Consider the following 72,089-nt stretch of genomic DNA (forward strand, 5'->3'; position numbering starts at 1 on the left):
TTAAAGCATTTTACAGAGAATACATGAAAGTTTCATAATTAGTATGGCTTACACCCCGACCACTCTAATCTAGGATTACGGGGTGGAAAAAAACAGAATTTTTGCAACTTTTCTAACAAAAATTTTGAGTTCCGTCCCCTCGCCGCTCTAGAAATTGACGATGCGTATAAAATGCACATCAAAATGTTCTTCGATATATTCTCAATAACATATAACAGCAGTGTTAACATACGATACATACAGTATAATTAGGAAATTCCTCAAGATTATAATGTAACTACGCCACTGATTAGGACAAAAATGACAAACTGCAGGGTTATTTTCAAAAGATCATAGCTCAGGTTCTAATAGCAGTAGACTCACAAAAGTTGAAGTATTTTACGGAGAATACATGAAAGTTTCATAATTAATATGGTTTTTGCCCAACCACTGTAACCAAGGATTAGGGGGTGGGCGAAAACAAAATTTTTACAATTTTTCTTATAAATATTTTAGGTTTCGGCCCTCTCTGCCGCCCTAGAAGTTGACGATGAGCATAAAATTTACATCAAAATATTCTGTAATATATTCTCAATAACATATAACAGCATTATTAACATAAGATACATACAGCATAATTAGGAAATTCCTCAAGATTATAATGTAACTACGCCACTGATTAGGACAAAAATTAGGGATATTTTCAAATGATCGTAGCTCAGGCTCTAATAGCAGTAGACTCACAAAAGTTGAAGCATTTTACCGAGAATACATGAAAGTTTTATAATTAATATAGTTTTCGCCCAACCACTGTAACCAAGGATTAGGGGGTGGGGGAAAACAATTTTTTTTACAATTTTTAAAGTTTACAAGTTAAAAAACAATTAGGTTTAGTGGGCAAACTGCAAGGTATCTATAAATAGTTACTTCGTATCCCAAGCCTTATTTTTAGGTAACTAAATATAGTTACTTCGTGTCCTAAAGGTTAAAAGTGGAACCTATCAGTATACAAATGAAATGGCCCAACTTGGATTGAGTTTAATCTGTTTTATTGTTATATTCCCTTTATAGTGTTTCCAGTAATATTATTTAGCCAGTACAAAATTTAGTATTTCGTTCTAGAAACAACAAGCGCAACGTCAGAATTCACATAATTTATGACAGTCGTCACCTCCCACAATTGTATTTATATTGTTAAATAAAAATTTGTATTTTTGTTTTCCTATTTTTGTTTCAATTTGGATGTATTTTTTTTTTTTTTTGTCCACGTTTTCTTTCACGAAACTGGGCAGTGGTCATCGCGTTCAGCATCCAACAGGACACCCTCGCTTGTCACTAGGGTAATTTATCGTTCTCGGGTTTCGAAGAAACCCCAGCCATCTTAACGAACTACACACGCACACACACACAAATTTTAAAATTAACAGGAGAGAGAGAGAGAAAGACAAAATTTTCAAAACTAAAGCAGTTGTACGGAAACCTTGGAAAAGACACCACAGTGGATAGTGCCTTCTTTGTTTGTAGTGCATTATATATATATATATATATATTCTAAACATCATCATCATGCATAAATAGTTACAGACGGTAGTGTCGTCCTAGTTAATGTGCCGAACATCTTGTATTATCTAGACTTACTCTCTCCTGATGATGTGTGTATGGGACAGTGTATTTGTGTGTAATGTCAGTACCAGAACTTACTTCTTTCTTGTCGCAGAGGGAAGGAGAGGACTCAGCCCTCAGCCTCCAATCTCGAGTGTATACGAGTAACAATGAAGTAAGAGAACGAGAGTTTTCACACATGAAAACTGAGGTAGGCTGTTTAAATCTTTATTTACTAATCAGACTGTTGGATGTGCGATGGATCACGGTTTCATGGCCACTGTGGTTATCATCCATTACATTACCTTTTGCTGCACCGATCCATAGCTTCTGTGTTGGGGGAATCTCAACGAACTTTAAATTCAACGTTCGTTATTTTGGAGACTTATCAATAATGTATATTTAATTCCCGAAAGAAGAAGTGACTCTTATTTTTGCTATGTGGGCGAAATTAAAACTTTATTTTCTCCATCGATAAAAACTGTGCAGATGACCAAATTTTAATTATAATAACAATAATATTTTTTTGATCAAATTAAGTTATCACTTACATCGGTCTTCTAATGACCTAGGGTTGCTAGTGGTCATAATTTAAGTTCCAGATATGATTTTGTAAAATCGAGACCATTTGTAGATTAATATTCACAAATATTGTAAAATCGCTTCCTTATCATTCATGTCATTGATGACATAAAATTAACAATATGGTCAGTTCATCTAAGATTGTTATAATCAGAGTAGCATTTGATATCTTATGGTTTATCTATTTATCAGACATCAAGTCAGATGTATTCTTGACAATTTTTTTTACTGGTAGGAAAATACAACGTTAAGCCTATTACCAGGACTAAGTTCACGAAAGGTTGTGCACGAGTCAATTTTTATTAAATAAATGTCGATATTATAAATATGACCAATTAATAAGTAAACGTCAATATTTTTTTTTTAATGTACAAGTATGAATATTTCTATGTGTATTATTAGACGTAGTTTTGTGTATCAAGTGCTTTATATACATATACTTATATGATTGTGAAGATCAAAATGATTTGGTATTAAGGTTATATATATATATATATAAGTATAATTAATGATTATTTCGTATGTTTAATTTGTGTAGATGTATTTCATACGCTCGTATACAAACTTAACGTTATCTATTCTAAACTTCGTAAGTGCACTTTTATTCTGTTTATCCCTCATATATTTTCGAGCTTTCACTCATCTAGCAAGTCATGACTGCACAGAAATTCAGAAGTATCCACAACCTCTAAATTACTCAAGTATTTTTCTCCTTTCATCATTTTTCTCTTTTTAATATATTTCTTCTTTTAAATAAATGGTATTCGTTTGTAATAAATCATTTTACGTGTAACTCGATACCTGTGTATCAATGTACTATCTCGTAAAAGGTAGATCAAAATCAATGCAATTCATTTAGGTGTCAAAAAGGATTTTTAAGGCCTGATATTGTGAATGTAGTTTAAATAATATTCTTGTACTCAAACAAGATAACAGATTCAATTCTCTTTGTAAAATTAAGAAGATTGCAAGAAGGTAATTGTTATTAACCATTTTCAAAGTCACGGTAATTATTACTATAACAAAATTCCTGTTACGTAACCATTTTTTTTATTTCTTTGTTTTATTGTTGTTTCAAGGAAAAGAAAATCAAAATTATTGTTGGCTCATTTAATATTCACATTCGAATTTTTCTTTAGTCATTAAAAGTTTATTTCCGTTATCAAATTCCTAACTGTTTTCATTTATGTAAAACATCTTTAACTTATTTACTTTGGCTAACTCAGTAATCCTTTTATTATTATTATTATTTTTGAGTCTATACTATTAGTGTTTTTGGTGATAGTTGAGTTGACTATCACTAACGCCATTCACTCAAATCACTCAGTTAAATACTAGGTTTTATTATCATTAAAAAAAAAATACTTTTGGTGAAGTCTAAAAATTGCATCAGGCAGCAACTGAATTCTTAAACATTAAGAATTCACTTGCTTCTTGAGAGATGGTCAGCCAGGCTATCCCAATCGAATTGCATTAGCGTGATTGTATTTCAGCCATGCAGCATGTGAAAGAAGACTGGCCAAAACATTTTAATTAGCGTTTATGACATTTTCTTTAAATTCCACTTTTAAGACTTACCTTTCTCCAAAACCCTGGAATCCGTTCGAAGAGGGGTTGGTCTAGGAGTGAAGTAGGAGGGGAAGTCATATTCAGACGGCACAGCGGACGAATCCCCCGCATCTGTAGCGTTTTCAGCTGAACCGAGGTTCGACTCCAGTCGGACTCAAACCCCGGTAAAGCTAATCGTGAAAAATGGCCCCGCGAACAGGCACACGAACAATGTACACCGTGAAAAATGACGCACCGAACAAGGACCCGAGTATTCTGTAAAAAAAAAAAAAAAAAAAAAAAAAAAGGCTTCGCGAATATTAGGTTGATTCGTATTAAATAAAAATATTTTTCCCTCCTAAGTACAAACTCGACGAGTGTCATAACACTCATTACATTGCTCTTTTATTTTCGGTAATCTAAAATTTTTCTATTTATTTTGGATAAAACAGTTTCAGCGGAACAGCCCAGAAAGACTTACGTGTTAAAAAAAAAAAAAAGGATCACATTCTGTCGACCGTTCAATTTTTTGTTACTCTTCTGAGTATTTGAACCACAGAAGGGAGGAAAGCTCAGGTCAAGAAGACTTCGTTAGCGACAGGGGGTGAACCTTCTGACCGTTATCAAAAAAAAAAAAAAAAAGATATAGAGTACTGTATTGGCTAAGCTTAAAATGATCCATTGTGTTTCTGTCCTTTGCCTGGACTTGACTGGATTTTTTTTTAAAAAAAGAAGAAGAAAAGAAAGGAAAGTAGAAGACAAAAATGAACGGGACACCGAAAAAAAACAGGTAAATAAAAAAAAGTAAGTACAATTAACTCTAAGTTGATTTATTCTTTATATCTTTTGCTATATGTATCTACTTCGAACCCAGTTAATCATTCATTAGTATTATTCTATTCGAGAGGTGTTTGTATACTCGTAATTTTAGTAACGTTTTAGGTTTAAGTATTTATTTTTATGCTCCACATTATATTAATAAAACACCAATATCTTTATTTTCTCTTTTTAAGTATTGTATATTTACTGGTCTTATATTTTTCTATTTATGTCTGTTAGTATGTTAAATGTACAGTATTTACTGCTAGGATATCTTGATTTATTTCTATATGATGTAAGAAATATCTAATATTAGTGAGTAGTTACACGAAAGAGAGAGAGAGAGATTAGATAATGTATGATGTTCAAACGGCACTGGAACGAAGGCGGCACTACTTATTTTATGAAATCGTTTTTATTAATTGGTCAGTGCAACTATACATTTGCATATATATACATACATATATTACTTTAATTTTTATTGTGATGATACTGTGTGTGAAGGGATAAGGGTCCTGATTTTTTTTAAAGAGTTACAGATGCCGAAACTGCGATCCTCAACAAGAGAAGAAAGAAGAAAAATAATATTCGGAGAAAAACAACGTTGCTCGGAATGTCAACGTGACTTGTGGGAGCAGGAGTCGGAGTCCACAGAGCTAAGCTTTGACTGCGTCATTTGTGGTGAGATAAGGAAAAGACAAAGTCGCAGAAAAATGTCAGCAAAGGAAAATTCGGCACAGCTAGACAACGAACAAGTAGGGAACACTATGGATGTAGGAGATACATCCGAGGAAGGCGTCACGCCGAACAACAGTACACAGAGCGACATAGAAATGCCAGTATGGTTTCGCATGTACGTGGAACAGCAAAAGAAGGAACGAGAAGAGCAAGAAGAAAAACGCAAAAGAGAACAGGAAGAACAAAAGAATGAACGGCAAGAACGAATTAAGATATTAGAAGACAAGCTACAACAGTTTGAAGAGGGTCTTACGCAAAAGATCAGTGCACTTTTCAATCAGCAGGCCCAAAACTTACAGAGATCAAATGAAAAACAAATGCAAGAGTCTGAGAAGGTAAGGGAGGAACGAGAAGAAACTTCTGGAAATGCATTAAATAATGTCCAAGATGTTGAGTGCGAGCAGGAAATGCCAAATGAAATTATTGTAGCCAGCGAAAGTCTCCAAAAACAGGAAGACAGAGAATGCACTGAAGAAATTTGTGAAAAGGAGCAACAGATTGAAAATCAGAAGCATATTGCTACAGTGCTACATAATATAGATGAAAAGCAACTGATAGCAACACCTCAGCCGTTGAATTCACTTTCAGCAATTCCGGTGAGTGTAGATATGCATATTAAGCAGCTTGCATGTAAGGTGAGCAAGAGGCAGCATTTGAAGAAGAGGAAAAGAACTCATGAGAAGCTAAATGGCAATCATAGAAAAAGAGTGCGAAAGAAACGCACACGATTAAAGTTTCCGGAAAAAGACAACAACATGGTTGTGAGACCAACTTCCACCGATGGATCAGTGTACGTGCGAAGAGGGAGACAAATACATGTTCTAGAGATTTCAAGACAGGAAGCACCACCTGACAGAGGCGAAGACGGCCGGATCTCCGATGACGACCAAAGCCATGTAAATTATTAGATGCCTGTGACTCCAGGGTTCGAGTTTACGATCAGAGTGCCCAAAGCAATAAGCCGCTACTTGTCATGTGAGAAACGCGCCAGGAAGAGAAAATTCGTAGTAATGTAGATCGATTTTTTTTAAAATAGAAGAAACCATATAAAAAAAAACTATCTGGTCGAGGTGAGCAGCGCTCTTGTGATAACAGAAACAGCGCGCCCTCCCAAAGTTAAAATACATATCGCTGTAACATTGCTCTCACAAGGAAGAGAAAGAAAAAAAAAATAAGAAAACACGTAATTCAGGCTTAGAAATTGAGATTAAGGGATAATTGTCGAAAGCAAGGTAGTGACGGAGAGAAGCGACATTGAAGACGGAGGAGCAAAACTTGAGGGGAAATTTGAACATGTGAATAATTACACTTTGTGGCTGACACTGAAGATGACACTTGTTGACTCGAGAAAAATGGAAGTTAGAGCACTCGGTTGTACTACGGTCCCGGTTGAGCTCCGAAGTAGAGCTTGCGTTAGAGGCACTTGGTAAGATGCTCAACGCAACCTTCCTTCGTATTTGAGGTGTAGACTTTCTGTAGGACTTAACGCGCCGAGCTTGAGTACATACTCGCTTAAAGCAGCGAACTTCCTCAGAGTCCACCAGAATTATAAGTTTGTTCCTACCCAGTATGGTAGAAGATAGAAGACGTCCTCTTATTTTATTAATTGATTGTATAGATGAAGTCCAAGTGGATCATGTAAGATTAGAAGAGCATAACAAGAGTTCCAAGCTTAAGTACAAGTAAAGATGATAACCTCGCAAAGAGAGTAAAAGCTCCAATAGCACCCTCCGTACATACCAGGACGCATCTCCGAAGAACCAAAGCAATATATGATACATCAATGGGTAAATACTAAAGAGCCAATGACCTTGCATTCAAAATATGTTAAAATTGCCTTGAAAAATTAATAATAATTTGTTGTGATATATTTATATGTCATAAATGGCGCCAAAAATACGCAAAACGATTCGAACATAAATAGCACTCTGGCGGCTCGTCAAACTGTGATCGGACTCGAAACCCTACAATATGTTACGCTTTGACAGAAAGAAGTTCTCTGCTAACCCGTAAACGAAGAATGGTTGAAGCAACATCAGGGTCAGGATTTTCATGTAAAACATCTCTGCATAATTGTTGTCGGTGACTCATTGTCACTTACAAAGACTTCGTTGAGATGAAGCAGATCTTCCGTTTCACTTCATCTCGTGCTTCATCTTAGGAGGGGGGTAATTATGACAGTCGTCACCTCCCACAATTGTATTTATATTGTTAAATAAAAATTTGTATTTTTGTTTTCCTATTTTTGTTTCAATTTGGATGTATTTTTTTTTTGTCCACGTTTTCTTTCACGAAACTGGGCAGTGGTCATCGCGTTCAGCATCCAACAGGACACCCTCGCTTGTCACTAGGGTAATTTATCGTTCTCGGGTTTCGAAGAAACCCCAGCCATCTTAACGAACTACACACGCACACACACACAAATTTTAAAATTAACAGGAGAGAGAGAGAGAAAGACAAAATTTTCAAAACTAAAGCAGTTGTACGGAAACCTTGGAAAAGACACCACAGTGGATAGTGCCTTCTTTGTTTGTAGTGCATTATATATATATATATATATATATATATATATATATTCTAAACATCATCATCATGCATAAATAGTTACAGACGGTAGTGTCGTCCTAGTTAATGTGCCGAACATCTTGTATTATCTAGACTTACTCTCTCCTGATGATGTGTGTATGGGACAGTGTATTTGTGTGTAATGTCAGTACCAGAACTTACTTCTTTCTTGTCGCAGAGGGAAGGAGAGGACTCAGCCCTCAGCCTCCAATCTCGAGTGTATACGAGTAACAATGAAGTAAGAGAACGAGAGTTTTCACACATGAAAACTGAGGTAGGCTGTTTAAATCTTTATTTACTAATCAGACTGTTGGATGTGCGATGGATCACGGTTTCATGGCCACTGTGGTTATCATCCATTACATTACCTTTTGCTGCACCGATCCATAGCTTCTGTGTTGGGGGAATCTCAACGAACTTTAAATTCAACGTTCGTTATTTTGGAGACTTATCAATAATGTATATTTAATTCCCGAAAGAAGAAGTGACTCTTATTTTTGCTATGTGGGCGAAATTAAAACTTTATTTTCTCCATCGATAAAAACTGTGCAGATGACCAAATTTTAATTATAATAACAATAATATTTTTTTGATCAAATTAAGTTATCACTTACATCGGTCTTCTAATGACCTAGGGTTGCTAGTGGTCATAATTTAAGTTCCAGATATGATTTTGTAAAATCGAGACCATTTGTAGATTAATATTCACAAATATTGTAAAATCGCTTCCTTATCATTCATGTCATTGATGACATAAAATTAACAATATGGTCAGTTCATCTAAGATTGTTATAATCAGAGTAGCATTTGATATCTTATGGTTTATCTATTTATCAGACATCAAGTCAGATGTATTCTTGACAATTTTTTTTACTGGTAGGAAAATACAACGTTAAGCCTATTACCAGGACTAAGTTCACGAAAGGTTGTGCACGAGTCAATTTTTATTAAATAAATGTCGATATTATAAATATGACCAATTAATAAGTAAACGTCAATATTTTTTTTTAATGTACAAGTATGAATATTTCTATGTGTATTATTAGACGTAGTTTTGTGTATCAAGTGCTTTATATACATATACTTATATGATTGTGAAGATCAAAATGATTTGGTATTAAGGTTATATATATATATATATATATATATATATATATATATATATATATATATATAAGTATAATTAATGATTATTTCGTATGTTTAATTTGTGTAGATGTATTTCATACGCTCGTATACAAACTTAACGTTATCTATTCTAAACTTCGTAAGTGCACTTTTATTCTGTTTATCCCTCATATATTTTCGAGCTTTCACTCATCTAGCAAGTCATGACTGCACAGAAATTCAGAAGTATCCACAACCTCTAAATTACTCAAGTATTTTTCTCCTTTCATCATTTTTCTCTTTTTAATATATTTCTTCTTTTAAATAAATGGTATTCGTTTGTAATAAATCATTTTACGTGTAACTCGATACCTGTGTATCAATGTACTATCTCGTAAAAGGTAGATCAAAATCAATGCAATTCATTTAGGTGTCAAAAAGGATTTTTAAGGCCTGATATTGTGAATGTAGTTTAAATAATATTCTTGTACTCAAATAAGATAACAGATTCAATTCTCTTTGTAAAATTAAGAAGATTGCAAGAAGGTAATTGTTATTAACCATTTTCAAAGTCACGGTAATTATTACTATAACAAAATTCCTGTTACGTAACCATTTTTTTTTATTTCTTTGTTTTATTGTTGTTTCAAGGAAAAGAAAATCAAAATTATTGTTGGCTCATTTAATATTCACATTCGAATTTTTCTTTAGTCATTAAAAGTTTATTTCCGTTATCAAATTCCTTACTGTTTTCATTTATGTAAAACATCTTTAACTTATTTACTTTGGCTAACTCAGTAATCCTTTTATTATTATTATTATTTTTGAGTCTATACTATTAGTGTTTTTGGTGATAGTTGAGTTGACTATCACTAACGCCATTCACTCAAATCACTCAGTTAAATACTAGGTTTTATTATCATTAAAAAAAAAATACTTTTGGTGAAGTCTAAAAATTGCATCAGGCAGCAACTGAATTCTTAAACATTAAGAATTCACTTACTTCTTGAGAGATGGTCAGCCAGGCTATCCCAATCGAATTGCATTAGCGTGATTGTATTTCAGCCATGCAGCATGTGAAAGAAGACTGGCCAAAACATTTTAATTAGCGTTTATGACATTTTCTTTAAATTCCACTTTTAAGACTTACCTTTCTCCAAAACCCTGGAATCCGTTCGAAGAGGGGTTGGTCTAGGAGTGAAGTAGGAGGGGAAGTCATATTCAGACGGCACAGCGGACGAATCCCCCGCATCTGTAGCGTTTTCAGCTGAACCGAGGTTCGACTCCAGTCGGACTCAAACCCCGGTAAAGCTAATCGTGAAAAATGGCCCCGCGAACAGGCACACGAACAATGTACACCGTGAAAAATTGTCCCTGAGGCAGTAACTCGTCAGTATAACTTCAGAAACAATGTGAGCGAATTTTACATGCCACACATCACCTACCTGACGGCATGAGACCTACAGTACGTATATATACTAACTTTACTAACATACTTGAAAATATATGCAATTATCTGACTAAACATTTGATTAATGTATATAAAAAAAGAAACAAGATTGATAGGCATTTTACACTTCGACGGAATTTCGATCCAAAAGATCGAAGGCAGAATGACTTTTACTTATTCATGCATTTTCTTACACATTTACACAACATATAACATAATTTTAAAACACTAGTTATGAGAATTACAACGTTATTCTCTATTTTCCACTTTATACATGTAAATATGGTATGCAATTACAGGTATTTTAAAATCTGTTTGTCTTAACAACAGAAAAGTTTACGACGATCTAACTTTATATCACGGATTACCCTGATGAATCACCCCCTATATTCCTAATGGAAATTCAAATAGTTCCCAAAATGCAACGAAAATGTCTCTGCGACACTGTCAGCTAGAGTCGTAACTAACTCTATCGTCTGCTACTGGCAATACCTAAGTGTATCATTGGCTAATACACTGAAATAGTGTGACGTCACATCCTTCTCGTTGCCATGGTGATCGCCATTTTATTTTCTAAACAAGTAGCCTAAATACCTAAAGAACCTATGTGCAAAACAAAAACAGTGAGGAATTATTTCGGAACTAACAAAAGACATTACCTATATCCACTGATGGTCTGGATTGAATATTTCTAAAGGCTAGCCTTTTCTTTCTCTTGTAATGTATACTTAGAAATAATACTGTGCACTCCCATTATAAGGACTATGTAGACATTAGAAATGTAATTGCCCCAATAGAATTAACATTATTCTAAAAGACTTTTTTCTTTTAAAAAATCATATATTTTTACAGCTTTCTCTGTGCCGACAATTTGTCAATCTACACATTAGGGAGTTTATATTGCAGATAATTGCTTCTTATGGTGGATTACATGATAATTGTGCTCACATTAACTATTCGATTTCTACCTTGCTACTTAGGGATGTGGAGCTTTTAGAAATAAGCTTCTTAGCTTCATTAGCTTCACGCGTTTGTATAGAAAAAAACATGGCGATCACCATGGTAACGGGAAGGAAATGACGACATCACTATTCCAGTCTGCGCTCTGAATGATTTGATTCGTTCTTGCTTTTAGTAGTTCGTAGTACCCAACTTCCTTGAGTAGCGGCGCCACAGTCTCCACAGTTCCAGCGGGAAAAGCAGCTGAAACCACTTATACTATCTTTTTAAAAAATAATAACGAAGAATTCTGCTTCCAGAATTCTTCTCTGAGCGGGCACTTGCGTACAGATAAATCTTATGGAGGCAACTTGAGTATTAACAGTTTCAACAACGAATTGATTCAATAATTCATTTCGAACATAAATACGGTAAATTAAAACAACGGAAATTAAAAAAAAATACCCTTAGGGAATACAAATAATAATCCTGTAACACCATTACGTTACTGTTGTCAAAGATGTTAGTTATAGGAGATCTGACCCTTAGAGAGCTATAATAAAGAGAATATAGTTACGAGTGAAGGGTACTTCATTTACGTTAGTATATAGAGCTTAAGTTACCCAATAAGAACTGAGATCACGAAATCATATAGAAGAGTGTTGTGTTTCCAATTACTTAAAGGTCGCCACACACATTTCGGAAAACCGGATACGAATAACTGTACAGTTATACCTTTGATGATTTCTGAATTCGATCTAAAAAAAAAAATATCCATATACAGTATGTTCAGGAAATTCGGAGAGGAATAACTGTACACTTAACCAACGCGACTGGACAAGTGGTCCTGGATTATTCCTCACTAGACTGCGCAGCCAAACACCGCTCAAAACAGTGAACACATATCAAAAAATTATTGTTGGTCCGTGTTTAAATCTGTTATAAGAAATATAATCGAAGTGTTTAACGACGGCATACCGAATGCCACAGCTGCATGTAAGCACGCCCCACTTCTCTGAGCAATTGCGGCTCATTGCAACGTACACAATGAAGATGTACGCACCGGTGTGCTTTGTGATCAAGAACGAAACATCGATATCTGAAGGAACACAATATTTCTGGAATATGATCCACTTGTCCCGACAGATCTGATTGATAGGGGTCATTTAACAAAACGCTTTTTTCACCTATCCTGAAAATCTGCTGGTTTCAATAATCGACCAAAGCTTAGACATAATCCGCCTTATGAAGAGTCGTTTCGACGTCTGATTAGCATTATACTAAAGGACTGACAACTGCAAGAAACATATGTTAATCAAACTCGTTAGTATGACACTAATAATGCGTCATTTCGACTCGACCCAATGGGTGTTATGCAGAGTCGTTCTGACGTGTGATTAGTGCCAAACTAAAGAGTTCGACTAACATATGTTTTCTGCAGTAGTCAGGCCTTTAGTATATCATGTCAAAATGACTGCATAAGGCCCAATAAATCTTAGTTGACGAGGAAGTAAGAAAGTAAGAGGATTGAAAAAAGGCAAAAGACTTTACACTGTTGTTTACCAGCCATCAATTGTAATGCACAAAAGTACAGTACTATGACATGAATTATTGGGCTTCATTCTCCCTCCACGAACTTCCGTTGACCAATAAAATTAAAAATTAAGAAATAAGGGACTATACTAAAAACGAAACAAAAAAGTGGAAATTCAAGATTTTCCGTGCCACACCCAAGGAGTGGAACAACTTGTGAAAATCATCACAGAGGCTGCTTCTTTCGTTATCGGCGTCAGCGCACGTGATGGATACATCAAAGTGCAATTGAACTCTACAGAACATATGCCAACATTTCGAATAAAAAGTTACTATGAAGTCCAAGTTACCTAGAAGAAAATCTTGGTCTGCCGCTTAGTAAAACCATGTTTGCCAACATAATTTGGGGTGGATGGATCTCGCAATACAGCCACTTCCTCATGGCGAGCTCTGGGTTAGTTTCAAAGCAAAATAAGCGAAGCGCTGGAGGTTAGTAATTAAGGAGCTGTTAATAATTACAAAGTCAAATCCTTTATTTAGTCTTTTATATAGGAAAACTTGGGAACAAAACTCAAATTCAAAACTAACTGGAAAACATCAATAGCAAAAAAAAGGTATTTTTAGCCTAAAATTGTAAATTTTTGATCGAAAGCATAAATAAACAACATAGGAACGAATTTAACATAGTTGTCATAAATAAAACAACAAACAACCATAATGCAGAAAAATACTTAAAATAGCCAAATAATGACATTTTTGTGAAATTGTTATGCGTGTTGCATACCCAAATCACTATCAAAACTTCAAGATCGATGCGCGTCACCTAAACGACCTCTTAAAAGCCTTTTAAAAAATCAGGCGTCTTTTTTGGACACAAATGACCAGTATGTGAATTGAAAAATTTTCCCAGGGGGGGATGAATTTCACCCATATGCGCACCCAGTCCTCCCCCGTATATATATATATATATATATATATATATATATATATATATATATATATATATACTAACAAGTACAAAACAGTTGAGATGTGAGATTTTTCATAAATTTTCACTCAAGTAATATTTAGGTTATCTACACAAAGTAAGAATTGTTCCCTTTTTCTATCTTATCTTTATGTCCATTTAAAAATACTCCATAGTGGGAAAAAGTTATCCCTGCCAGGGATAAAAATTTTTCTTCTCCAGGGTGGGAAAGATTTTTGTCAGGGGGGGAAATCCCTGGCATCCCCCCCGCCAATTCGCACCCTGCAAATGACCACTTTTCCGCACTACCCACCTTAAGTTTTTTTCGATATACCCTAACATCCAACTAATATAAGAAATATAAGTCGAAATACAAATCAATTTGTGCTTATAAAAATGAAAATTTATCCGTTTTATCACTCTCAATAACTAACTAAATATTATTTATGTACCAGCTAATATCTGAATGAAGTCCATAAACTCTTTTTTTTATCTATTGTCATAAACACGTCCCTTCAACGTGGTATGAACAATTTTAACGAAATAAAACTTAGCGTTCTATTCGACAAGATGTGAATGCGCGAACACGATTTCACCTACACGCGGTTACTGTTTTCTAATTCAGACATTAAATGGAGGAGTTTCGGAAAACACAATAGCCAATCAGAGAACGGTTAATAAAAATTAGGGTGCAATTTAAAATCTAACTCCTTGAAGTAGTTGCCTCCTATTCAGTTTGTGTAGTTATGACTATGGATTTACTCTTTATAATTTATTCAACGCCCATCCACTTTTGGTTGCCTGATTTTGAGTTTAACATTTCTTTCAGTTCGAGTAGTGGTCATCATAAAATTTTGCTGTAATGTAGAGCCGATAATTCGGCTTCTTTCGGATCAGACCGGGACTGAAAGAACTGTTCGTTGATTTCCGTAAGAAAATTTCCCTCGACTGACAAAAATTTTCCCGAGTTTGTTTAGTATCAAATTTTCGATGACAAGAGTTATGTGGAAAGATTAATTCAGCTATATTCAAGGAAGTGCCAACCACATTTCGCAACTTTCTTTTACGAAAAGAAAATATACATAGAAAATATACATAGAAATACACCTAGCCAACAGTGAGCGCATATTATGCTACTTAAAAAAAAAAAAAAAAACATAAAATCACTCACTCACAATTGCTATTGTGTTGGTTTATTTCAGAATAATGAAGAAACGTTTAGGCATTTATATCTTGGTCAATCAGGTTGAGCGAGAATTTAACCAACGTTTTATGGGAAAAAAATCCTTTTTTTTTTCCTTTTTCGATTATTTACGTACGAGATATCCCTAGATTAGAGAAATTTCCCTCAAACTACGAACTCTGACTGAGAGGCGAGATCCAAACCCGGTAATCCAGTGACCTTTGTCATCACAGTTTTTGAACAGGTTTCCTGTAAGCACTTACGATTTTAAAACTTGAAAAATATCTATCTTAACCAGTGGCGTATTTAGGATTTTTTTTCGGGAGGCTATGCACATTCTTCTGAGTGGGTATATATACTGGGTCTATGTAGGTATACAGTTATTATACAGAGCGTTCAAAAAATCTCTATACACCTGAATCGTGGCAAGTCAAAGTCGCCTTCAAAGTCACATGAAATAAAATTTTATGCGAAGATTTGCAACACTGCTATATTATCGCCTTGCGTGAAGTTTCTTTCTTAGATTCCAGTCGGCAAAGTGACGTTGAAGTGATTGTTGCATCTAGTTATGAAACAATGGTGTTAACTTTGGAACAACGAATATTGGATGTTTTGGATATCGTTTTTCTTTTTACTGATGAGGCCTGGTTCCATTTATCAGGTTACGTGAATGCCCAGAACTCACGTTTGTGGTGTGCAGAAAACCCTCATGTCATACATGAAGTTCCTCTGCATGACCAGAAGGTAGGGGTGTGGATTGCAATATCCAGAGGAAGAATAGTCAGCCCCATATTTTTCAGACAAACAATTGATTCAACTCGTTATTGTGAGATTATTCACCAGTTCATGGGAGAACTAACGGAAGACAATATTCGTAATACTTGGATACAACAAGATGGCGCTACAGCACATACAGCTCGCCAATCCATGAGATTACTGCAAGAGGTTTTTGGAGATCGAATAATTTCAAAGGGATTGTGGGCAGCTCGGTCTCCTGACTTATCTCCTCCGGATTTTTACTTCTGGGGTTATGCAAAGAATTCTGTTTATAAAGGGAACCCCCACACGCTACAAGATCTCGAAACAGCTATTCGAGATTTTGCTCATAGCATTCCACATGAACAACTTGTGAGAGTATCTGAGAACAAGAAGAAACGTGTGCAAGCATGTTTGGAGGCTCATGGGGGACATTTCCAACATTTGCTGTGAAAATGGGTGCTAAAATGTGTGTGTATATGCTACGCCCTGTAAATAGTGCTTTTATGCCATAAAATATAATAAATTTTGAGTAAAATAATTTTCTCGTTGCTTTGAATATGTGACAATTCAGGTGTGTAGAGACTTTTTGAACGCTCTGTATATATTATAAATTCATTTATTTCGGGGTGGCTTGAGCTCGATAGCCACCCCCTAAATACGCCACTGACCTTAACGAATGCAATTTCCTTGAAACATTGTGTCAGTATCACTCAGAAAGAAGGTGACTCATCCAAACTGTGTGCTCTAGTATAGAAGAACAATATTACATGTTCTGTATATTAGTATTAATTTAATACTTACAGTAAAATTTACAGATAGAGCACGTATTTTACACAACAATATTAAATTAACAAACAATGAAGGGAATATTACTGTTTAATCTCTGTAAACTGATTGCTAACATAGAAAAGTAACCTTCCCATTTAACAAGACAGTCAGCAAAAACAATAAAACCAGATCTTTTCGCCTTTTTGTGTGAATCTGATATTTAAAAAAAAAAAAAAAAATACTGAACGGTCGGAAGAGTAGTGCTTCTTTGAAACTATCACAAGCATTAAAGTTGTTTTATAGTGTTCATAAAGCTTGGAGTTGTTATAGAGAGACCGTTTGGCAGTAAAACTCGGCAGTTACATTAGAAAGATAACCAATATTAATTAATTGCAGACTACATCGTGGGCTTTTAAATTATCGTATAATGTAAACATATGATTGCTAGTGAAACAGATAAATCATTTTAAGTGGCATACGTGACAACATAAAATAAATATGTGCGGGTTTGGAGCTAGAAGAAGCAGCACATAATTTAAAATATTGCATATATTTCATTGCGACGTTCCGATTCGTCAAATGTTTAAACAAAACTTGCATAACTCTGCTGTTTTTATGTTTATGATCTCGGCCAAAGAATGGATGACAACGAAGCTGGTTTTACCAAAGAAGGAGCTAGCAGTTTAGAATAATTCTCCGAAGAACTGATCGTTATCTGTTGTGCTGCCGTTCTCTCTGTACTTGTTTGAATTTTTATATATATGTAAAAGTGGAACATACAGTTGGAGTGAGTCTTCCAGATGTAGGCTACTTCCATTCCAAAATAATGAGAAGAGAACGTTAAATGAAGCATTTTTAAAATATGAGCTAAAGAAGAATTCAAACAGGAAGATGAATTCAACGGAAGGTTAGGGATAACTTTTAGACATGTTTTTGCTGTAATAATGGTTTAACTGATAGTTTTGAGTGACAGATTTACAATCTATCTTCTACATATATATAAAGATGTATGCGTGTATGTATATTCCAGCATAACTCTAGAACACCTGGAGCAATTTCAACCAATTTGGGTATACATATTATTTATAATCTGAAAAAAAAAACTATGGGGTTACGACCCCTACCACATTTTGGAAGAGTTGGAGGGGATGGGTTATAAAAATAATTGAAAATAACCGATATGTCGAACTCATGGTTTTTGGGGTTGCTGAAATAATTCGTGACAGTCTCCGTGCTTTTTAAGTCCAAGAAAGCCCCCAGTAGCACTCCTGGCGAAAGAAGGATGACATGTAGCATAATCGTAAACAACCGAATGTCGAATCAACAGTTTTCTAGGTCGTTAACTAAATTTGTAACAATCCGTATGCTGTTTAAGTCGAAGTTCAGCCCCTAAGTAAGACCCTCTAGTACCCCTACGGGGTGTGAGAAGAGGAGAATGTGTAAAAATAATTGGAACAGTCTATATTAGTATCGAATACATAGTTTACGGAATCGCTAAGATGAGAACTAATACATCCAATGTTCACACTCAGGCTCTCATCGACATGACAGGTGAGAAGGGGTGAAATATTCAAAATTAGTGAAAATAGTGTCGAATTTGTAGTTTTCGAGGTCGGAGAAACATCTGTCACGATTTAACGGGTTTTTTTATCATTACTTGAATGGGGGTAGGGTGTCTCAACATTTATGCCAAAAGGTCAACATTTGTTTTTTATGAATTTTCGTCATTTCGGTTTCATTGAAATTTGCACCTGTAACACTCCCATTTTTCCACTTGTCTCTCGACCTTTTGTCAGAAATAAATTAACTCTTAAGTTATCAGTGGCAAGTGTGCTAGTAATTACATTTCTCACCACTATTCCTTTGAATTATTATCAAAACCCGCCAACTGGGGAAAATATGGTTGCGGTCGCTATAGAGAAAAGAATATGAAACGCTTGAATGTAATAGAATATGTCGTTTGTTCCTGTCATTGGTATTTTGAATTTATTTTTTAAAAGAAAAAGTCAAGCAGTGCTCACTTCAAATTAATTTTTTACCGTATTATTTATTCATTAGAGATATAAATCAACATATTCTGATTTTGTTAGGTATCCAAGAAGCTATATTGAATTTTAACTGTACAATGAGACAGGTGATAAAAGAAACAAGTAGTTACAAAATCAGAAATAGTCCCCATCAGCAAGGGCGCCGATCCTGGGGGACCGAGGGGGCCCGGGCCCCCCAAAGCTCATGTGGGCTCCCTATTGTATTTATAAGTATACAATATTTGGCATAATTTGTTTTAAAATCTTCATATATATACCTTCTGCATCTAAATGCCCCCTCCCCCAAATTTACAGAGAAATCGGCGCCTTTGTCCGTCAGAGCTATTCCAATGTCCGAGCTGACTGTAAATTGCATGACCAAACAACTCAGTTGGACGTGAACCAAAAAAGTAGTCTAGTGGGTGTTTCAGGTTGTCAAGGCTTCGGAGCCATCATCCTGGCAGATTCTTGTCAAAGGACTCTCGTAGCTAAGAGGTTACCGTACGAGCCTTTGGCGTGGGAGACCTGGGTTCGATTCCCGGTAGAAGCTCATGTGGTTCGGATTCCACGTTAATCAGTAGGTCCACGTCTCATATAGCCTCGCTGCTGAAAGGGACGCTAAACTAAAATCAACTCAACTCAACTCTTGTCAAAGGAACAGAACAGCTTATAATACAATGGTGTAACATAAAGGGGAATGTGTAGAATGGATTAATTTTTTTCCTATCTATTCGGACTTCTTTCAATCGCAAATAACTTTAGCGACATATGGTTTCGCATTGTCCTGAAACTGAATTACATATCTATAAGCCGCAGACATTGTATAAATGGCCTTCATTTTCTTTATGTACATGTTTCAATTCGTTGCAAGTACGCAGTTACACTGATTGCCTGCTCGGGTGGGAATAGTTCTGTTCATACAAAAATAGTTTATCAGTGGTGACTCTGGATCATGTTCATGTCATAACTGCTCTGATAAATATGGTAAAACGCACTCTTCTGTAGAAAGATGACAAAACATGGCATATTATGTTTTCAAATCCTCATATAGACTTATTATATCGCACGTCAGCACTCTGATCAGAAGTGGAACCTTTCTCTGATTAGACAACACGAAGCACTCTAGTATCACACTGTGAGCAGACGTCCATTTATGCTGGAATCATTGTGCACCTTGAACTGTTCCCAAAGATTGTGAAAGTGTTGCCAAATGATTGCCAAATGGCTTTGTAATTGAAATGAAATGAAATTTTAAGTTTTACGTCCTACGATTATGCTGGCTAGGCTAAAGGAGATGGTGAGGATGAGAAATGAATGAAATGGTGGAATGAAGAGAGTGGGAGGAAACGGGAGAACCCCGAGAAAACCCACACGCACGGTGTTTGTCTACCACAAAGTTCACTTGGCGGAACCCATCACCAGGGAACCCATGGACCAGAGGTGAACGCTCTACTACTGAGCCAACGCTGCCCACACAGATTACAATTGAATGTTTATCCCAGTGCCTTGAATTTTAACTGAATAATAGTCTCAGTCCCTGGCTTGAGTGCCTCATTGCCTATGGTTTGTGAATATTTGTACGAGATACGTCCTAGCGGGTTATTTTTTAATTTCTTTTTAAATAACCATTGTACTGTACTTCCTTCCACCAGATCCTAATCGAATGATTGGCATGTATACTTCATGTTTCCGAAGTTCGTTCTGAGTTTAAAAATTCTTAAACCATGCAGGAAAGGTAACGTTTTTCGAAATTGCCATTTTCGCCCTGCTCTTACTGACATGATATCTTGGCTGTAATCTGATGATCCCTTAGCGATAGCGTCCACAAGCAGCAGGCAGCTACGGTATTATTATTTAGTTTTAATAACTGTATGTTAAAACTATTTTGGTTATTACAAACTAAATACAAACTGCTATGTAAAAAGTAGTTCACAGGAAGCCAAAACAGTATGATACGTAAGCAAATGCAGTTGAGTTTGTTCATCTACTCGTTACCTTAACTTAGATTTTAGGGAAATTGTCTTTCTGGCAACACTGTAATTTCTATGGATGGCAACACTGAACAATCTTCATGTTCATATTTTCTGTTGTAGAATAACATTATCTATGATTGTGGTGACTTGCATTTCATTATCTCCTTTCAGTAATGAATAAACAAGCAAAAGAAAAGGGTAAATTTTGTATTATTTTTAGTAAGGCAGGCTCTTAAAGTCTTAATATTACAAACTGAGAGAGAGCAATAGCCAGAAAAAGTATAGAAACAACGTCTTAAGGTTTCCGTCTTGCCGCATATATGATACGAGGCGTAAATTTATCAAGTGATGGTGTAACAGAACGAGGAGCATTTATGACTCACGTTCCAAGGGTCTGGGGTTCGATTTCCGTTCTTGACAGCTTTTTTCCTTTTACCAATAAACTAGCCATTTGTAACTACAAGTAAAATATTAATTAACCGTATGTTTATAATGTATAAAACGATAGAAATATTCAAATCAGTTGTAAAATCTTTCAATGTTCCATGTTAACTAGCAACAAAATGCAAAATATTCCGTAAATATATTGTTATCACGTGTTATGATTACCACAGTCGTTATGTAAAAAATGTTATTGATGCTTAGTGTATATATCTCTGTAAAGTATGCGAATTACAAGGGGTATGAGGGGGAAATCTCATTTGACTATAGCATACATTTAGCATTCCCAACGGGGATTTTCCCCTCATCCCCCTTTTTTTTTTTTGCTATTTCTGGCTATTGCGCTCTCGCAGTTTGTAATATTAAGTCTTTGAATGTGCACTACTGCCTCGTGAAAGGTGACCCCGCAGTTCATTTACCAAAGTCTGCTTTCTCCTTGTAAGTTTTTGATCACTCTAAAATGGTCTCGGTGTAGGCTATGAACATTCTCTTAAGCATATGATGTTGTCTTCGGGTAGAAAGGATGTAGATCTTTGCCCACAGCGGCCTCTGATGGGATAGGTTATACTCTGTAGCTCATAGCAATCCCGGGAGTAGATACTAAAAGATACTTTCGAAACCCATGGCGGCCTCGAGAGAAGGTTTTATAGGTGAATGATCAGTATTGACACTGACAACTTCTTGGCCCCGTCGTCCACTTTTATAGCTGTCCTTTTCGAGGGAGAACTTGTGCAGGGGTCGTCGGAGTTCTTCGTGGCTTTTCGTTTCCTCTTCGTTTCTATATTAAAAGTAGTTTACTTCTGTCGTCTGCAACTGTTTGTTTATAATAACAGCTAATGGTGCTCACTATCGCGAAATGATAAACAACTTTTTTTGTGCCTAAATTACAAGATGTGGATGTGAACGACATGTGGTTTCAACAAGACAGTACTACATGCCTTGTACAGAAACAGTTCAAGTGCTGCACAAGTCATTTCCTGGTCTATAAATTCCCGTTTTCGTGATCAGAGTTGGCCGCCTAGTTCATACGATTTAACTCCGTTGGATTACTTTGTTTGGGATTTTTAGAAGTTTAAGGTTTATGCCAACAAGTCCATGACCACTCTCGTCTTGAAAGAAAATTGAGCGTTGTAAAAACAAAATTCACCCACACTTATTACACAAGCATGGGAAATTTCAACAAGAATGCGTGTGTGCCAGGAAAGACGTAAATGCCATTTATCGTAAACTGTATACTTTATGAATCAATAAAAAAATACAATTTTTAATTATAAACACGTGTTTTCTATCAAATTACTTCTTGCGTATTTTTTGAGTAGAACTCACTCTTTTACAAGATAGGTGGACAAAACTATCCTATTAGCTTTCTAGCGGGGCCGCGGTGGCTCAGTGGTAGAGGGTTCACCTCTGATCCCTGGTTTGAACCCATCTCGCGCCAAGTGAACTTTGTTGTCTCCAACCACCATGTTTGTGGATTTTCTTGGGGGTTCTCCCGTTTCCTCTCACTTTCTTTATTCCACTATTTCATTCATTTCTCATTATCACCGTTTCCTTTAGTCTAACCGGCATAATCGTGAGAGGTAAAACTCAAAGATTTCATTTTAGCTTTCTAGCATGTTGAAAATACCCGTGGCATTCAAGTTTCTACGGTCATTGCTTTCGATGAACAGAAAGAAAACACATTAATAGCAATACTACACGTATCTCACAACTGTTATTGTAGTTCAAAACAGATCTGAAAAGAAACTTCCTTGAAAGAAAGAAAAAATATATAAAAGAGCATTCACTCTTAAACACATAAAATGCGAATGTACGAACATATAAGTTCTACGTAGGGAAACCTTAATAAAACTCACAAAAGAAGCAAGAAAAATTCCACAATTCACCTTAAAAGATTTATGGTCGTGTCATTGTCGTTTCTTAAGTGTCGTAAGATACAGAACATGAATCAATCGGTCATTCACGTCGTAATATATATACGAGGGTTCAACAACATATTGTGAATTCTTGTTAGTAACACATGTACTTCCTTAGATGGCTTCATGTGTTAACAGAGATTTTGATTAGAGGAGATCATATTGGAGCTAAGAGCGTAGATTTTGCGTTAAAATACTCAATAATACAGCGGAGAAAACCGGAGCAAAGTGTGCATTTTTTTTTTAAGAATTATAGAAAGCAAGAATTTGTGTATCCCTATAAGGTGCAAATGGTTCCTGGTTCGATTCCCAGTGGAAACACTCGGTCGAAAAGGTGTAACAGTTTTGTTAGGCCTGTAATCTTGAGTGAGGTTTCTCCTGGATTTTCCACATTCATTACCAAGCAAACGTCAGGATGGTACACTCATGTCCAAAATTATTGTCGCATGTCTAGAAATATGTTTTTGTAGGAGTATAATTTGATAACGAATTCGACCGGTATTTCTTACAATGTTAGTACGTGTATAATTGGCAAAGACATGTATGTGGTAAATTTCATGTCAAAGGAGCAGTAAATAAGAACAATAAAACAAAAATAAACTCTCTTGTCGATTTAGCAACATTTTGTTTTACTCATTCTAATTTTCGTATTTATAATTCTTCCACTATGAAATTTACCACAAATATACATTTCCCGATTATACACATAGTATCAAAATTAAAAGTATCCTGCAAAATCATTATCAAATTATATTCTTACAAGAAGACAGTTATAGATATGCGACAATAATTTTGGACATGAGTGTACCTAACATAATACCCCAGGCTACTTCCTTCTTTTCCCATTCCGTTCTTCCTCTCCAATTTTCCGGGCAGTGTGATCGCTGAGAGACGTCATCCCTCATATGTGCGACGGGCTCACATGGCCATAGATGCCGAAAGTTTACAAATGTAATCCCTAATTCCCTCTAAGAATTAAGTGACTGGTAGACTAGCAAGAATGCATACAATCTGCTACTTAATTGTTTACAATATCGCATCACGGGAATACGACTGAACCGTTTGAAATGAATATTTGGATGTATAGTTATTACCTACCCTTCCTTCAACATAGCTTTCATCGTGTTACTTTTGATTGAAATACGTATCCTAAGGGGGAAGCGTGGAGTCAAAATGGGGAATAAAACATGATATCTATACAGGGTGCAAGAAATCGTTGTGCATCCGAAAGTGGGAAAAAATAAACGTCCACTTGGAATTGTGGCAAAACGATGGGTCATAGAACTCCGGCGACAGGCGGCACACAAAGAAACAGTATGCAGAGAATCCAAAGGTGGAGTAATCGGTTGTGTACACTGAGGGAGCAAGCGATTCCCCAAAGGGAGGAATTCCCAGTAATTGTCTGAAGAATACAGGCAACCTTGCCTGGTGGTATGCAACTCCGTACAACTTGTTTTGTCCGCCATCTTGAATCGGCTTATGCTATCAACATCTATCAAAGCTTGTCGTATGCACTGCAGCAAGGTGTTACATATCGCCTATGTTGGTCCATGTATTCGTCAGAAAATTGCTGGTAATTCCTCTCTTCCTTTGGAGAATTCTTTGCGCCCTCAGTGTACACAACCGATTACCGCACCTTTGGATTCTCTGCGTACTGTTTCTGTGTGTACCGCCTGTCGCTGCAGTTCTACGACTTGTCGTTTTGCCACAATTCCAAGTGGACGTTCATTTCTTCACACTTTTTGACGCCAGTAATTGCGGATAGATGTGGTATTCGACTTTGTGTTACATACACATCTTTGTTTTTATGTCTAGAATCACGTCTCAAGTGTTGTAAACAAGGAGCTGTTACAACCCTGTATAAATTCCTCATTAAAAATAAGCTGACCCGTGTCCCACCATTTTTGATAATTCCCGTTTTAAGGAGGAGAGAAAAAACAGAATTTTCTGTAATTTCTTTTTCCACATTGAAAGTGATGATGCCGACTGTTTGTGATCACAGAAAAACAATTTCAAATATATCTTGGGACATAGTACGTACTTCAAGCTGGAAATTTATATTAATCTGATTAAAGGGCGTATCCTAAAAGAGGTTCAAAATGTATGTGTAAAGTACAGTATCTTACAACTCCTTTAGGTAAGAAGATGAAATTCGGTACATGAGAAGTGTTCAGAAAGTAAGGTTACAAAACCTGCAGTGAAACGTGTATGTATTATTTCATACAACCAATACAGCCAACAGTCACCATCTCGGTTGACGTACTTGTCGCATCCTGAGATGAGTTTGAAGATTCCCTCCTAAAATCCTGTCCTTACATGTTCAGTCACGTTGTCACGAAGTGTTTCATCTTCTTGTTCGAAGCAAAGTGACGGCTTCCTAGGTACTCCTTCAAGTGCAGGAACAGATGAAAGTCGCTTGGAGTGAGGCCCGAGCTATAGGGAGGGTGGTCAATGATGTCGCAGCTGCTGTATTCAAATCTGTTGATGTGTTGGGTCAGCCACTACGCTTCTACTTGATGATTTTTTCTCTATCATTCACCAACTATTTTTCGACACCTTTCTGCCACATGCTGACGAGAAATTAATCTCCCCTTAAACCTCTACTAGCTGTCGGTGAATTTCAGCCGCGGTTACATGTTTCGCCCATAGAAATCGAATAACAGAGCGCTGTAGGTGGCGGGTGGCTGAAGCCCTGCACAGTTGCCAACTTCATGTATTAAAATTAACTTACACTTCTCATTCTTCCATAACAGACGTAACTACAGAAATATCGGTCTTGTAACCTCAGTTTCTGATTCTCCCTCGTACAAACTTGACATTTAAGATAAGGGAACAAGTGTCAACAGTCTATGAAATTTTGCGTTTCAAAGGAGGCTATCGTCTAAGGAACAGAGCTTGCTATATTTAGTGGCTGAGCTCGGCCAAACACGGCCTGGCCTCGGCAACAGAGGCTGTGTTTCACAGCTTTCCACGCCGAGAGCATATGAGCTCGCTTCACCTCAGCTTATTTATTTATTTATTTATTTATTTTTGAGACTATTTGTAAGGAAACTGCTATAAACACCTTTTCCTTTTCTACTTTGGAGAGAGTTATATATAATTAAGTAATTAAATCTATTGGGTAATTGATCCGAATTTTGTGTGTCTGTGGACATTTTATTTATCGTATTATTTTAAAGGTTTCGCACATCCGTAATGTCAATGATTAATGTTTCTAACAAAATTGACATGAAAATGTGTATCTCTCTACTACTACTTCTACTACTACTATTATTATTATTATTATTATTAAAACTAATAATAATAATAATAATAATAATAATAATATCCTGATATTACAACCTCCAACTATGGTCTACCAAATGGATTTTAGCTGAGTGATGTTTCATCTCTACAATAATTCTATCTCGCTTTTTACTGAATTTCTAGACCTACCAGACAGCTTTCAGTTGAGTAATGTGTGGTTAGCACATCGACCTCATGGAATTATTAGTGGATTTGTATGTCTACCAGACGGCCTAGAGAAAATTTGCTTGTTTGAATATTAGAGAGGTTATCAATTTTATACTATCACCCTCTGCTCAGTTCACTGAACACTGACGTGCTACTTCTTCTTACGTAGTGTACACTTTACCCTAACATACTACCACGAACTGCCCTATCCGTTTCCAACCCAGATGGTTCAATTAAATTGATAAATATAATATATATATCTGTGCATATGACACTAATGAAAGGAAGGATCTACCAATATGAAACATTGTTCTAAAATTTCGAATTATGTTCCTGTTCAATGATAAACATATTTCAATCCTCTGTAACAAGAACAGATAGAAGTTGTCTCAACTTGAGTGTTCTGAAAATACTTTTCTACATTTTATAGTTTATCGTGAGATTTGAACATGGTCTGTCGCTCCCAGCCCCGGGCCAAGTGAACTTTTGTCTTGAACAAACACAGTGTGCGTGAGTTCTGTCAGGGTTCTCCCGTTTCCTCCCACTTTCGTCATTCTACTGACATCCAGCTCATCATCCCTTAGCCTCGGTGCATAATCGTCTGTCGTTAAACTTTAAAAAGTAAACAAGACATGTCTACTTTCAAAGCGGAAACCGTAATATAATTTGTTTACGACCAAGGAATAGAAGGTCCTGGCAAACGAAGTAGAAGCTCCTAATCATCGATTTTCTCTCTCCATGTTTCCTGAACTGAAAAGGTAAGCACATACATCCTGGTTGTTTAACTAATCATTATCAACTAGTTTTGGTTGATGTTATTATTCGTCTTATGCGAATAAGAAAGAAAATTCAAACGAAAGTAAATTAAAATTTGTAAAAAGGATCGCATCTAAAAGTATCAAAATACGAAACTCTAAAGCATCCACCTCTTTAATCATACGAGAAAAGATCAACTTTATTACTTTTTGTGTTAACATACTTCATAGACATTTGATAAAGGTGGGTCTTTTAATAGAATATGACAAATCCAATAGAAAACATGGAAACAAACTACAATATTCTCACACACAAAGCAAGAGGCAAGAGACGAGCGTTGTATGGCCTAGTTAGAAGACAAATATATAAAGCCGTAACCAATACGCCAACAAAGTTGCAGATTTTTTCTGAATCTCTTACCCTTCAGCGAGTGCAATGTTGCCAAACGTATTTTGCGATGGAAAATATCTATTTCTTTCAGTGTACTTACTACCAAGACCTTCATGTCCTTTAAATTTTAATCTTTGTTTTAGACATAATGTAGTTTGTATAAAGGACAGAAGTACACTTGATTCGCAAAGAAACCTTTACTGTTGTTGTATGAGAATATACCTTCTGATACGGGCAATACCTTTCTCCACTCTCTTTTTACCTGCTTTTTTCACTAACAAGGAACAAAAGTTTTCCAGACGAAAATTAATCTAATTTTGCAAAACACTCCCTTAACTTTGTTCTCTGTCCTCATCCCATTCATGACCTTTATTAAGTTACATCTACCATCCGAACCCCCCCCCCTTCAACTTCTTCCCCCTCCCGCCAGGTCCCTCTTTGTTACAAAACAAAACTTCTCCTTCCCAAAAAGTGACTCTTTCAGTCTTCTTCTGTGATTGCGTTTTCCACTTAGCTCCTCGAGAGCTTAAAGGCAAAAATATACAAGAGGAAGTCAACTCAGGAATGAAAAGACGCATTTAAAAAGAAAAATGTGGAAAAAGAAGTCGGGCGACAGATTTTTTTTTTTTTAATAAAAAGGAGAAAATGAAAAGAAACAATGCATTAAATGAAACGCTTTACATGTTGAGTTCCTCTGGAGATTTCAAGGTTAGAACAGTACTGGAGTTGTAGTTTGTTCTTGTAATGTTCTTGTTCTGTCAGTTTCAGGACCGACAAACTGGTGAGATTCCGTTCATAAAAGTTTCCAGCGGCATTGTAATAAGAAAGTTATGACATGACAGTAACTGAAAACGGAATTTATTTCATGGTCGTGTTCTTATACGATCGTCTAAACTTTTCAAGAAATATCACGATTCCAAACCGAATATTCAACGTGTATACCGTAATGATGGCACAGGTCTTGAGTCACAGAGTCATACTTGCGTCATGGCTTTCGTTCGGATCACTCGAGCCTGGGTCTCGCTTCTTGCAAGGGAGGGTCCCACAAGTTGTTGCTCAAATATGATTGCCACTTAGCACATCTCATAGAGCATCATGACAAATGAAAATGAGCAAACTTTAAAGTGCTATGGACCAGAAGGATAGGAGCTACGGAGATTCAAAATGTGAATATCCAAAAAATTATATCATGGAATTATGTATGTTTAAAGTAAATATCTTGAAAACCGTTAAAGCAATCAAAACAAAAGTTGCACAATGTAGTGAGAATAAAATGCCCTATAGAAAACCACAAACAGTGTTGCCAACCCAGTATAAAAATATTTTGTTTGAAATTGCTCCGCATAGAACTGTGCACAGATTTTAAATGCACTATTATCACTAAACATAACAGTGAAGTGTGGTGGTTCAGTGTTGCACACTGTTGGAGCTACGTGTGCTGAAAATGTTCAATGAAGAAGTGTGATATGTGGCGACAGATGGTGATAAAGGAATGCATTAGAAAAAAGTGAGGGTTTTGCATTATACTTCTGTAGCCCTGGTGAATGAGCAAACAACTCGCGAAAACAAAATGATACACACGAGGAAAGAAACACATGTTTTCTAATTCTGTAAACTGGTTCTCCAGATTATCTTATCAATATTTGGAAGAGTATTTCCTTGGTTTACGTATTTCGTGTTAAGTGACATATTCTTTTACTTTCTCTTCTGCATAATACCATATGATTATGTTTGTACACTTTAATATTACCATATTAATATTGGAAATATAATTATTTTATTACTACCTCATTTCGCTTTTAGTCGACCCGGATAGCCGTGTGGTCTAGAAGGCAAGATAACCGACATATTAGGGATCACTGGTTCCAATCCCGCCTCGGACATTTTTTGTTGTACTTTTCACCTTACATTTCTTTGTTTATCTTTCTCTTTCATAGTAGTTCGGATCCCACTTTACACTATAGGTTCCGTCCAATAAACCTTCGGAGCTGACACAGAACGTAAAAATGGCATCACTCAATTTCGTTTTTCAAATGCATCAATATTTTGTGACACTGCTGACATTTTGCTATGTTATACTATCGGTGCTATGCACTTGAACTAAATTCATAGTATGAGACCCAGATTCCTTTATTACAATATGTTGCCACATATCAGACTTCTCCATTGAACATATTCAGCACACGTAGCTCGAACAGTGTGCAATACTGTACCGTTACACTTCACTGTTGTATTTAGTAATAATAGTGTATTTTACGAGCACTGTACACACTCTTAAATCTGTGCACACTTGTACATGGTGCAATTTCAAACAAAATATTTGTATGCTGAGTTGGCAACACTGCTTCACCTATGGCAGCACTGTTTGTGGTTTCTGATAGGGCATTTTGTTTTCATTACATTGTGCAACTTTTGTTCTGATTGCTTTAACAGCTATCAAGATATTTACTTTAAACGCACATAATTCCATGATATAATTTTTTGGATATTCAAATTTTGAAGCCCCGTAGCTCCTATCCTTCTGGTTCATAGCACTTTAAATTTTGCTCATTTTTATTACTCATGATGCTCTATCCCGTGTTAGACCCAGAACCAGCCAGAAAATTAGCTTGTGTCACCTTCAATCCAAAACTGACTTTCGGAAACTACATTGAAACTATTGCAAACAACAGATATAAGAATCTTGAATTTGTTTTTTATGTAAGTAAATACTTCCGTACCTGCATGACAATTTTGAAATCATTCCTATATCAGGCCCCCATTGGAATACGCATGTTAGTTGGACAAATCCAAAATATACACAAATGATTAAAAGAGTACAATGCCAAGTTTTAAAAATTATTAATGTATAAGAAAACTGGACTCTATCCTGCATACATATCATACCTAGAACTAGGAAACAACTTATATATACTGATATTAGAGCAACGTAAGTACGTTAATGATATAGATATTCTGTATAAAATAATAAATAATAAAATTAATTGCATAGAACTAAGTTCTAATATATTTCTGCATGTTGCAAAGAGTGAGGTTGGACAATAGTAGTACCCTTGCACGCACTGTAAGACAGCACGCACTCACATCCCATAGAAATCCCTTTTATGGAGAATAAGCTCTCACTACAATAGTATCAAAGAAAAATCTGAAATGATAGACTATTCGATATGTCTGAAAGAATATTTAGAAACATAATTTGTAATCTAATATGCTGAATTAACTAGAGAAACGGTAATTAAAAGAGTGTCATATACTATATACGTATGTAAACAAACATTCTATATGGCCAGAATGGCCGTTGTGTTGTTGTTACAATAAAGAAATAAAAATAGTATAGTCGTTTGTTACGCGCATTGTACAGAAAGATTTAACAAATCATTTTTGTTGTCAGGGGCATCTCTAAATTCTACACAAGAAGGTTTACAAGTTAACTCGATTAAGACAAAAGCATGTAACTCTTCTTTTCTATCATCCTCATGGGTTTGTAGTTATCTTTCAGTACGCATATAACAGCTAAAAGAAGAAGAAGAAGAAAATTGAAAATAAGGAGAATTCAATCGTGTTAGAATTGCATTAGCAGTCTAACAAATACCTTCCCATGTTTATGACTATGTTAAGGAGTATTCCAGTTTCTGTCAAGGTCACGGCAGATCATAGATATGCCGATCCCAATCATCTGCTTCCGTGTCACAAACTTCTTGATCTCCTTCATCACTGTTACACCACAGGAAGCACTCGAAATTTATCCTATGATCATAAGTTTTGGATAGCAGTGAACTAGTAAATGTCTTTTATCAGTATTAGGGTGAGGTGTTGAGTATTAGTTACACAATATGTACTGTGCGATACTAAAAATGTAAGTCTTGAACATATATACAGCTTCATGGGAGAACATATGTGAAAAGTTCTCTCAAAATTTACCGTTCGAATCACGACCAGAAGTTGATTATCAGTCACCAACACTGCATGAAGCAACAACTTCTGTCAACGGCCAATAGACTTTTAAAAGTTATCTGACACAGACCGATACTCCAATACTCGATTTAAGAAAACTCATGTTTAATTCGGTTTTTATCATAATAATAAGTTACTTCTCACTTTCAAAGATAATGAACAATTACGGTTGTCATTGATTTAAATTTACGTTCGCTTTTATTATCATATTAATCAGCTACTTTTTACTTTCAAAGATAATGAACAATTACGGTTGTCATTGATTTAAATTGACATTCGCTTTTATTATCATATTAATAATCTACTTTTTACTTTCAAAGATAATGAATAATTACGGTTGTCATTGATTTAAATTGACATTCGCTTTTATTATCATATTAATCAGCTACTTTTTACTTTCAAAGATAATTAACAATTACGGTTGTCATTGATTTAATTTACATTCGCTTTTATTATCATATTAATCAGCTACTTTTTACTTTCAAAAATAATGAACAATTACGGTTGTCATTGATTTAAATTGACATTCGCTTTTATTATCATATTAATCATCTACTTTTTACTTTCAAAGATAATGAATCATTACGGTTGTCATTGATTTAAATTTACATTGGCTTTTATTATCATATTAATCAGCTACTTTTTACTTTCAAAGATAATTAACAATTACGGTTGTCATTGATTTAATTTACATTCGCTTTTATTATCATATTGATCAGCTACTTTTTACTTTCAAAGATAATGAACAATTACGGTTGTCATTGATTTAAATTGACATTCGCTTTTATTATCATATTAATCATCTACTTTTTACTTTCAAAGATAATTAACAATTACGGTTGTCATTGATTTAATTTACATTCTCTTTTATTATCATATTAATCAGCTACTTTTTACTTTCAAAGATAATGAACAATTACGGTTCTCATTGATTTAAATTTACATTGGCTTTTATTATCATATTAATCAGCTACTTTTTACTTTCAAAGATAATGAACAATTACGGTTGTCATTGATTTAATTTACATTCGCTTTTATTATCATATTAATCAGCTACTTTTTACTTTCAAAAATAATGAACAATTACGGTTGTCATTGATTTAAATTGACATTCGCTTTTATTATCATATTAATCATCTACTTTTTACTTTCAAAGATAATTAACAATTACGGTTGTCATTGATTTAATTTACATTCGCTTTTATTATCATATTAATCATCTACTTTTTACTTTCAAAGATAATGAACAATTACGGTTGTCATTGATTTAAATTGACATTCGCTTTTATTATCATATTAATCATCTACTTTTTACTTTCAAAGATAATGAATAATTACGGTTGTCATTGATTTAAATTGACATTCGCTTTTATTATCATATTAATCAGCTACTTTTTACTTTCAAAGATAATTAACAATTACGGTTGTCATTGATTTAATTTACATTCGCTTTTATTATCATATTGATCAGCTACTTTTTACTTTCAAAGATAATTAACAATTACGGTTGTCATTGATTTAATTTACATTCGCTTTTATTATCATATTGATCAGCTACTTTTTACTTTCAAAGATAATTAACAATTACGGTTGTCATTGATTTAATTTACATTCGCTTTTATTATCATATTAATCATCTACTTTTTACTTTCAAAGATAATTAACAATTACGGTTGTCATTGATTTAATTTACATTCGCTTTTATTATCATATTAATCATCTACTTTTTACTTTCAAAGATAATGAACAATTACGGTTGTCATTGATTTAAATTGACATTCGCTTTTATTATCATATTAATCATCTACTTTTTACTTTCAAAGATAATGAATAATTACGGTTGTCATTGATTTAAATTGACATTCGCTTTTATTATCATATTAATCAGCTACTTTTTACTTTCAAAAATAATGAACAATTACGGTTGTCATTGATTTAAATTGACATTCGCTTTTATTATCATATTAATCATCTACTTTTTACTTTCAAAGATAATTAACAATTACGGTTGTCATTGATTTAATTTACATTCGCTTTTATTATCATATTAATCATCTACTTTTTACTTTCAAAGATAATGAACAATTACGGTTGTCATTGATTTAAATTGACATTCGCTTTTATTATCATATTAATCATCTACTTTTTACTTTCAAAGATAATGAATAATTACGGTTGTCATTGATTTAAATTGACATTCGCTTTTATTATCATATTAATCAGCTACTTTTTACTTTCAAAGATAATTAACAATTACGGTTGTCATTGATTTAATTTACATTCGCTTTTATTATCATATTGATCAGCTACTTTTTACTTTCAAAGATAATTAACAATTACGGTTGTCATTGATTTAATTTACATTCGCTTTTATTATCATATTGATCAGCTACTTTTTACTTTCAAAGATAATTAACAATTACGGTTGTCATTGATTTAATTTACATTCGCTTTTATTATCATATTAATCATCTACTTTTTACTTTCAAAGATAATTAACAATTACGGTTGTCATTGATTTAATTTACATTCGCTTTTATTATCATATTAATCATCTACTTTTTACTTTCAAAGATAATGAACAATTACGGTTGTCATTGATTTAAATTGACATTCGCTTTTATTATCATATTAATCATCTACTTTTTACTTTCAAAGATAATGAATAATTACGGTTGTCATTGATTTAAATTGACATTCGCTTTTATTATCATATTAATCAGCTACTTTTTACTTTCAAAGATAATTAACAATTACGGTTGTCATTGATTTAATTTACATTCGCTTTTATTATCATATTGATCAGCTACTTTTTACTTTCAAAGATAATTAACAATTACGGTTGTCATTGATTTAATTTACATTCGCTTTTATTATCATATTGATCAGCTACTTTTTACTTTCAAAGATAATGAACAATTACGGTTGTCATTGATTTAAATTTACATTGGCTTTTATTATCATATTAATCAGCTACTTTTTACTTTCAAAGATAATGAACAATTACGGTTGTCATTGATTTAATTTACATTCGCTTTTATTATCATATTAATCAGCTACTTTTTACTTTCAAATATAATGGATTACTGCAGTCATTCATTTAAGGTTGGATTCGCAACTGTTGGCATAGTAATCAGTTATAACTATTTTATCAAGCTTTGTTTCCATATTGTGAAGGAAAAAAATGACAGCTGAGCAAGGCTATGTGATAAAAATGTATGAAAAGAGGAACAAGTAACAGGTTCAACACACTAAGCGTGTCTTCGTCAGATTCCGTTTATTTATTAGAAAGGAACACTTTTTTATTCACTTTCACGTGTTCAGCTGGACACTTGTCCCATTAAAAATATACCTTCTTGCTGAGTTTATTCTTGTTCTTTAATTATCATTGTTTATGTTCCCGTATTTATTTGCCCTCTTTCTAATTCTTCCTTTTCCTTTCTTCTTCTTTAAGTAAAATCCTCTCCCATTCTTTATTTATCACAAATCCTCCATTCCAATTGATCACCTTATCTCTTACCATCATGATTTTCCTGGCTTCTTTCCATTTTCTCACCAACATTCTGTTTTCTGCCTCTATGACATTTGGTCATTCCCACCCTATCCTGGTTTATTTCTTTCTGAAGAGTATACAGGGTGTTTCAAAACAACAAGGGCAAATTTGGGAGGTGATTCCTGACACCAAGATAAGACAAGAAGTATAGACCAACCTGGGTACACAAATGCTTTCTTTCGGAGTTATAGGCTGCCGAAAACATGAAACAATGAACTCTAAAGGTCCATAGCTTCAATACTATGGGATATATCGTAGTCGGGTCAGCACTTCACTTAGGAACTAGTATGTGCCCTATTCAAATATCCGTATTTCAGAATCTTGTGGTACTTCCGCAACAATTTTCATAAGGGAAGTTGGTGAATACTTCAAATTATATGCCCCTAGTCAAATTCCCTCTATGAAAATTGTTACGTAACTACCTTTGGATTCTGAAACATGGATTTCTGGATAGGAAACATATTAGTTTCTAAGTGAAATCTTGACTCGACTACGGTAGGTCCCATAGTTTTGAAGCTATAGACCTTTAAAGTTCATTTTTTCACGTTTTCGGCAGCCTAGGTATCTCCGAAAGGAAACATTTGTGGGCCCAGGTTTTTCTATACTTTCTGTCTTATCTTGGTGTCAGGAATCACCTCCCAAACGTTGTCGCTGTCATTTTGAAATACCCTGTATATTACTTTGTTCTCCCTATCCCCTTTCAATCTTATGTTATCCTCACGCTGCTTTATCCTTTCTCCCATCTTCTTTTAAGTATCATCTATGTAAATTTAGTTTCATTCCTTGCATCCCACTTTGAATATTACTTCGCTTTGATCTTTGTCCACTAGAATATTCCTCGAAATATCCTTTTCACGTATACTATACAGGCATGCGAATGGTACTGTTTGGAAAGTTACTTAATTCTGAAAAGAATGAGATACGAACCAAAATGGTAACGTAAATAGTGATGGTGCAGTAGATGCTTAACCGAAAGTCTAAAATTTACCTTAAAAATCCACAAATTTTCATTGTACATTTCTCATCACAAGAAAACACTTCAAAATGTAATAATAATAATAATAATAATAATAATAATAATAATAATAATAATAATAATAATAATAATAATAATAATAATAATAATAATAATAATAAGAAGAAGAAGAAGAAGAAGAAGAAGAAGAAAAGGTTAAAATTTATAAAATGGTAGTCATGCCTGTTGTTCTGTCTGGTTTCGAAATATGATCGCTTACTCTGAGGCAAGAACGCAGACTGAAAGTATTTGAGAACAAGATTCTGAAACGAATATTCGGACCCAAGAGGAACGGAAATGGGAAATGACAGAAACTTCATAACGAGAAATTGCATAATTTAGACCCCTATACCGGTTATCAATCATTGTTAGGGTAATCAAATTTAGGATTCTCAGGTGGGTCGGTCATGTAGCCAGAATGGAAGAAAGTAAAAACACTTTCAAAGTTTTAACTGGAAATCCAACCGAAAAACGACCATTGGGAAGACCTAGGCGCAGATGGAACAACAATACTAAGATGGATCTTGGAGAAATAGGACTAAAAAGTAGAAACTAGATACAGTTGGCTAAGGATAGAAGTCAATGGAGAGCTTTTGAGAACGCGGCATTGAACCTCCGGGTTCTACAAGTCATAGAATTAATAAATAATAATAATAATAATAATAATAATAATAATAATAATAATAATAATAATAATAATAATAATAATAATTTCTATGCGCGAACAGTATTACTGAACGTTTTGAATTCCGTGACCCGAATATCCACTATATAGCAATTTTCGTTAATTGTATTGGAATTCACTTCTGTACAGCAAACACTACAATCACAGTAATAACGTTTTCTTTCCTTCGACTGTTTTCTTTTTCGAACTGAAGTTGGAAACGATGAGTGACATTGCTATTGGGACCCTTGTTTCCACTATTGTCAAGATCCTTCAAGTCGATAAGTTCTCTTCTGTCTGCCGAAAGTTTGGAATTGCTTAACAAGTTCAAACTTGTTGGAGGAGTTGTAGATGAGAAGAACCGGATATTCAGTCTATCTTCTATCTAACTGTGTGACAGACCTAAAACCTATTTTCCTCATTCGAAAGGAAACTCCATTTACATTCTTGGTTGTTTGGCAACCAAGCAGATGAGAGCAGAGGGAATGGTATGTATGTATGTATGTATAATGTGTTTCCAACCGGAAGAGGGTAAATTTCGCAAAATGTAATTGGGACGTCGAAGGAAAGAGGATTTTGTGTTGAAACACATACATATGCGGTTTCAGAAGATGTGGAAGGGATAAATGACGTGGAAGGGGATGATACAAGAAACTGCAAAGACAAAATCGAGCAAAGGCATTCCTTTCGTATGTCAACATTCAACAGATTTTAACTTTGGAACGACGGTTTCCGCCCGCCCTCACGCCCTCGGAGGACAGATCGAAGTTCCTGTTTCAAGATTACATTTAATCCTTGCTCTCTCTCTCTCTCTCTCTCTCTCTCTCCTTTTTACCTCACAGTCATATTAAATCTACCATTTATCTCTCATTGTCCTGACTGGTTATCTTAATCCAATAATGCTCGAAACTAGTCCGTGCATCTTTTCTTAATGCTGTCCTAAGAACATAGATTAATCAGTGCTGTTAAATAATAACAAATTTAAATGCCATTACTGTATTTGAGTTTCAACTGTTTTTCTTCAACTGAAATGAGACTTCAGGGCTAAAAGTGTTCTTGGACTTGTGCTGGTAAGAAAAGTAAGAGACAACAGATGGAAGATGTAAAAATATATTGTTGTCAGGTTTATCGGCAATGGCGTATTTAGTAACGTATCTATCTATCAAATCACATGCTGCGGGTTAGATCTCGGTCTCAGTTAGATTTATTAGAACCACACTTGTGAGCCGTTTAAGATTTTGATGTTAGTACATATGTAGATCTGTCTGTTAATCCACATGATATGTTGAATTTTTGAATTGCTTTTCTTATAATATACAGATGGTGATCAAAAAAATGGAAACACCTGTAGTTGGGAACACGTCAGATGTATGGGTTGGCAGTGGTGTCGTGGCGCCCGCAGCGCCGGATCGCTGGTGGTGATGTGTTAGGTCGGTCCCCATACTACGTCAGGCGCAGTGGTACAGCAGTGTCCAGTGACTGCAGCAGACGGAAGTAGTGTAAAATGGGAGACCTCTCAGATTTTCAAAGAGGGCAAATTGTTCGTGCGCGGTTATGTGGAGTGAGTGTGACAGCAGTGGCAACTGTGTTAGGTGTGTTGCGTGGGACAGTGTCGAAGGTGATGACGGCCTACACAACACACGGGAAAACCACATCGGGGAAGCGGAACAGTGGGCGGAAGAAAATCATGAGTGACAGGTCACGCCGAGAATTAAAGCGCATTGTCACGCAGAACCATCGTGCCACTGCGGAGCAAGACGGAGGAACTCAATCAGCACCTCCCCCACCCTGTTTCGACAATCACAGTCCGCCGTGAATTACATAACATGAAATTACGGGGTCGTGTTGCACGGACCAAACCGCTCATCACGGACCATAACGCTTTCGCACGCTGAAAATGGTGCCGCGAACATGCCACTTGGACCGTTGAGGACTGGAAACGTGTGATACGGTCGGATGAGTCATCTTTCACCCTATTCCCAACCACGGGCCGTGTTTATGTGTGGAGAACGCCCAAAGAAGCTTATGATCTGCAGTGAAACATGGGGGCGGCTCGGTGATGCTGTGGGCCGCCATATCATGGTTTTCATTGGGTTCTGTGGTCGCACTTAGCGGACGAATCACTGCCAACGATTATGTCGCAATTTTAGATCACTTGCATCCTATGGTCCGGATGTTGTTCCCGGACAATGATGCCATCTTCCAGGATGATAATGCACCCATTCACACAGCAGGCGTTGTTGCAGCGTGGTTTGAGGAAATTCGGGATGAAGTTCAACACCTCCCCTGGCCCGCCCAATCCCCAGATCTCAACATAATTGAACATCTGTGGTCCGTCTTGGAAACACGACTCCGGCGACGATTTCCACCCCCATTCTCTCTCACAGAACTGGCCGATGCCCTGCACGACGAATGATGTAAAATTCCACTTGCTAGCATTCACGACCTCTATGCCTCCATCCCATGTCGCATCAAGGCTGTTCTGAAGGCGAAAGGTGGCCCGACACCATATTAATCTGGTAAGTTGCAATTTCGTTCAGGTGTTTCCATTTTTCTGATCACCATCTGTACAGTGGCAGATCTAGAAGGTAAAAAGTGGGGGGAAGCTAGTACCCAGACTATGATAGGTATATATAAACTTTTAAAAGTATATAAATAATAGCTTAAACTATTTTGTCACTGAAAAAACTTTGGGGGCCTAGACCCCTGGCCCTGTCCTAGATCCGTCACTGTGTACAGCTAGGACGATTACCTAAGTTGACATCGCTAATGTAAACAATCCGATAACTTCTTTATTCCATACATGGCTATAAACAACTTCAGATGACCATGGAAGCCCGAAGGGGAAGGCAGGGTGGGGCTCGGATCCCCCTCTGGTTCACGAAAATATATATATGTAATATAGCAAATCACGTATATTATATATCAGTAATACCAGACGTAATACAGCAACCACAAAGATGGGCCCCTCCCTAGATAATTTTCTTCGGGCGCTCCTGCAGACGACCACCACAAAGAAGACGTCATCAACTCTCGTCAGTGATCCTCAAGTAACGAAAATCAAAGTCAAATAAGTCAGCCAACATTTAGTATTTTAAGGAATTGTCAAGGTCCAGAATTCTCATGTACCATTTTTAGCTCCACCCTAAAAGAAGAACTTTACATGATGCAGGCTTAGGATATTGATAACTCTTGAACTCTTGGGGCAGTTCAGTTACACCGTGAACGTACATAAGGACAAAGTGAACATCGAACCTCCACAAAGCGTCATAAGAGCGAGTATGCTGTACGAGTTCAAACTAGAGTCAAACGCAGCTGCAGCGGAGTGGAAGATATGCCAGGCCTTTGGTATGAGCGTCGTGACTACGGGACAAAGCAGCGGTGATTTAACAAGTTTAAGGACTGTGACGAAACACTGGAAGACGTACCACGTGCCCAAAGACCAGCACATGTACAAAATGAAGATCTTCAGGCAGCAATTGAGGCGAACGGTGGCTAGACATGTGAGGAACTTGGACTACAATTCAGTGTGAGTGGAGAAACCATTCGGAAGCACATCCGTCATCTTGGGAAGCACTACAAGTTGGGTTGGTTGGTCCACATGATTTGACTCCGGGCCAGAAGGAACGCGAGCAGACCCCTGAGTTTATTTGCTGTCTCATCTGAGAAAGGAGCCATTTCTGGATAGGGTGTTGACATGTGATGAGAAGTTTGTCCTGCTCGAATCTCCACGGCGCCGTCGTCATTGGTTAGCATCGCATTAACCGTTCCAAAACAGCTGAAACCAGCACTGCACCAGAACAAGGCCTTCCTGTGTGTTTGGTGGACTGCTCGCGGCATCGTGCATCGGGAACTGCTACCAGGTTGTCAAAGCATTAATGCAACTGTGTGCTGTCAGCAGTAGAGCCGTGTTCAAGAAAAACTCAAAAATCTGGAGCCAGCACTTGTGAATCGCAAAGGGTACTTCCTGTCACAAGGGAACGCTAAGTTCCACGTGGCAAAGAAGACCCGGGACACCACTCTACGCCTTGGATGGGAAACACTATTGCATCCACCATACTCCCCAAACATCGCACCATCCGATTATCACCTGTTCTATTTCTTGGACAATCACCTTAGAGGAGGCCAGTTCAAATCCCTAGTAGAGGTGCAAATTGCACTTAATACTTTCTTCGCTTTACGGCCCAGCAAGTTCTACCGTGATGGAATCCATATCCTTCCAGATCGTTGGCAGAAGGTCGTCGATGCTGATGGGAACTATTTTTGATCTTCCAGTTACGTGTTTGGTGCATAGCGTTGTTCTAAGATGGTGGGTGAAAAAGCGACAGAACTTTCTTGGTTACCTTTATACAACTATAGCGACTTCGTTAACGGAGACAACTCGGCAACATCTTTATGGGTATGGTTGGTTTTCTATATCCCATGAAAATGTGTACTTAAGTTAGATTGTGTTAATTTGAAAGGTAAAATATTTTTTGAGGTTAACAGATTTTTGGGTTAAGCCTTAAAAAATATTGAATAATATAAAACGTCACATACTTTGGGCATGAGAAGATATATAAAGTCTAGAATATTTGTGTGCTTTGAAACGATGCTAAACAGATGCGCTTTCCAAAAGATAATTTGTTTCTTGGTTAAATAACTAAAAATATTAATGATTAAAAAATAAAATCTCTCAAATATTCCTAGTTTGAGAGATTGAGGTGTGAGAGAGTATATACCTCAAATACTTTAGGGTATGAGCGAGTATGTAAAGCAAAATGTGATTTTATTTTATTTAACATCAGTTTTACGTTATATATATATATACGAGGGCAAGTCAAAAATTATCTACACTTTTCATTCTACAGTTTATTTACATGAAGCTAGGGTTATACTATGCACATCATTTTTCTATGTAATCTCCCTTCTTATCAATGCACTTGACGTATTCGTTCCAAATAAAAGGTTTTCGGTTGGTCGTGAAGCCACTTTTGCGCCGCATTTTGCACGCCAGAACCATCTCTTGAGCTTGCTGAATGTTGTCATCTGTAGTGGAGGTAGATGGCCATCCTGCTCCCTCTTCATGCGTTACACTTGTTCGACCACTTTTAAACTTCTCGAGTTACAAAAACACAGTTTTACGTGATAGTGCACTTCTTCCATATTGCGATGATAGTCTGCGATGAATGTCTGACCCTTTGACACCCTCCGACCAGAAGAATCGGATCACTTCTCGTTGTTCCTCTTTGGTGCAAACTTCTAATGAAGCAGCCATGATATATCTGCAACAGAAGGAAGAAATATGGAGGAATTAAGATCACATTTTCAGAGCATTTCCACAAGAGTATGACAATAAAATGCGAAGACAAAGGTAGAGGACAAAGGACAGAAGACAAAGTGCGCAATGTATATGACAAAAGTGTAGATAATTTTTGACTCGCTCTCGTATCTATCTATATATATAATCTTGGTTTATTCTACAGAAATATTGGTCAAGTTAAACCTCAAATACTTGGGGTATCAGCTGGTTTGTAAAGCCTAGAGTGATGCTTTCTGGCATCAGTTTAGCCTGAAAAATAACTTTTTGGTTAACCCCCCAAAAATATTGGTGAGGGTAAAACCTCACATACTTCGAGGTATGATAGAGTGTACACGTCATATACTTGGGGTATGAGAGGGTATGTAAACCCTAAAGTGATGTTCAACATGAATTTAAGCTGAAATATAAATATTTTTTTTTTATGGTTAAGTCTACAAATATATTGTTAAGATTAAAACCTTACCTACTTTGAGGCGTGAGAGCGCATATACCTCAAATACTTGGGGTATGACCTGATATGTAAAACCTAAATGATGGGAGATAAAATTTAAATTTTAGCCAAATATGTGGCTTTCTTCAAGATTCACGATCAGGAGAGCTTAACCTTCACAAAACCCGTAAACCATACCAGACCAAATAGAAGACACACTTTCTTCTATTCTTTTTACCTTAGTCTTTGTTAATAAATCGTCAAGGAATCACTGTTCCTGTACATTTGTGCTTAACTTTATTGGGCAATAAAATTACTATAATAGTATGTATTTGTATGTGGACTGAGAGTGCTCTGTTAAGCTAGCATGCCTACAGTCGTTTTCTTTAAACAGTTATTCTGTACCGAATTTAAGAAGTTCCACACCAAAAGGATTTTTTTTTTGTATTATAAGAGTGAGTTAGTTGCCTTTGGCTGGAATGTGTTACTCTATGTCAGTGAAACTTGGATATTCAGGAAAGAAGACAAGGATTGGCATTCCAGTACTGGTGTTACCGACGTATGTTGAGAATTCCATGGGTTGATAAAACGACCAACGATGAGGTGTTTGAGGAGAGCTGGAGAGGCAAAGTCGTGCTTGTAAGAAATATTAAGGAAAAGAAGAACCACCTGGATAGGTCACCTTGTGAGAGCGATGGACTTTTTAAAACTATCATCAAGGGTACAGTCGAGGGTAGGAATGCCAAGCAGCCGACTACTTCATCAAGCAAGTAATGGAGAACATTGGGTGCCCCAACTATGTGTCTGCCCTCCGTGACAGATCCGTAGAAGAAGGAGAAGAATTTTTTGTAAATATATATATATATATATATATATATATATATATATATATATATATATATTGTAAATTTGGGAGAAGCTGCCAACACTTACTTATCATACCCTGGAAATAATATTTCCACGTGTAAGCCAGACAGGGTACAATCATGTAAACAAATGAAGGGCGAAACTTCAATAGCAAGTCAGAAAAAATTCCAAACGTGTTTCCTACCAGAATCACCATGTATATATTTTAGTCTACCTTGACGCGTCTAATCATCATAGAGATGTAAGCCATACATCGTTGGAAAGCTTATAGGATACAGATTCCAACGAGGTAACTTCTGTGTCCCCGTGCCCAACCCGTAAAAGAAGAAGAAGAAAATTTAAAAAAAAATACATTTTCTCGAATTTGGTAACACTGTTATTTGTAGTGCGCAAGAATGGCCCTACACAGGATATTATTAGTTAGTACGTTTATTTATCTTTATTGATACCACTTTTTATGCTTGTAGCTTCTTTGGGGGGGACAGTTTCCCTCTCCAAATGCTGAAGGGGATGGGAAACTATAAACATCCATCTTTTCCCTACCCTTCCGCTGCTGGACTTCCGATGTAAACGAAATGCACACCGTTGGAAAGTTTCATCCGTCCTGAAGAGATATACACCTAAATTATCTCTCTAGGTTAATTAGGAACGGAGCGATGGAGGTTTAAACTGCTGACTCAGCCCCTGAACTGTTCGTCCTGTAAAGGTGAAGAGGTTAGTAGAAGATTTCGAGGCCTGGAAAGCTTTTGCAAACCAATCTTCGAATTGACAACTGAAGAAGAAGACTAATCAGGAATACAAGAAAATACAAGAAATGACCTTAACGTTGGCTATGTATATTCGTACGAGGTGTGGTTGGAAAGTTTTAAGACGGGACTTGTAATTTTAAAATGACTATTGCGGTGGATCTCCTTCAAAGTAATCCCCTGCTGCCTACACACGACAATTCCACGCCAGGTGTTTCCAATTGTGGAAGCATTCCTGAAAATTATCTTTCGTAAGGGTGTGAAGAACTCTTCGTATTTGCCTATATGTCTTCAGTTGAGTCAAATCTCTTTCCTTTGAGCGACAATTTTAATTTAGGAAATATGTAGAAGTCAGCAGGGGCCAAATCAGGGAAATAGGTAATTGCAGAAGCACAGAAATATTAAATTTGGCCAGAAATTCCTGGATCAGTAATGCACAATGTACCGGTGCGTTGTTGTAGTAGAGGTTCCAATTCTTGTCTTTCCAGAGAGCAGGACTTTTCCTCCGCAAATTTTCGCGCAAACACGATTTTCCCGTTTTCATCCATTTTGTACAATTAATAATCCGCCACGACACACACACGCTCGCAGTCAACAGCTTGCTACGCTACCGAACAAAGATATTACAGTGGTTCTTGTAGCACGTATCAAGGATACTCCAAGCCACCACTTCCACGCTAACAGGCAATTATATCTACTCCTTTTGAGCAGTGGCACCATCTATTTTAAAACTTTCCAATTACATCATATGGAAGTATGTTTCCAGGCTTTATGTTAAGGTCTATATTTATGAAGTTAACGGTTTTTTTTTTTTTTTTTTTTTTTTTTTTTTTAGAGTAAACCTCACAAAATGTTTGAGGTCAAAATCTCACATACTTGGAGTATGAGAGTATACAAGGCATAGACCATTGATGTTGTTGAAACTAATACGAAACATATTTGACAATGATTTAAAGATTCTTTGGTTAAACGCAAAACAATATTGGTGGTGGGTTATTCTTGTTTATTGCCATCAGCTTAACCTCAAATATATATAATTCTTTGGTTAAACTTCAAGTAATATCGGTGAGCTTAACCCATTAGTGCCCCGAATTCCTCACAGGTATTTTGAAAAGCTTTTTTTTTCGCCTATTTGGTCTTAATAGTACTCTATAATAGTTATTAGAATATTTTAACAAAATATTTCTTTTTTGGAATACTTTTACAAAATATTTATTTTTTTTAGAATATATTTACAAAATATTTAATTTTAGAATATTTTTACAAAATATTTATTTTTTCCTTGTTTCTTTTAGCCCGGCACTTAAGTTGCCAACAGGCACGTACATATTCAAAAAAAAAAAAAAAAAAAGGTACATTTTGAAAAGTTACAATTTTGAGGGAGAAAATACACTGCAAAAACTTAACTATTAAAATCAAATCAATCCTTCCTTTACAGATGTTCAATCCTTCCTTCTGGAGTCTTTCAAATCAATCCAGTTGAGTCTTTCTCCTCAAAACACTTTGTACCCAAAAACCAGTGCTAAACCCGCGTCAATATATCATACAAATAGTGCTCTCAAACGGGTCGGTTCAGCTCGAGTCGGGTTACGGGTCGGGTCAACTCGGGTCGGGTTGTCGAGTCGGGTCAGTCTTGTCAGCTCGGGTCGGGTCAATCGGGTCAGCTCAGGTCGGGTTGTTGGGTCGGGTCAATCAGGTCAGCTCGGGTCGGGTTGTCGGGTCAGGTCAATCGGATCGGATCACGGGTCGGGTCGGGTCAGTCAATTCGGGTCACGGGTCGGGTTGGTCTTCAACCGACCTGACCCGTTGAGAGCACTACATACAAAGAAAATACAACAATGCTATCACGAGACTCCAAAGTTACTTCACGATGAAGACCAGCAATGCCAACCCATGAGTTTCTGCGCTCTGACGAAAGTTTGTCGTGGCAACTTAAGTTTCCAAGGTGACGCAATGGGTTAAGATCTTACATACTTGGGATGTGACAGGATATACAAAATACTGACAGCTTCAAGTTGCAGAGAAGATTCATTTATAAACGTAACTTTCGCGTAATCCTTTGTATTGTCTTTATCAACTTCTATTTTCGCTGTCTTTGTTTTTTTTAATCATCTCTCTCTCGAATGTAAAAATCAAATCATTAATCACAAAAGGCAATATTTTATGTGGATACAGCATATGCAGAGCTCATTTGCACGTCTCTTCTTTTAATATGAAGGGAAAAGTAAGACAACGGGAAGTATAAAAATATTTCTATGTGTCATAGGAGAGGAAGAAATATTGCTGAAAATTTCAACATTTGTCTTCATTTTCCAATCTTCATTTTTCAATAGTGTTTTTTCTTTCTTACTTCTTTTGTAATTTATTTTAGTTTACTTTTTTTTTGTGCATGCACCTTCTTCTCTTAAAATGTCTATCAAATCGGAATAAATCGGAAGTCAAAACAGCGGTTGTAGAAGATGCATCCGTCATCCTATTTCAAGGCACTCAACAGGAAGTTTTCACTAGAAAGGTACTAAATCTCGTTCTCCCTTTCTCTCTCTCTCTCTCTCTCTCTCTCTCTCTCTCTCTCTCTCTCTCTCTCTCTCTCTCTCTGTTCTGTCTCTATTTTCTTCCTTTACTTGTTTCTTCTTTCTTTCTTCCGCTCATTCTCCGTAATTCTCTATCCATTGTCTGACATTAAGTTACAAACAAACAAACAAAAAATAGTCCTCAAGCACATAAACAACTAAAACTAGGAGTAAATAAAATCATACCCTTACCCTGCAACAACAGAACACAAAACATTTGGCTTCTCTTGTTTCTGCTATTCCTTCACTCTTCATCATGTTTTCATTGTTATTGTGTGACGTATTCAGGAAATTTTGTAGATAGTGATAGGTATTCTTAACTGAGTTCTGATATTCTCTGGCAACACATAATGGCACAAAATTAACTAACACTATGGTCTAAAAATCGATTCCCGATAAGAGCCTCGAAATTTAAATGAATTACGATCGGTTTGGATTCTACTCTTAAAAGTAATAGCTAGACTGTAGTCCACATCTCATTAGTCTCGATCAGAGTGTGAAATCATAAAGCCTGTCTCAGACGGGACTGAAGGAAGGCTGCGATTCACGATCTAAAACTCACGACCTTACTTAACGATCGTGTGAGAGGTAACTTGCCCTTAGGTCAGGTTGAAATTTTCTGCTGTCTTTACTTGGATCCTGACTTGGAAGAAATAGAAGCAGTTTCTATTTTCTTCTGGACTTCCATACAACTACCAATCAGAAAAGAGTAGCGCCTGACAACATTCAACTTTATTTCTCGCTGTAATTTCAAAACAATGCTGCATTAACAAGAGAAGCATTAATAATATTAATAGAATCATATGAAAAATAAGAATTTTTAGATAACGTGAAGCACGATTTATATTATTTTAAAAAACTGCAAGAATAAAGACCGTAGAGAAAGTATGCAGCGAAGTAAATAGTGTCCGCCCGAACACTACAGTTGTGAACAAATATAGACCCTAATTACATCTTTTAAAACAATAAAAATAGGTGATTTAAGTATATTGTGCAATGTGTATACCCAAAAAATGTAACATGTTTTAAAAAAGCGTGCAGGTTTACTTTTGGCGCACCACTCGAAATAATTGTTCAAAAATTAAAATTCCTTCACTAATTTCCTTCTTATTGCTTTCTAAATGTGTTGTGCTGGGCGACATGAAAATATCCACAATGCATAGTTAAAATTCAAGGGGGTATCATAAGCAATATTGTTGAAAAATTATGATTCTTGTACTATTGGCCTAAAATACAGTATCCGGATGTATGCATAAAAACTACAGCCGAAAAAACACGAAACAACCTGCGCTAGGTCGCCACTAAAAAGCATGAATGCTATCTAACCGATGCTGGAGGGCCCGAGTGTTAGCGAGGGAGTGCGTCAGCGAAGGTGGGTATCAGCATAAGCGAGGATAGTGGAAACGAATTGGTTTTGGCAATGATACGAATTTCACATATAAACAAAATTCAGATGTGGTGCCCCAAAAGGAAACCAGAAACAGAAACAGTGAGAGTTAATTGTCATCAGAGTTGTGTAACCTTCATGCAATTTTATGGAACAGTTCTACAATGCTGGCACAATACAGAAAGTCCGGGTGTAGTGCATGAGAGGAGCTCCCGGCGCGGTATAAGTTTACTATATGGGTTATGTGGGCATTTTTTATGGGTAGTGAGCTAAGCGGATATACACAGTACCTATACTAGAAAATTGCTCTTTATTTTAGCTTTACGCATCTGATAACTGCCCTCATTTACATATTTGGACAAGTCCTTTGATTTTCAGTTCTACAATCTGGTGGATACAAGGATCTACAGACCTTTTTTCAGCTGATACAGACTCCCTCATGTTCGTATCTCGCTGCTGAGTTTTCGGAGTTACTAATCTCAATAGTGTATGAAATTGTGAATAGCCCACTGTGTATTTTTTTTTTTTTTTTTTTTTTTTTTTTTGTAGGAACGAGGATCTTCTGTATGTAGTTCATTATTCACCATTGAAAATACGGTGCTTTCCTGTGCATCATTGCGGCGAATTCACTCCCTGGCTAGCAGCTCCTCTTTACTCTTTCTCTCTCTTTTTTTTCTTGGGAGGGAAGGGAGGGCGGATTTTTATTTCATCTTCGGATGAACTCATACTGTGAAATAGATAAACAATAATACATATATACAATTACGACAGTTGATTGCCCTATGCGTAACACATTCTTCAAGTGTTTTTGTCTGTCTAATACACTGACCACGAGAGGCTCTGCTGGTAAAACCTACTTAGTTTTAAAGATCGTCTGAGACCCCTACATCACCTCAGGATAAAAGAAATTGTATGGAAGTTTGAATTTAGCAACACTGTTAAGTTGTAGCCTGGATTGAGGCCTTAGTTCAGATCCGTGTGAGACGGGCTTTATAGTCCAAATGGAGGAAGGGACAAGAGTGAAAAAAAAAGAAAAATAAACTTTGCACTGCAGTGTTACGACATAGACAGTTCATATATTTAAACATCCATATGTTACTAAGCTATGTAAGATTAGGAATACCACTAACCCCTGGTTCATTCATTAATTATCTGGGAAGTACTGTGTTTAATTAACAAACGTATGACAGTAGAGTCACTTGGTTCATGTCCCAGTAAGTTATTTAGTGGGAGGATTTTTTTTTCAAAAATGTTAAGTAGGGAATGTTCTTCCAATGCTGAATGAATTTTCTTCCAAAATTGATGCTGAATGAAAACCCGCTCCATATTATGATTAGACTGAAATACTGGGTATACCCTCATGAGGCTTATTATGACAATAGCAAGACATCAGATTTCTGATTAATTCTTTAATTTTTAATTATTCTTTAACTATTGTTCAAACATGGGCCTGTTTCAATCGACGGATCACAGCAAGCTGAAAAGAATAACATACTTATGAGTTATTCTGATGCGTACTTTGCCAGAAAAATCAACAAAAATTATCTTTTATTACGTTAAAAGCATTTTGTGTTCTCGAGTTTGCGAAGTGCAATTCCGTGATTACAGTGCAAAGACGTTTCAGGTTGAGGTACCAAATTGATCCTCCAAATCGGTAGAACATTCACAGATGGTATCGACAGTTTGTAGATACAGGATGTGTGTGTAAAGGAAAGAGTCCTGGCCGCCCTCATGTTCCTAAAGAAAATTTTGCACGAATTCAAACTGCTTTCCAACGCAGTCCTTCAAAATCAACTCGTCGTGCCAGTCAAGAGTTATAAGTCCCGATAACAACAATTTGGCGTGTTTTTAGTCGGTTGGTTATGAAGCTGTACAAGTTACACCTGTTAAAAAGTCTGCGTCCTGATGACAAACGCAAACGTGTGGCATTTTGTAACGAGATTTTGGATGCTATTGACAATGATAACACTTTTGTACAGCGCATCGTATTCAGTATTGAAGCGACTTTCCGTGTTAGTGGTCAGGTAAACAAACAAAATGTTCGAATATGGGGCCTACAGAACCCACGTGCAGTCATTGAACATGTACGAGATTCGCCCAAAGTCAATGTGTTTTGTGCGATATTCCGATCATCTGTTTACGGCCCATTCTTCTTTAATGGAAACGCGGTTAACAGTCAGCAGCATCTCGTTATGTTACAAAACTGGTTATTTCCGAGGCTGCACGAAGACAACTTCATTTTTCAACAAAACGGGGCACCCCCTCACTGGAGTGTGTGAATATATGAATGAAACTCTACCGAACCGTTGGATTGGTCGTCAAGGAGCTGGCGACTTAGCTACTCTCAGCTGGCCGCCACGGTCACCGGATTTAGCACCCTGTGACTTCTTCCTGTGGGGTTTCGTTAAAGTCAACGTTTATGTACCACCACTCCCACAGAAGCTGGAAGAGTTGAAGAAACGGATCCGTACTGCCATAACATCAGTGACGCAGCACATGCTTGCCCGAGTATGGGAGGAATTTGAGTATCGATGTGATATTGTTCGTGTTGCTGATGGAGGACATATTGAACATCTATAATTTGAACTGTAATTTGAAATTGAGAGGTTCGTAAATATGTGTGTAAAATTTCATATTCGTATGTCTTAAAGTTTAATAAATACGAAATACGTATATTCTTTTTGAAATAGGGTGTATATATAGTGTGGTTGCAAAATCAGCACCTATTTGTAGCATTGAATATTTCAAGAAGTGAACACCTATCACAGTTTCATTTCCATTGAATACATTATTACAGTGTACTATTTGGTTATTAAGTTACATTTCTACGTATGCACCCACATTTTCCACACACTTCTGGAATCTTTTAGGAACAAAATACATGGCTTTCCTTAGCATTTGAACTGGAACATTTACAAACACTTCATGGATATTTTGTTCAAGACTATTAATATCCATTGGTTTTAACTTGTACACTTGCCCAAAAGGAAGAAGTCGCATTGGGGTTAGATCGGGAGTGTATGTAGGCCATTCTGTCGGTTCCCAGCTACCAATCCATCTATCAGGGAAATTGTCAAGCCATGCTCTCACTGGAATTGCGTAATGGATCGGAGCTCCATCTTGGATGAACAGGAATTCCTTTCCATTTTCTCATTCTTGAACCATAGGCCATGCATACGTTCGAAGCATCTCCAAGTATCGTTGGCCATTACGTATGGATCAATGAATCTGGTGACGTCATCCTACACCAGACGGTTATCTTTGGTCATGATTAGTGATGGATAGTGCGAATATTCCCGGTGGGAAGGAATTTAAAAATGGGAATATTCCCGGGTTTTTTCCCTGGCCTATAAATTCCCGGGAAGGAATTTATTTTCATTTCTTTACTTTATCTTCCAAATTATAAGAACCATATGACTAATTACTTTATTTTAATATGTTATGTATTAATTCTAGGTTTTAAAGAATTTCGAGGTTAAAAAATTTAAATTTTTTGACTGTACTTTATATAACTAATAACATAATTTTTGTTCCATTTTCATTTGCACTAAAAAGTATGGTAATTGTTTAGAATTGGGGGGCCAAAACTAGCAAAAAGTAGGATGATTTACAGAAGAAATGAGTTGATAGTGATGTTCAAGTAGTCATGAAAGTATCGAGTACAATTTTTTAGGGCAGTAGGGGATTTATACAAAACGGAAAGATAAGTGGAAGTGATTTATGTGAGAAAAGAAAGTGAATTGTAGGTAACGAAGATAGAAAACAACGTGCCATGCGGGGCTCTAACTCGCCTTCATTCGCTAACGCTCGCTCTGCAACGCTGTCTGAATTTAATGTAGGTAACGTAATTTAACGTATGAAACAACAAAACAACCGCACCGGAATAGAATATCGCAAAAAAGTAGGTGCAAAAGCTGGCCCCAATGCTAAAGAACAGCCAAAATTAGCAAAGTACTAATTTACAAATGATGAAAAGGAACCATTTTGTAAAGTAATTTAGAATTATGTAGAAATAGAGATGTAGTACTATTAATAAACCCTGAACCACCATTAGTAATAGACGTCGGTCTGTCTCCTCTCTCTGACTCGAATTTCTGAAGAAGTACTCGGACTTCTTTTACATGAGAACTAACGTATGGAATTTCGAGAAATAGGTAGAATGAAAGGTCGTGTATGGCAATGTTACGTGCTAAAATATAAAGATAAGTAAGTACCTTGCAAATTTTGTGAACATAAATATGTATGCGCAAATGTTGATAAATTGGTGAGACATGTATCTTGTAGCATTTACCCAATCTAATTAGTTTATAACATTTAAAAATTTAATGTGTTTATAATATCAGTAATAGAGTCAAGTTGAGCAAATCCACTTACATATAAAATCAAACTGTTACTATATAATTTTTTCACACATATTTAATTGACAGAACATATTGTAAATAAATATACATTTATGCGTAATTTCTAAATATAATAAAGTAACATAGTACCGTTCAGAATATACATTTTAAAGAATGCTCTGTGGACAAAAGTAAGAATATGCTGTGATATAAAAAATAATTCAACTTTGAAATCATAACATAGTAATAGAATGCAATTTTCTTTCTGATTGAACATAAATTCCCGAATAAATTCCCATTTTGGGAATCTTCTCGGGAATATTCCCAGGGAATATTCCCAAAAAATATCTTCCCGGGAATTTACCCATCACTAGTCATGATTTCATCGAAATGTAATGACAAAAGAGACAGATTACAAAGCCTCCGACGTGAAACACCGCTTCATCAGACCACAGGATGCTGTCCTACAATTATGGATAATCATCTCCCCAAACAAAAATAATCTCACAAAGTTCTAAATAATCTAAAATGATCATTATCATGTGACGTAACAATCCCTTTTCCCCAGCAGCTTGTCTTGTGGACTTTGAAGGACGAACTTTCAGACATGTTCTGAACCTTATGCACATTGTCTGCCGATTTGGATGTTGAGGGCCGTAAAGGTCAACTTGCATCTAACGCACTACCCGTTGTCCTTAATTTCTTATGACAACCTTTTATTGTCTTAGGGTTAGCGTTGAATTCCTACTTGGCTCTTGCCTCCACCATCCCTGCACTTTCCTCACCGACCTCCAAACTTTATACCTGGCGACAATCTTAGTTCTGTCTTCTACGCTGTATACACCAGCCATTTTGTAGTTTTCAATAGATCAACTTCTGAAATCATAAATGGTAAACCTCACATTAGTAAATAGTATTACACACCAGCTAGAGCTGATGCTAGTTTCTACGATAATCCAAATTAAAAATAGGTGTTAAATTCACAACCACGCTGTATATCTAATTTATGTGTAAGAAAACGCGATGTTATCTTTCACATCGTTCTTATCTTAACGTGATATGCCCATTGCTTCCAGTGATACCCATACTAATAACACTTACGAACATACGACTTGTAAAAATCTGAGTGCGCTATTTCAGAAATTATAGATGAAGCTCTATTAAGCAAAACGTTAATGTGGGAGAATGTTATTTTGTGATAGACTTCTCTCAAATATAATACTAGCAAACATAAAGTGTAGTTATCTCATTATGGTTACTCAAAAGATAAAGTTTTCCACAAAAAGTATAACCATCTCGCTTTGCCTCATTCTGTCTCGTTCTGTTTACCCTAACTTTCTGTACGCCTTTTCATATTCAATTACAACAAACGAAACCACAAAAACAAAGCCAACAAGACCGACACAAAGCACTCTGTCCGTTTCTGCCATCATCGTCAGCATCATCATCACAATACTTGTTTAATATTTGTGTTTTTGTCATGAGTTTTGAAATTTGCTTTAGACACAGTGACAGCACATATATACTGAGAATGGGATGACATATTCTTCGTACAAAATCTAGGAGGACAGAAATATAACATTTCTACTTTAATTCAGATAAAATGCGATATCAAAATCATTTAGTCTCAACTAAAATGATGCAGGCGGCCGTGGTTGCTCAGTGGTAGAGCGATCACCTCTGGTGTTTGAGGTCCCGGGTTCAAACCCTGCTCCCGCCAAGTGAACTTTGTGGTGGACAAACAGTGTGTGTGTGGGTTTTCTCGGGTTCGCCCGTTTCTTCCTACTTTCTTCATTCCACCATTTCATTCATCTCTCATCATCACCGTCTCCTTTAGCCTACCCGGCATAAGCGTGGGACGTAAAACTAAAAAAAATCATTTCATTTTCATTTAAAATGATGCAGAAATTGAAAGTGTAAATAGATTCCAAGCCAGGTACGTAAATAAGGCCCCCGCAGACCCCGCATTGCGGGAGGGCCTCAAGCCATAAGGGGGCCCCAAATCGTGAAGTGGGACCTAGAGAAAGGGCCCCGATCCATGCTGTCTGCGGGAAGGCCCCCAAGCCTTTAGTTACGATACTGCTTCAAGCTATATAAAGATACGTTTATTTATTTATTTTCTTAGATCTAGGTCTGGAAATGTTTGTTCCACGTTTTTCGATCTTCAGCTTCCTCTTTTAACTCTCAATATTTCCTTCTGTTTCGCAAATCATCGATCAGTTGTGTTCTTCTTCTTCCTATTCCTCGCTTTCCTTCCATATTTCCTTCTATGGCGGTATGAACAAGACAATTTCTTTGGAAGATGTGTCCAATCCAATTGGCCTTTCTACGAACGATGCTGGCTAGAAGTGTCCTCTTCTCTCCTATCTGTTTTAAAACATCTTCGTTTGTAGGTCTCTCTTTGTCCATTTTATCTTCTCCATTTTCCTCCGACACCACATTTCGAAGCTCGCTAAATATTTCTTCTCTAACTTCCGTAAAGTCCAAGTCTCTGAACCATACAGTCCAATGCTCAATATACTGTATAGCACTTTACCACCTTCTTCCTTAGTCCAATATTAGGTCTGTTACTTAAGAGTGGACTTTTCTTGTTGAATTTTTTTTTGGCTATGACAATTCTTGACCTGATCTCTTTGGTGAAGTAAGCATCTCTCGTCAAAATGCTTCCCAGATACTTGAAATTCTCGACCTCTTCAAGTTCCTTTTGCCCTACTCTGACCCATAAAGGTGCGTTATATACAGGGTGCTGATGAACTATACCAACTATAACAAATATAATGGTTCGTAATAATTAGTAAAATTGACCGAATCTAAATTACCTTGTTAAATCTTTTATTATCTATGTGAAGCTTCGTAAAACATTAACTCACATACAATATAACAGCGAGACTATGACAGTAGTAATCGCCCCACTTGAGGCCATTTTACCGCCCCCTGGAGCGAGGCGCCCGCCGCCGCCGCCAAAATTTTGCGCCCCGGGCGCCCGGCGCCCATTTTTGGGGTTACGTGGCCCGGGGTCAATGACCTAGGGGGCGTCCGCCGCCGCAAAAAATTTTGCGCCCCCGGGCGCCCGGCGCCCATTTTTTGGGTTACGTGGCCCGGGGTCAATAACCTAGGGGTACATAGGACAACCCCTCTAAATTTTGGTAGGGTTACCATGGCCCACCCCCTAAATTTTGGCAGGGGCACCTAGGACCATCCAGGGGGCGGTAAAAATGGCCTCAAGTGGGGCGATTACTACTATGACATTACATAACATTATATCTTGTTTGTTTGTTTTTATGACAATCTTCAGTTCGTCGTTCTTAGTTATGTATTCACATTCCATAATATCTTATATATATATTAATCTTATATTATTTTCTTCTTTTTCTTCCTCTATAAAATAAACTGGATTGTACATATTTATAAACCAACTATTGCTCGAAGAGAATACAAGTATACAATAAACAATACAAGTATACGATAAAGAATACAACATACCGTTGTACAACAAACTGAAAGAGGTGATCCCTCACATCAAAATAAGAGAAAACATTCATATGGACCTATGGGAAAAAGTGCAGCTTTAGAGCTAAGGCTAACCCAAATCGCGAAAAACCTAAATTTTAACAGGCCCCTATTTCGAATTACGGGAAACTATGGATGGTGGTAGTTATCAGCGTAAAAGGAGTCACGCATACGCAATCCAAAAATGCATATTTCATCAATGTTTAATGGATGTACATAGTATTCCCTGCAGGATGTAATTCTCAGACATGCCCTTAACCGAATTTTCAGATGTGCTCTAAATTAATGCTTGGTTCAAAGTAGGTAAAGGATAAGCTTTGACAGCAATGAACACGGAATTTTTTTGGCGGGATGTCTGAAGAGTTACTGACCGTCACCAGCATGGTCTCTCGTATTTGGGAAATGGCATACTGCAATGTTTTCTTTCACGCTTAGTAGTGCAAGAAACGTGAAATATACCGTGACGAATTACGAAATATACCGTAACATACGTTATTCCGAACATAAAAGAACGTAGAACTGTCGGTTCCTAAAACTTCCGACTTCCCTCCAAAGCATTGGGTGTCCATTGTTGTCAAGTCTTACATCTTGCCTATTTGGATCCACCTTGTAATCAGGGTATATTTGAAATCACTGTTGAGAGCGTATCTGAGAATATCACCCTGTAGAGAATACAATGCACGTTCATTGAACATTGATGAAATGTGCATTTTTGGATTGCTTATGCATGACTTCCCTTATGCTGATAAGGACCACCATCCACGGTTTCTCGAATTCGAAATAGGTCCTGTTGAAATTTAGCTTTCTCGCGATTTGGAACAGCCCTAGCTCTGAAATTATTCACTTTTTCTCATAGGTCCATATGAACTTTTCCTCTTGTTTTGATGTTAGGAATCATCTCTTACAGTTGGTCGGTATATTAGTGTAGTGAATCTGAATATCAAATTAGTTAATTTATTCCAATTTCATGTCATGTAACAGAGTTAAGTACCTCGCTGTCTTTCTCTTTTAGCCACTTGATGTATATAACAGATTATTTAATCTTTTGTTTTGAAATGAACACGAATTTTATTGGTTTGTTATATCCTGTCTATTGAAATATCCGATACTGCATGAAAATTAAATTTTGTTTTACAAAATTTAATATTTAATAATAACATTTAAATATTATTAAATTTATATACGAGGTGTGTAAAAGAAAATAACGAGACTAGCAACATAGGTGACGTGGGACTTGAAGGGTAAGTGGATAAACGTGTTATACACCATCAGGGTAAGTGCAAACTCGCTAGCGTCACTTTGGTTGTTTGTAGCGGTTGTTTTAGTAAAGCAGGTTTTGTTTGTTGCTTTCTTACGATGAGTGACATGAATATCGAGCAAACGTATGCGATCAGGTATGCAAGGTCTTTGGATACAAGAATTGATGCAAATGTCGAAAGAGCTTGTGCGTTTCGATCATCGGCTGACACTCAGAATGACCAAGAAAGAGTTGAATTTGAGTCACACCACCATTTGTTCATTAACTGTTGACCAATGAGTTGAGGATGCGACAAATTTGCTCCAAAACTGGTTCAGAAAATCCTCATGTAAGAGCAAAAGCATTTTGGAACGTCTCATGGTTCATCTTCATTTGAATCTTTTCGTTAAGCAATGAAACACCTAAGTCCTTGACGAAGTTGTGTCTCTGTACGTGTGGCGAAGTTTTACAAAAGTTTCCGTTTCACTGTGTCGAATTATGAAGCAAAACCTGATCGCATACCGTTGCTCGATATTCGTGTCACCCATTGTCAGAAGGCACAAGCAAAATCTGCTTCACTTACACAATCGCTGCGAATAACCAGAGTAGCGCTATTGAATTATCACTTACGCTGATGGTGTACCACATGTTCATCCACCTCCCCTCGAAGTCCCATATCACCAGTGTTGCCGGTCCGTGAGCAGTGTTCGTCTCATTACTTTATTCACAAAAGCAGGGGACGTTTAAAAATATTTGAAGAAGATATCGGCAAAATCACATCTCATTAGAATTCCAGCACATTTTAAAGAAAACAGAACAATTCTCTTATGTAAATCAAGGGGTTATAACTTATCATAGTTATTCCTACTCAAATTTCAACTGTTTACCCTTACTTCATCTCACTTATCTAACATTCACGTAAGTTTCAACGTTTCACTCAGCTTTCTCACCTCATCTGTCATGTAAAATTCTGTCATCAACTTTCTTCAACTTCACGCAAACTCCTGCCGTCCACCTTACTTAATTCTGAAGCAAATGTTATCGTCTCCCTTTAAACTTCACAAAAACTTCTATCTATCAACCTTAATTCATTCACCTTATTTCCTTCATACAATATTTTCCTCTTTTACTCATGCAATACTTACAAACTTCAACTTACTCTTTTCTCATTGAAAAGACAGACATGCTTCTTACTATATGTCAGTATTACCCTTCATTGTCAGCAAACTTCGACTTCTAATTCTTCGCTATCAGTAAACTTCAACTTCTTATCCTTCACTATCAGCAAAAACTTCGACTTCTTATCCTTCACTATCAGTAAACTTCAACTTCTTATCCTTCACTGTCAGCAAATTTCAACTTCTTATCCTTCACTGCCAGCAACTTGAACTTCTTATCCTTCACTGTTAGCAAACTTTTATCTTCACGGTCAGCAAACTTCAATTTTTTACCTTGCCCTGATTACTCTACCTCTTACCTCAGCTCATTCACAACACGCGAGAAGAGAAAATTTGATAATTAAGGATGTTCTGTTGAGGTAAATACTTATTTTTTTTTAAAGTAAATACCATTCAAATCTAATTTGAATTCAACAGAAATATAACCCACTCACAGAAAACAAAAAAACATACTAAATGTAAGGAACGTATATTTCTAATTAAGTTTGATTTATTTCATTAGGCAATTTCTGGGAATTAAATTAGACATTTTCTATATTAAGAATCCAAAAGAGCATTGTGACTCAGTCGTTATAAGAATGCTCACCGCTAGAGCGAATGTTCTCTAGGTGGATTCAGATATTATAAGCATATATATTATAAGCATTTGTATGTATCTCTAGACTTTTCTGGAAGATCGATTCTTGTTTCTATTACTATACTCATCCTACATCTATACTATTGTTATTAGCTCAATTTGCGATCCATCTTTAGCCTACAGAGTATAAGAATGAAACTTTAAACTATTTAGATATTTTCATTCCATTTCATTTAGAAGATGGATGATTGATCCAGAGTGTGTCATACCTTTTGACCATAGAAGTTAGATGATACGTCAATCTATATCTTTACGTGGACTCAATCACATACGCTTCCTCCACGAATCGAACCCAGTTCTTCCACATTGAAAAGGTATGTACTAACCATAAAACTGAAATTTTGTTATTCATTATGTCGCCTTATTTCTTATTTAAAATGGCGGAGTTAAGGCATAACCTTTTCTTCCACTCAGCCATATACATTTTTCTTTTACAATCGGATCTCATAATAGAGTTTCTTTTTTAAACGAGAATAAAAAAAGATATACACACTTGGGCACGTTAAAGAGTTACATACATACAGAACAATACAAAGAAAATAAAACATGAAAAATGAAAATGAAACTTATTACATATAAAATAAACAAGCGACAATGCTGAAGACATGTTAAACTATGCAGAAGAGAGAAACAAAGAAATCAATCTTGATTATATATAACATATAAAATACTTTCCTTTGATTGAGTATGTATAGATAAAATGATGCACATACTTAAGTGTTTGTGTATAATATATACGTACATACACATGTATCACAAAGGAATAGAAAAGAAAATAAGAAGAAATAGAAAGAGAGAGAGAGAAAAACGCACCTTCAAGTAATCGCTTTAACAACCGGTAGATCATGGTTGTCTAACGTTCAGAAGTTTTACAAAAGCAAATTTAGACTATTGGCTTTTATCATGACGAGGAAAAATAGCCTCACTTCTGATGACAGTATTCTGCATTAATCAATAAATTATGTATTTACGTACTTTGCTGTGAGTCATTACCAATAAAGAAGTTACCTTTTAACTATTCACTTAAGTTTACGTTACTTATTAACTAAGTATCGGTATCGTATTCAAGATATATGTACGAAGCGTATCCGGAAAGAAAGTACCGTTTCGCATTCTGGCCGCTGCTGCGCTGTGATCGGCGTTCGGCGCATGCGCACTAGTTGTCCTTGTTCGTCTGCTCTCAACTGACGCCATTTTGCTTATCTGTTTACAGTGCAAGTTGAAAATGTCTAAGACAATTGACGATCCCGCCGACTGTGAGATTCGTTCAGTAATTCGATTTTTAAACGCAAAGAATGTAAAACCGGCAGAAATTCATCATCAAATTAAAGATGTTTATGGTGAAAACGCAATGACTGATGGAATGGTGAGAAAGTGAGTAAGGATGTTTAATGAGGGTCGAACTAATGTCCACAATGAGTCCCGGAGTGGTCGGCCTTCTGTTGTTAACGATGACTTGGTGAGGAAAATCGATGAAAAAATCCGTGAGAACAGACGTTTCACTATGACAACGCTTTCAGGCGAATTCCTGACGAAGTGAAACTCGCTGTGCAGCAATGGTTCTCATCACTGGTGGCGTATAGTGTAAAAACTCACTGGCGGCATCGTTCTATGAGGAAGGACTAGATAAATCGATTCACCACTATGATAAATGCCTCAACAACGGTGGAAACTATGTGGAAGAGTAGTGTAAGATATGCTCTTTGTTTTGACAATAAATTTTTAAAAAATTGTTTACTATATTTAAAAAAAACGGTACTTACATTCCGGATACGCCTCGTATATTTTCTTAGTAGCTAAGAACTGCATTTAAATAATATTATGTAAACTTACTCCAGGCTTCAAAATGGATGTTAGATATTAATATATTGAAATTATATATTTTTCTTTCAGTTTTCTGATACGTACTATGTTTGTTGAAACTGCAATATACGAGGAGAAGTGAAAAAGTAAATGGACTCAATTTCTCGCACTAGGATTTGGTGACACTGCTATTATCTAGCGCTGAATTAGTGTCGTCTACAGCACTTCTATCCAGCGTGTCACTCTTGTTTCCGTGTTACTGGTTGGAGTGTAGGAGATGGTTAAACACGCCAGCTCCATTGTCAATCTGCACCAAGGCGGAAATGAGGGCAATGATTCCTTTTTTATTTGCGTAAGGTGTTAAACCTGCGGAGATTATTCGTCGAATGCAAATGCAGTATGGTGACAGCTGTTTATAGTGAAGCATAAAGCACAAAGGTTTAGCATCTTTCGTAAGCATTTCGACCGTTATCAACGTGAAGGAGATGGATTTTTTACAGCAAATCGTTACTGTAGGTAAAACTTGGGTACATCACGAACTGGAACGTAAAACTGCGAGCATGGTTTGCAAACACCCATCATCACCGGAAGTTAAGAAATTTAAACGTCAATCGTCATATTAGTCATTGATACGATGTAAAATTGGTTACAGGTGCAACCGAAAAACTTGTGAAACCTTGGGAAAAGTGCATTGAAATGCAGGGAGATTATGTAGAAAAATAATGTATGTTTCAGTTTTCTATCATTAGAATAAATGCGCCTTTTCTCAAAAGTTCTTTTACTTTTTGACTCCCCTTCGTACATTTTACCTGTGTTACACTATAAATGTTCAAATTACTTCTCTATACGTACAGCAAGAACTGACAGCACAGGAGGATAAAGATGACTTTGTGGGCTAATTTTCGTGATGGAATTTAAGCCAGCTCTCCACCGCTGATGCAACCTTCCACATAAGTGCCAGGATAATCAATCAAACCGTTGATAAATTGCTTGGTTACACAAAAATTAAAAGTATTCCGCTTATAAAGGGAAGACGGTATTAATGGACTTCAAAATATTGGAATTTTTTCCCCCATAGTAACTAAGAATGGTGGTCCATTTGTCTTCAGGGTCGATGTTTGGGAGATATTTTACCTCCATTGTCACTGAGTAGACGCATTATTATGAAGAACAATGATCGTAGCCACTAACCCTTCAATTAACCATCAACGTAATCAACAGGAGATAAAGCCTCCTATTCTCTTCAGGATATCCCTATAAAACCGCTTGGAACAGCGTACAAAATATGTGCATAGTGGTTAATGAGCCAGAAACAATTACCAAATTATACACTTCTTTTGAGTAGGTATCACAAACTTGTTTAGTCTTTTTCTTCTTTCAAGGTCAGTGCATGTACATCACAAACTTCTCTTTTTCTGCTTTCAAGGTCAGTGGATGTCACCAAGCAAAAGGAAACACATATGACATAAAAGTTGGGTTATACAGTAGAGTGTCGATTATCCGGCTTCCGGACTGCATAGTTCCAAAAACATAATATACGAGAAAAAATAAGAAAAAAGCAAAACTCTTCAATAAAATGAGATTTTTTTTTTAAAATTTTGAACGATCTGCTCGACTTCTAACGTCTTCATACGGAAAAATCGCCACTTTGTGGATTTTTTTTTAATGCAGTGGATCCAGACTTCGAATTCATGTACGATGATGCACGTCAACGTAGAATCTCCCAAGCTTAAGAGACTGAAGCATAAGAGTGTTAACCGCACAAACTGGCCACTATATTCTCTCCTTACGATTTCCAGTGAAAATGCTTGGGGTGCTCTTAGACGACAGATCACACAGCGGAATCCACTATACCTTTGACCTTTCAGGATATGAAAACTACCCTCAGGGACGAATGACAAAGCATAGCCCTGGATCTTGTAAACCCTCTCATAGCCAACATGGTAAAAAGGGTGCCAGCTGTAGTCATTTTCTTAATTAATTTGCTCAAAATTCTTGTGTACACTTATCATCACTCTATAATGATTTCGATGTGTTTATCTCTTTTTCCGTTGGCTGTTTCTTTCCTGCCATATTTGGTTAATCAAACTGGCAAAATATCGGTAATCACATGTTGATCACTTATAGTCTTAAAAATATGATTGAAAATATGTTTCGTCCCTGGGAATTTACCAAACTACATCCGTAGGAAGTGTGTGAACATCTTATCTCGCTTGACGTGAATAACCATAGGTAAATATTCTGTGGGTTTGAGAATATTTAACGAAAACACTAACCTACGAACAAAAATTGCGTTGAGATTAAAGTACTTAAAGAGAATAGAAACTTGCAAGTCTGCTTTGTCCTTAGAGTTGAGTACAAAAGCCAACTTTTCCCCACTCGCCTAGGTTAAGAAATTGGATCTTCTATGTACGAATATAGAAGTTGTTGATTATCCTCGTGCTTGATAGTTTTGAACGTAGTGACCGAAAATTCTGGTGAACGAAAAATTCTGTTGGGATTCGATATTCCAATCTGATAGATTTTTTGAGGCCGTGCCAGCGATGGCTCAGTGGTAGACCTAGAGCGTTCACCTCTGTGCATGAGGTCCCTGGTTCGATCCCAGCTCGCGCCAAGTGGGCTTTGTGGTGGACAAACACCGTATGCGTGGGTTTCCTCGGGGTTTTCTCTCACTTCATTCATTCCACTATTTTGTTCATTTCTCATCATCACCGTCTCCTTTAGCCCATCCGGCAAAATCGTGGGACGTGAAACTTAAAATATCTCATTTCATTTTTATTTCTGAATGATTTAAGCTGACTTTGCAGTTTGCAGTGAGCATGGTTGGCAAGGCGACTTACTCATTACGTTTCTTAATTTACTAGTAATTTGCACAGAGGACGCCATTTAGAGGATCAAGAGGGGCAATTGCCCCCCTCCCCAAGAGTTTGAGAAATACTTATACTTTAATCGATTGTCTACTAATATAATAGTACAAAACGTGAAAGTCTCTGGTACTCTTGGCCCCCTCAAACGAAGTCTGAAATCACTCCTCTGAATTTGTAGCATGTAGAAAACCAGGTTTTCTACACACATGTAAAATAATAATAATAATAATAATATTAATAATAATAATAATAATAATAATAATAATAATAATAATAATAATAATAATAATAATTTTGTTTTTAAAAAACTGAAACCATTCAAAAGCATAACATTCAATTTCATTGAACTTGCTACTTGCTTCAACTGAAGCGAAGTGTAAACTTTCAGAATCAATATTAATAACAGATATTGTCAAAACTATATACATATAGCGTGTAGCTAATATTACTTATTGTTTTATTCTTGTTGCAGACTGTGGGGAGGACAAAGCATCGAAAACTGAAACCGATAAAACAGACGACAGCAAGTGTGAAGGAAGTAGATTTTTGTGAGTGCAGAAAGCCGTCAGACAGGACTACCTTGAAGGCACTTGAATAGTAAAAACATACATTGTTGTTGTATTGTATATATACCTAGGTATATCCAAACAATCGTTCCGCATTTCATTATGTCTTATCTGGCTCAATACTTATCAACCAAGAGGGATTTAAAACATAAAACATTATGAAAGTTTTTAAAAACATAATTATGAGTGAAAATAAAAATATTTATTTGTTATGTATAAAGTCAATATTAGTTTACGATGAAAACATGGCAGTTTATAAAATTCCGAAATCCGGTGAGAGCCCATGCAAATTTGAGACGTGCCTTTTGAAGCCTTTATCTTTGTATCAAACCAAACAGTAACCAGGACCAAAAACGTTTTAATTTGTAAACTGGTTTCTATTTTTACGTACTTTACAAATTTTACGCGTTTTACCTTATATCTTATGTGTCATGTGGAAAACATTTCTTTTTCTTTTACTTGCAATTATCCAGCCCTGGCAGTGAGTTATTTCTCTGCTTCTCCGGACGCATAATCCTACCTGTATCAGATTTGTATCTGATGATGTCGCATTGAGGAACCAAAGGATTTAAGGTAAAATTGATTGTCTATTGAAGTTTTTAAATCTTTGGCTTAACAAACAGACATCATTATTCTAATGCAATACTTATGTGTTCAAGATTTACTTTACGCGATCAGCTTCTGAAAGGTTAAAATAGATATTTACTTCATTTTGCAGGGAAATAATCTTTTGTTACGTAATGATCTCCTTTAGCAACTGCGACCTTTCATTCACACATTTTACGTAAGTGCCAATTTGCGTTCTTGAGACATGAATTATACCATTAGGTAATACGATTGTGAAAAAAATCTAGAATGTTACCTATTAGCGTTTACGAGAAAAATGTCGGAAGATGATACCACTACCGATCAATTGATCTTTTAAGTTGAACAAAATTACATCGGTGAATGTAAATCCTCATGCGCTGTTCTCGGCAAAATTAAGAGATACGAATTCCTTTGTAAACCTGAAAATTGATATTATACGACAATCATATCACCTATTAATATGATACTGCTACTGAAGCAGGGGCGGATCCAGGGAGGGGCGATCGGGGCGATCGCCCCCCAGAAGAATAAACTTTCTTATTTTATATATATAAATAAAACCCATCCCAAAGTTTGGAGCCCTTAAAAGTAGCAGTATGACAACCCACCGCCCCCCCTAGAAGTCGGTCCTGGATCCGCTCCTGTACTGAAGTATTCACTAATCACGGTGTTTGATAATCGTTTAATGACCCTTGTGAACCTGGCCCCCCCACCTCTCGGTACAAACGATTTCCGCATATCAATAAAAAGTACTTCGTTTGTACCGGTTTGTACCGCAAATATTTTTGTTTGTACTGTACTGCAGTATGAGAAATTAAGAAAACAAAGTGGGGGGCCAAGTACACGCAGCCCCCCCACATTGTCCTAGGATCGATTTAATTGGCTCATTTGAAAGATTTTCGTTTGTATCGGATTGTACCGTAGTTTGTTTCGTTTGTACCGTTCTGGATTATGAAAAATTAACGAAACAAAATGGGGGCCCAGATCAAAAAGGCCCCCAAATCACGACTTAATACACCGAGTACACGTGATTTTTGTATGCGATATGTAAGTACGTGGTTAGTACCGGATTGTACCACAAAGAGTTTTATTTTAGCTATAATAGATTATGAAAAATTAAGAAAACAAAATTGGGGGGCTGTGTGAACCTGGCCCCCCCACCACGTCGTACAAACGATTTAGTTGGCTCATTTGAAAGATTTTCGTTTGTACCGGATTGTACCGTAGTTTGTTTCGTTTGTACCGTTCTGGATTATGAAAAATTAACGAAACAAAATGGGGGCCCAGATCAAGCAGGCCTCAAAATCACGACCTAATACACCGGGAACACATGCTTTTTGTATGTCATATGAAAGTACTTTGTTAGTACCGGATTGTACCACAATGAGTTTTAGCTTAACCATAACAGATTATGAAAAATTAAGAAAACAAAATTGGGGGGGCTGTGTGTACCTGGCCCCCCCACCATGTCGTACAAACGATTCAGTTGGCTCGTTTGAAAGATTTTCGTTTGTACTGGATTGCACCGTAGTTTGTTTCGTTTGTACCGTTCTGGATTATGAAAAATTAACGAAACAAAATGGGGGCCCAGATCAAAAAGGCCCCCAAATCACGACTTTATACACTGGGTACACATGATTTTTGTATGTCATATGAAAGTACGTGGTTAGTACCGGATTGTACCACAAAGAGTTTTATTTTAGCTATAATAGATTATGAAAAATTAAGAAAACAAAATTGGGGGGCTATGTGAACCTGGCCCCCCCACCACGTCGTACAAACGATTTAGTTGGCTCATTTGAAAGATTTTCGTTTGTACCGGATTGTACCGTAGTTTGTTTCGTTCGTACCGTTCTGGATTATGAAAAATTAACGAAACAAAATGGGGGCCCAGATCAAAAAGGCCCCCAAATCACGACTTTATACACTGGGTACACATGATTTTTGTATGCGATATGAAAGTACGTGGTTAGTACCGGATTGTACCACAAAGAGTTTTATTTTAGCTATAATAGATTATGAAAAATTAAGAAAACAAAATTGGGAGGGCTGTGTGAACCAGGCCCCCCCACCACGTCGTACAAACGATTAAGTTGGCTCGTTTGAAAGATTTTTGTTTGTACCGGATTGTACCGTAGTTTGTTTCGTTTGTACCGTTCTGGATTATGAAAAATTAACGAAACAAAATGGAGACCCAAATCAAACAAGCCCCCAAATCACGGCTTAATGCACCGGGTACACATGATTTTTGAATGTCATATGAAAGTACTTGGTTAGTACCGGATTGTGCCACAATGAGATTTAGTTTAACCATAATAGATTATGAAAAATTAGGAAAACAAAATTGTGGGGACTGTGTGAACCTGGCCCCCCACAACGTTGTACAAACTACTTAGTTGGCTCATTTGAAAGATTTTCGTTTATACCGGATTGTACCGTAGTTTGTTTCGTTTGTACCGTCCTGGATTATGAAAAATTAACGATACAAAATGGGGGCTCAGATCAAGCAGGCCCTCAAATCACGACTTAATACAGCGGGTACACATGAGTTTTGTATGTCATATGAAAGTACTTGGTTAGTAGCGGAATGTAAGACAATGATTTTAGTTTGATCTAGATTTAGGTTTGTGGGTTAAACTGGCCCGCACAACTTATGTTTCATTAAAATTCACATCCAAACGGTATCAAATATTTTTACCCGATATGTACAAATTTGTAACAACAAAATTAAAGTTTGTACAAGTTTGTACCTCATCAATTTCAAAAAAGATTTGATTTTTGATACCGGTAACGGGTGGAGCAAAGCCGCACAACTCTTTTTCTTTCCAATTCGAATCAAAATGGCACCATAAATTGGTACCCATACTTACCAATTTGTACCACCAAATTAGAACTTATACTTCCACCAATTTCGAGAAATTTTAGTTTTGATGGCGGGTCAAACTGGATTGCACAACTTATTTTCCTTTCAAATTCGAATCACAACGGTACCAGAAAATTGTACCCACTATGCGCCCACTTGTACCACGAAAATTAGAATTTGTACACACTACTTATTTCGACAAAATTGGGATGTAATGGAGGATCAATATGACGTCAACTGGTCTACACAACACATTTTATTTCAATTCGAATGAAAACGGTACTAAAACTTTGTAAACAATATGTACCAATTTGTACCTCCAAAACTATGATTTGCACCCTCACCAATTTCGCAAGAATTGAATTTTTAATGGCGAGTCAAGTAAGCTTGCACACTTTTTCTTCCCAATTCAAATCAAAACGGTATCAGAACTCTGTACCCAATGTGTACCAATTTGTAACACCAAAATTAGAATTTATATCCCAAGAAATTTCGTGGAGCGTGGCAGGTCACGTCAGACAGAATTTTGTTAGCAGGTCAAACTTGCCCACACAACTTATTTTTCTTTCCAATTTGAATCAAAATTGTTCAAAAATTTGTACCCGATATGTACAACTTTTTCAACAAAAATTACAATTTCTAACCCCACCAATTTCGAGGAACTTCAATTTTTGATGGCGGTTCAAATTGACTCACAAACACTTTCTTTCCAATTTGAATCTAAAACCTTACAAAAATTTTTACCCATTATGTACCAATTTGAACTACCATAATAAGAATTTGTACCTTCACCAATTTCGAGAAATTTGAATTTTTGTTAGGAGGTCAATCTGGCGAGCACAAAACTTTTTTCTTCCAAATTCGAATCAAAACTGTACCAAAAACTTGTAGCCAATATGTAACAACTTGTATCACCAAAACTAGAATTTGTACAGCAACAAATTTCAAGAAATATGAATTTAATTGCAGGTCAAACTGGTCGGCCAACTTATTTTTGTTTCAAATTCGACTCAAAACCTCACCAAAAATTTGAACAAAATATGTACCAATTTGTACCGCCGCAATTAGAATTTGTACCCCCACTAATTTCGTGAAATTATAATTTTTGGTGGCGGGTGAAACTGGCCCGCGTAACTTATTTTTCTTTGCAATTCGAATGAAAACGGTACCAATAATGTGTACTCGATGTGTATCAATCTCTACCATTAAAATTAGAATTTGTACCCTTACCGATTTGGAGAAATTTGAATTTTCAATGCTGGAGCCAACTTAACGTCGAAACTTGGCTCGCGCAACACATTTGGTTTACGAATTCGGATTAAAATGTTACCAAAAGTTTGTGCCAAGTAAGTACCAGTTTGTACTCTCAAGATTAGAATTTCCAACCTTACCAATTTCTAGAAATTTAAATTTTCATTGCAGTCTTCCTGGGCATGGCAATCCTTTTTTTTTTGTATTCAATCAAAATAGTATTCGATTCGAACGAGAACGTGCAACCAAATTTCCCCGCAATTCATAAAAGCAGAACGGAAAATTTGCTTATGATTTGCATGAGCAAAATCATGTATGAATAAAGAAATTGTTATTCAACGAACGGAAAATTTATCACCAAGTTAACTTTTTCAGGCCAAAGACTTATTCAGAATTCATATGAAAATTGTCCAAATTTTTTAGACAATTTGTAACAAAAAAAATATTACATTGTACCTGCACCAATTCAATAAATCTGAAATGCTTACTCAAATATGTTTATCTATTTGATCTCAAGGTAAACCAGAGAAACACATTTTTTTAAAATTCGACATCACTACTTCGCAAATGAATTTGTTACTATTTCCATTAAACATTTTAACTCTGGAGTGTATTATTGATGGTAACTGAATTTGTAAAAATTTGTATAAGCAAAATTAGAATTTAGACTCTGTTTTCGAAACGGAGATATGAGTGGATAGAGATGACTTCACAGAACTGATCCTCTGAATGAGTTCTATAATAAAAATTAATATTGTCCATTTTCACAAATGGTTGGGGAAAAAATCACTCGCTCATAAATATTTTGGAGTCATCAACATATGTAGATGTTTGACCCTCCCTCGCCCAACCAAGTTGTACAAATGCCAATGCTATCCATTTAATCTGCCGCCTACCCAACAAGTTGTTTTGTGATAATGCTTTCCTTTATTCTTTCTAACATTTGGTACACCGTAGAAAAATATTAAAATAATTTTGTCTTCGGTGTTTATAGATGGCGCAAACTGATATCTATTTGACACAAATTTTTGGTAACATTTTGATTCGAATTAATAAAAGAAATGTGTTGGGCGAGCCAGGTTTCGACGTCAAGTTGGATCGAGTATTGAGAATTCAAATTTCTCAAAATTGATAGTTGCACAAATTCTAATTTTTGTGGTACAAATTGGTACATATGAGGTACATATTTTCGATACCATTTCGATCCGAATTGGAAAGAGAATAAGTTGTGGGGGCCAGCTTGACGTTGCGACCAAAAATTAAAATTTCTCGAAATAACTGGGGATACAAATTTAATTTTGGTGGTACAAATTGGTACATATTGAGAACAAAATTTTGATACTGTACTGATTCGAATTAGAAAGATAAACAAGTTGTGCAGGCCAGCTTGAACCGCCAACATAAATTCAAATTTCTTGATATTGGTGGAGATACAAATTCTAATTTTGGTGGTACAAATTGGTACATATTGGGTACAAATATTTGGTACCGTTTTGATTCTAATTTTAATGAAAATGTGTTGTCCGGGCCAGCTTGTCATCAACCTGGCCCGCCATCAAAAATTCTAATTTCTCGAAATTAGTGGGGGTAGAAATTCTAATTTTGTTGATACAAATTTCTACATATAGGGTACAAATTTTTGGTACCGTTTTGATTCGAACTAGAATGAAAAAAACAGTAGAGGAGAACTTTTACCACCACAAAAATTCAAATTTCTCGAAATTAGTTGGAGTATAACTCTAATTTTCGTCGTAAAAATTGGTACATATTGGGTACCAACATTTGTTGCCATTTTGATTCGAATTGGAAGGGAAAAGAGTTCTTCGGATCTGCTTCATCTGTTATATGTGAAAATTTCTTTTTTTTTCGAAATTAGTGAGGGTACAGATTTTAAGTTTGGCGGTACGAATCGGTACATATAGGGTACAGGTGTTTGGTACAATTTTGATTCGAATTTTAAAATCAAATAAGTTGTGCGGATCAGTTAAACCCGCATATTTAAATTCGTATTTCTCGAAATTGGTGGGGATATATATTCTAATTTTGATACTGCAAATTCGTAAATATTGGCTACAATCTTTTTGATACCGTGTTGATTCGAATTTGAAAGAAAAATAAGTTGCCCAAGCCAGCATGACCCTCCATCAAAAATTAAAATTTCTAGATATTGATGCGGGTTCTAATTCTAATTTTAGCGATACGAATTGGAACAGATCTGCTACAAATTTTTGGCCCCGTTTTGATTCGAATTGTAAAGAAAAATAAGTCATGAGGGTAACTTCGATCCGCCATCAAAAATTCACAATTCTCAAAATTAGTGGGAGTACAAATCTAAATTTTGTGGTACAAATTGCGTACAAATTTTTGGTAACGCTTTGATTGGAATTGGAAAGAAAAACAAAGTTGTGCGGGCCGCGTGACACATCAAAAATTTAAATTTGTAGAAATTGGAGGGAGTAAAAATTCTTACAAATTTTTGATATTGTTTTCATTCGAATTGAACAGAAAAATATGTTGTGTGGGCCTGTTTGACTCGCCATCAAAAATTAAAATTTCTCGAAATTCATGGGGGATCAAATTGTAATTTTCGTAATACAAATTAGTACATATTGGTTACAAATTTTTGGTGCCGTCTCGATTCAAATTCGAAGGAAAAAAAAGTTCTGCGGGTCAGTTTAATCCGCCAATAAAATGCATGTTTGTCGAAATTGGTGGTAGTACAGATTCTAATTTTGGTGCTACAAATTTGTATATATTGGGTACAAATTTTGGTACCGGTTTAGTTGGAATTGAGACGAAAAATGACTTGTGCTGTCCAGATTGACTAGATTGACTTCCCAACAAAAGTTCAGTTTTCTCAAAAAATATTCAGGGTACAATTTCTACTTTTTGTGGTACAGATTGGTGCATATTGGATACAAGTTTTGGTAGTTTTTTTGCTTCGAATTGAAAAGGAAAATAAGTTCTCCAGCCCAGCCTGACGCGCCATTCAAAATTCATAATTCTCGGAATTTGTGGGGCTAGAAATCTTAATTTTGGTGGTAAAAATTGGTATTTATTGGGTACAAATTTTTGGTTCGAATTAGAAAGAAAATAAAGTGCGTTCCAGCTTGACCCACCAACAAAAATTCAAACGTCTACAACCTGGTAAGAGTTCAAATTCTTATTTTGCTGGTACAAATTGGCATTATTGGGTAAAAATTTTTGGTACCGTTTTCATTCGAATTGAAAAAAAAATATATATGTTTTCTGGATCAGTTTGACCT

The sequence above is a fragment of the Thermobia domestica genome, chromosome 18, assembly GCF_964235325.1.
Source record: "Thermobia domestica chromosome 18, izTheDome1.hap1.1, whole genome shotgun sequence".
In the NCBI taxonomy this organism is placed as follows: Eukaryota; Metazoa; Arthropoda; class Insecta; order Zygentoma; family Lepismatidae; genus Thermobia; species Thermobia domestica.